This window comes from Phytophthora ramorum (genome assembly GCF_020800215.1).
Source record: "Phytophthora ramorum isolate Pr-102 chromosome Unknown Phyram_PR-102_s0001, whole genome shotgun sequence".
Classification (NCBI taxonomy): Eukaryota; Oomycota; class Peronosporomycetes; order Peronosporales; family Peronosporaceae; genus Phytophthora; species Phytophthora ramorum.
The window spans coordinates 130,648-198,711 of NW_027150647.1; the positions used below are offsets into that span (position 1 = coordinate 130,648).

General features: G+C 54.1%; 18 protein-coding genes across 18 annotated transcripts; 9 read left to right on the forward strand and 9 right to left on the reverse strand.

Moving 5' to 3' along the window:
- Positions 1-2,738: 2,738 nt before the first annotated feature.
- KRP23_1 (Hypoxanthine-guanine phosphoribosyltransferase) lies at positions 2,739-3,469 on the forward strand (the record flags this gene model as incomplete). The annotated part of the gene is made up of 2 exons (XM_067880549.1): positions 2,739-2,744; positions 2,807-3,469. 2 exons carry the CDS (start codon positions 2,739-2,741, stop codon positions 3,467-3,469), a joined length of 669 nt encoding a protein of 222 aa, XP_067750555.1.
- Positions 3,470-3,582: 113 nt separating this feature from the next.
- Positions 3,583-3,989, reverse strand: KRP23_2 (putative bolA-like protein C4B3.11c; the record flags this gene model as incomplete). The annotated part of the gene is made up of 2 exons (XM_067886742.1): positions 3,583-3,660; positions 3,729-3,989. 2 exons carry the CDS (start codon positions 3,987-3,989, stop codon positions 3,583-3,585), a joined length of 339 nt encoding a protein of 112 aa, XP_067750556.1.
- A 146-nt stretch (positions 3,990-4,135) lies between these two features.
- KRP23_3 (Guanine nucleotide exchange factor subunit R06F6.8) lies at positions 4,136-8,860 on the forward strand (the record flags this gene model as incomplete). The annotated part of the gene is made up of 2 exons (XM_067887874.1): positions 4,136-8,709; positions 8,785-8,860. The coding sequence occupies 2 exons, from the start codon at positions 4,136-4,138 to the stop codon at positions 8,858-8,860; spliced, it is 4,650 nt and encodes a 1,549-aa protein (XP_067750557.1).
- Positions 8,861-9,751: 891 nt separating this feature from the next.
- Positions 9,752-10,555, reverse strand: KRP23_4 (Protein NLP9; the record flags this gene model as incomplete). Its single annotated transcript, XM_067889007.1, has 2 exons — positions 9,752-10,216; positions 10,325-10,555. The coding sequence occupies 2 exons, from the start codon at positions 10,553-10,555 to the stop codon at positions 9,752-9,754; spliced, it is 696 nt and encodes a 231-aa protein (XP_067750558.1).
- Positions 10,556-13,072: 2,517 nt separating this feature from the next.
- Positions 13,073-13,558, reverse strand: KRP23_5 (uncharacterized protein; the record flags this gene model as incomplete). Its single annotated transcript, XM_067890131.1, has 1 exon — positions 13,073-13,558. One exon carries the CDS (start codon positions 13,556-13,558, stop codon positions 13,073-13,075), a length of 486 nt encoding a protein of 161 aa, XP_067750559.1.
- A 5,244-nt stretch (positions 13,559-18,802) lies between these two features.
- KRP23_6 (uncharacterized protein) lies at positions 18,803-19,489 on the forward strand (the record flags this gene model as incomplete). The annotated part of the gene is made up of 1 exon (XM_067891261.1): positions 18,803-19,489. The coding sequence occupies one exon, from the start codon at positions 18,803-18,805 to the stop codon at positions 19,487-19,489; it is 687 nt and encodes a 228-aa protein (XP_067750560.1).
- An 8,519-nt stretch (positions 19,490-28,008) lies between these two features.
- Positions 28,009-30,999, forward strand: KRP23_7 (E3 SUMO-protein ligase ZBED1; the record flags this gene model as incomplete). Its single annotated transcript, XM_067892387.1, has 1 exon — positions 28,009-30,999. The coding sequence occupies one exon, from the start codon at positions 28,009-28,011 to the stop codon at positions 30,997-30,999; it is 2,991 nt and encodes a 996-aa protein (XP_067750561.1).
- Positions 31,000-33,442: 2,443 nt separating this feature from the next.
- KRP23_8 (Secreted RxLR effector protein) lies at positions 33,443-34,132 on the reverse strand (the record flags this gene model as incomplete). The annotated part of the gene is made up of 1 exon (XM_067893518.1): positions 33,443-34,132. The coding sequence occupies one exon, from the start codon at positions 34,130-34,132 to the stop codon at positions 33,443-33,445; it is 690 nt and encodes a 229-aa protein (XP_067750562.1).
- A 6,406-nt stretch (positions 34,133-40,538) lies between these two features.
- KRP23_9 (uncharacterized protein) lies at positions 40,539-40,955 on the reverse strand (the record flags this gene model as incomplete). Its single annotated transcript, XM_067894648.1, has 1 exon — positions 40,539-40,955. The coding sequence occupies one exon, from the start codon at positions 40,953-40,955 to the stop codon at positions 40,539-40,541; it is 417 nt and encodes a 138-aa protein (XP_067750563.1).
- A 1,608-nt stretch (positions 40,956-42,563) lies between these two features.
- KRP23_10 (uncharacterized protein) lies at positions 42,564-43,070 on the reverse strand (the record flags this gene model as incomplete). Its single annotated transcript, XM_067880550.1, has 1 exon — positions 42,564-43,070. The coding sequence occupies one exon, from the start codon at positions 43,068-43,070 to the stop codon at positions 42,564-42,566; it is 507 nt and encodes a 168-aa protein (XP_067750564.1).
- An 871-nt stretch (positions 43,071-43,941) lies between these two features.
- KRP23_11 (uncharacterized protein) lies at positions 43,942-44,751 on the reverse strand (the record flags this gene model as incomplete). The annotated part of the gene is made up of 2 exons (XM_067881674.1): positions 43,942-44,218; positions 44,297-44,751. The coding sequence occupies 2 exons, from the start codon at positions 44,749-44,751 to the stop codon at positions 43,942-43,944; spliced, it is 732 nt and encodes a 243-aa protein (XP_067750565.1).
- A 934-nt stretch (positions 44,752-45,685) lies between these two features.
- KRP23_12 (uncharacterized protein) lies at positions 45,686-46,390 on the forward strand (the record flags this gene model as incomplete). Its single annotated transcript, XM_067882786.1, has 1 exon — positions 45,686-46,390. The coding sequence occupies one exon, from the start codon at positions 45,686-45,688 to the stop codon at positions 46,388-46,390; it is 705 nt and encodes a 234-aa protein (XP_067750566.1).
- A 3,379-nt stretch (positions 46,391-49,769) lies between these two features.
- KRP23_13 (RxLR effector protein PSR2) lies at positions 49,770-50,939 on the forward strand (the record flags this gene model as incomplete). Its single annotated transcript, XM_067895873.1, has 1 exon — positions 49,770-50,939. One exon carries the CDS (start codon positions 49,770-49,772, stop codon positions 50,937-50,939), a length of 1,170 nt encoding a protein of 389 aa, XP_067750567.1.
- Positions 50,940-54,351: 3,412 nt separating this feature from the next.
- Positions 54,352-55,173, forward strand: KRP23_14 (uncharacterized protein; the record flags this gene model as incomplete). The annotated part of the gene is made up of 1 exon (XM_067883909.1): positions 54,352-55,173. The coding sequence occupies one exon, from the start codon at positions 54,352-54,354 to the stop codon at positions 55,171-55,173; it is 822 nt and encodes a 273-aa protein (XP_067750568.1).
- A 664-nt stretch (positions 55,174-55,837) lies between these two features.
- On the reverse strand, positions 55,838-56,729 carry KRP23_15 (DNA-(apurinic or apyrimidinic site) endonuclease, chloroplastic; the record flags this gene model as incomplete). The annotated part of the gene is made up of 3 exons (XM_067885037.1): positions 55,838-55,912; positions 55,986-56,619; positions 56,677-56,729. The coding sequence occupies 3 exons, from the start codon at positions 56,727-56,729 to the stop codon at positions 55,838-55,840; spliced, it is 762 nt and encodes a 253-aa protein (XP_067750569.1).
- A 1,019-nt stretch (positions 56,730-57,748) lies between these two features.
- On the forward strand, positions 57,749-58,441 carry KRP23_16 (Secreted RxLR effector protein; the record flags this gene model as incomplete). Its single annotated transcript, XM_067895944.1, has 1 exon — positions 57,749-58,441. One exon carries the CDS (start codon positions 57,749-57,751, stop codon positions 58,439-58,441), a length of 693 nt encoding a protein of 230 aa, XP_067750570.1.
- A 4,628-nt stretch (positions 58,442-63,069) lies between these two features.
- On the forward strand, positions 63,070-63,507 carry KRP23_17 (uncharacterized protein; the record flags this gene model as incomplete). Its single annotated transcript, XM_067886299.1, has 1 exon — positions 63,070-63,507. One exon carries the CDS (start codon positions 63,070-63,072, stop codon positions 63,505-63,507), a length of 438 nt encoding a protein of 145 aa, XP_067750571.1.
- Positions 63,508-63,702: 195 nt separating this feature from the next.
- KRP23_18 (E3 ubiquitin-protein ligase HERC2) lies at positions 63,703-66,159 on the reverse strand (the record flags this gene model as incomplete). Its single annotated transcript, XM_067886408.1, has 1 exon — positions 63,703-66,159. One exon carries the CDS (start codon positions 66,157-66,159, stop codon positions 63,703-63,705), a length of 2,457 nt encoding a protein of 818 aa, XP_067750572.1.
- Between the last annotated feature and the right edge of the window lie 1,905 nt (positions 66,160-68,064).

Below are 68,064 nucleotides of genomic sequence, written 5' to 3' on the forward strand. Positions count from 1 at the left end.
CGGGATGGCGGGAGCTTCCCGCCGGAAGTGAAAGACCTCACAACCGAGCAAGATCAGAAATGTATGAAACAAAGCATTGGATAGTTTAGTGTCAGTCTGTGTCAGTTTTCGCGTGTAAAAACTAAACTGACAACGTTGTCAGTTTAGTTTCAGTTTGTGTCAGTTTAGCGCTAAACGTTGACAGCCCTAGCTGATGTTGCAACACAACCGAGTCATTTTCGTGCCAGTTTTCACCAACGTGGGAAATTTTCATCGGTGGATACATCACCATTTTAAGCGAATCAGCTCGACATGAGGTACATCGTGATTCTTGTGAGCAGTCGCATTATCTGCGAATGCTGTGTGATCCGACCATCTTGTAGACGATTTTGCTGGGGGGCCAGGCCTTCGGGATCGACTGAGGTCGCTTCATCTGGGGGTTTTGCATCTTGTCAGACAATCTCTGGGCAAAGGATTACATAATTATTCTGCTCCAATAAAGTCGGTGGGGTTAGTTGACCGAGCTGGCCGGAGTTAAAATAACCCAATAGGGCAACTTCCTTTCGAAATATTATTTACAATAGTAGTAAAAAGAAAGTTTTGGGACTTATTATATTATAGTTAACGCGAAGGAAAACTCAAACGACCAACAGTCTTCGACATGAAAACCCCGAAATTATTACGAATGACCGAGACGGGCTCGGAAAGGGGAAAGGTCGAACCTGTCAAGCTCGTGACATGATTATGTAGTATAGCTGAACAATGAAGGATCGACAATAGGGAATTCAAGTTCCTCGTGAACTTTTCTGTAAGTGAATGTTTGCAAACGAGTTTGTTTGTTTGCAATTTCCTTTAATTGTTTTGAAACCAAAAAACGGAAATATTGAGGCATTAACACCAAGCATAACGAGCGATTAATGTTTCCATCGCGACTACATCACCAGGCATCATGGTGGTGCGACTTGGTGCCACGCACAAGTATTTCACCGCTACCAAGATGCTGCCGAGCTGCCAAAAAAACACCCACGCTACCGTTGAGAGTTTCCATCACTATTCAACAACCAATTCGCAAGCATGCAGCAAAGCTCTATGGGATGGATCAATACCTTGACAGAATAGTGCCTCGCTGGGGCGTTCGTAAACCAACTTACAAAAGTTCGGGGCTCTACTACTCTGCAACGACTGGTATCCTACTCGGTGCAGCTGGTGTATTTACAGGTAGTAGGTTCACAGTGTACGCTTTGATCGACAACGTGCCCATCTTGCGTTGACGATTCCCAGTTGTTATAGAGGCTCATGTTTATTCCTGAGAATCTAATGGATGATAATTGCCGCACAAACTATTTGAAATAGTACAAACTCACATCCCAGGCTTTGTGGACTTGAAAACACTACTGCGCCAACCTGCTCAACCCAGTAGTATGTACAACAGGACGGAGAGCGCATCGTTTTCAGTGATGTACATTGATATCACATAGCTATGCTAGCGACTTCCTATACGGAGGGCGCATCACTGTTTATCTGTAGCAGTTTGATGTAAATTGCCCCTCCCCCCAATCCTCATTGGGAGGGGTGGAGGGTGGAAGTGTAGTTAATATTTTGGATTCGCTTAGGACGATGTAGCTGATAGTTGGTTTGTAGTGGGAAGGAACGCTCAAATGAATGCGTTCAACCCAGCACTCGATTTCACACTATTCGTTGTCGTTTTTTTACATTGTTGTCACCTAACTTCTTTGACTTTTAAAAACATTATCGTGTCGTTGGGGATAGCATGGGTAATGGAGGCATGCATTCGGATGCGAGTACGATTGGGTTTCCGGCGCCATTCATGATGCAACCTGACCCTTTTTCTGTTGGAATATCCGTGGGCATGGAAGGTGTTAAAGTACTACTGGTACTCAAGATAGGATCGCTTGTTGTTTCCGACAAGTTTCTTCGGCGCAAATTCTCTTTGTCACCGTTTTAACTAAGGGTTAACGCAAATGTTTTTGGTACAAGCGATTCTTCTCGTCGAGATCCTACTTTTGTTGCAGTTTGAGCTCCTGCACCTCGGCAAGTCTCTTCTTTTGTGAAGTTCGCCGGCTGTATGAATGGCTCTGTAGGGGGTGACTGCTGTGCAAACCCAGAGAAAATGAGCAGGTTAGTGGTCTGCTGGAATCGCTGCTCGTTCTCAATGATGGGGTCAAGTGTGAAATCTGCGATATAGCAATATATGTCGTGCGGCTGTATTTTGCTCTTCGGCAATAGCCTGTTACCGGACCACTGGAGATCGTTCTTAATACATTTTCACTCTCCAGAGCTTCATCAACGGGAGAAATCAGGACGCAGTGACCCGACGGCTAGAGCACTATGTAGTGACTTCTTCGTCGACTTGTCCACTCAGCGCTAGTGAATGCAACGTGACACGAGACGCCTTGATGCAGCACTACGTCGCTTTGGTCACCGTTTATCCTGGCCAGCAAACTTGGCGTAAAACGAAAAATTGTCATTTCAAACCGACAGATGCAGACAACGTCGGGGAGAAGCCCCCTCAGTACCTGAAATTTGATTTTCGAGACAGTCTCCAGCATTTACTCTAACTTCAGCGGACAAGACAACCCAAAGCCAATGGATTCGGCCGCTTGTCTACAAACCAGCAATGGCCCGGCGTTTTTCAGTGGAAAACTCGCATTCAGCGTTTTTAGCCAATCGGGACCTTTGGTTCACAAATTGTGAATCACAATAGAATAGACCACGTCAGCGTCAAGCACGTGGGCATTATGGCGGTAGGCGCCTTGTTCCTCCTCCTTTACTCCCCAGCTATTAACCTCCACGTCTCTTTGACCAGGCCGCACACGACCCGAAGCGCGTGATCTACCTGGAGGACGACGCCACGTACGACAAGGCGCAGTTCCTCGTGCCGCACCACTACCTCGAGAGCATCGAGTCGGTGCTCATCCCCAAGGGGCTCATCGAGGACCGCGTGGAGAAGCTGGCGCAGGACATCCGCTACGCCTACGAGGGCAAGACGGTGCACCTGCTGTGTGTGCTCAAGGGCGGCAGCGCCTTCTTCCACGCGCTCGTGGACAAACTGCGGCTCTTTCACAAGTACAACAAGTGCGACTACGTGCCCTTCACGTTCGACTTCATCAAGGTCAAGAGCTACGCAGGCACCAAGAGCACGGGCAACGTGGAGGTGTCGGGCGCCGACCTGGCCAAGTTCAAGGGCAAGAGCCTGCTGCTGGTCGAGGACATCATCGACACGGGCAAGACCATGTCCAAGCTCGTGCCCATGCTGAGCGAGTACGAGCCCGAGTCGGTGCGCGTGGCCAGTCTGCTGGAGAAGCGCAACCCGGAGAGCTGCGGCTTCCAGGCCGACTTTGTGGGCTTCAACATCCCCGACAAGTTCGTCATCGGCTTCTGCCTCGACTACAACGAGGTCTTCCGCGACCTAGACCACATCTGCGTCATCAACGAGGCGGGCATCGCCAAGTACGCTTCGTCGTCTTAAGCCCCGCTCTGTCGGCCAAGCTTTCTGCACATGCACGTATCACCCCACCAGTGTCTCAGCCTTGCTTCTATATATTGTGCGTCACTGTCAGTTAGCAGTAGCTGCGGCCGCGCCTACTTGCTCTGGAACTGCTCGGGTGTCATGGTGCGGATCGTGAGGCCGTGCATGCTTTTGATCTCCGTCTTGAGGATCTGATACATATATACAGCAAACGACGTCAGAGTGGCAATTATGGACTAACGATAGGCAGTGGCCGCACCTCGTTCACCATGCGGTGCTGCTTGACGCGCGACTGACCCGCGAACTGCGCGGACGCCACCTCGATGTCGAACATGGAGCCGCAGCCGCCCGACACGTCCGAGACCTTGACGTGCACCGCCTCCAGTCGTTGCTGCAGCGCCGCGTGCATGGCTTGCTCTGCCTCGGAGCCGGCGCCGTCCGCGCTCGACGCGAACCTCGCGCTCCCCACAAGCGGGCGCTTGGCCGCCGCCATCATCCGTCCCCGCACTGCGCTCAGCATCGTCCCTTGGTTAGTGACGAACCACCAGCACTATGGTATGCGATTGGCTGAAATGGAACACTCCGTTTTAGTGACTTGCCATCGCTTTAGTGTCTTGACAAAATGGCGACGTCATTCCGGATCGACCACGTAGCAGCAGCTCCGCCATGTTCTTCTGCAGCGGCCCTCCGCGCGCCTACGCGGCGTCCACGGCGCGCGAGCGCTTGGAAGACGTGGCGCTTGCTATGCACCCGTCGCAGCGCGTGTTTGCGCGCGTGACGTCCGGTCGGGTGGCGCTGTGGGGCGCATCGCTGGGGCTGCCTGGCGCCGGCCGTCGGCTCTTGGCGCGCTGTCGCCGCGGCGGGCAGTTCGTGGAGCATATTGACAGCGAATCAGAGGGCGAGGAGGACACGGATGGACGCATGCGAGAGAGCACGCAGCGACAACTGTGGGCTGCGTGGGTCTCGGGGGACCGCCTCGCTGTCGTGGGAAAGGAGTCGCAGTCCGTAGAGTTCTACGCGTTCGAGGGGCTGCACTCACTGCTACTGCGCGCGGAGACACCTGACCATCACTCTCCAGAGGACGTCAACGCCATTCTGGACCAGCCCGCATTTGCAAAGGAAACCGAGGGGGAAGAAGGGGTACCGGCAGCTTCCAAGTCACTTCAACTTGGCGCCCAGTTCGTTGAAGACTACCCGTTGAACCAGGGCGCGTCGCAGAGTGATTACGAAGACGTGGCGACCTCCATGAGCGCCGTACCTGGCAGCAAGTACCTGTTTGTGGGCATGGCGAGCGGCATGATTTGTGTCGTGGAAGTGGCCGACGCCACGGACGCCAGGGACGGCCAGAGCTCGTGGTTCAGCACGGCGGACAGCTCGGCCAAGATCTGGAAGATCGACGTCCGCGCGCACTTGGCGGTGTCCGACGACGCGGAGCCGCCGACTTGTTACGAACTCACGTGTGCAACGGCCGACCTGGAGTCGCAGATTGCGTCACTTTACCTCGTTGCGAGCTTTGCAGGGGGTAAATGCTTCATCATGTTGTTGTCGCCCGCTAAAAAGAGCATTGACCAGTTGCTGTCGCTGATTAACACGGAGAGGGACAGCAACACGGAGACGGCGGGCAATGGCAGTTGTACCACGACGAGTTTGGATGCCAGCGCGTCGAGGTTGGCGCTGGGCTGGTCGGACGGAGGGGTCTCGCTCTTCCGGTTGTCGCTCAAAAGGGTGGAGCAGAGCGGTAAAACGAAACCTGCAGCTGCTGACGACCAGGTGCAGTCGGCATTGACGCTTGAGCCGATTCGGGAGCTGAGTCTTGTGGCGTGGGGATACTCACCGGAAGATGTCGGCTCAGTCACGGCTTTGACGTGGTCGCATGATGGACGAAGCGTTGCGGTGGGCTACGAGCTGCGAGGGTTCTCGCTTTTCTCCACCGACGGATGCCGCCTGATGTCGAGCTTGCCGCAACATAACCAGGAGCGACCAGAGAAGATTGATGAGCACAACCTCAAGGAAGTGTGCGCCTTCGGTGTGCTTGCTTTGGTGTGGACGCAGGAGAGCAATTCTCTGATTGTTGTGCCTCGTGGAGAGCAGTCGACTCAGCTGGTCCAGCTGCCAGAAGATGACATTCTGAGAGAGGTCGAAGAGGAGGCAGACGTGGAGCTGACCGAGGCGTCAAACTTGTTCGAGACGGTGGAGGCAAAGGTGCTGAAAGGCGAAGACGGACTGTGTTTGTCGCTGTCGGGTGCGCCGGGTCGCTGTGGTGCTTGGGTCCGAAGCGACAAAAGTTTCACGAAACGAGCGCGTGATGGCGGTGTCGGCCCTGCGGAGGTTTGCGGTCAGATTCAGGGTGGCGACTTGCTTGTGGGGATTAACAACAACTTAAAGGTCGTCAACTTTCCGTTTGAGCAGATTGTGAGTGAGATCAAAGAGTTGCCGGACAACGAAGAAGTGGTGCTTTCATTTATGCGACTAAAGTGGGAGCAAGTGTTCCTGCTCGCTGTTGAGGCGCTATCCTCGTCCGAGTTTATGGATGCGCACGGTATTCACATGCTGGATGACGAGAATCTGTGTATCCGGGAATATGCGCTGCGAATGCAGGCGTTGCATGGAGACTGTGATCTAGAAGCGCGCCCCCCTCTGATGGAGTTCGAGCGACGTGCAAAGTTTGACGGCTGGGAAGCGATCCAGGGCACCTCGTCTCGTGTTGCCAAGCACAAATATGTGAAGTTGTTGTTTGCTCTGTTTCCGGTGTGGAATCCAAACCACTTTTTGAATGTGATTACCGAGTACGGGAACGCAGTACTAGCTCAGAAGCTCTACCTCGCCAAACAGAAGAAGCTCAAGGAGCTGCATGCTCATCGTGAACTTGTGAAAATGCGACAGAGACCGGCAACGGCCTTCGCCGAGTTTGACTTTGCTAAGACTGTGCCACTCTCTGGAGGAAGATCGTCTCGGCTGGCTTTGCTTGAGAGCAAGACCGTTCGGTTGGTGGCGGCGCCATCGCTTGACGATCCTTGCGCAGTAACTTCGTGCGTTAACTGGAGTGTGCCTACTGAGTTCGAAAAGTGCTGTCCTCTCCGTCTCGTGGCTTTGAGCGCCAGTGGGAATCATATGGCGGTGGCTGGACAAAGAGGCTTTTGCTTGTTGAATGTCACGACAGGAAAGTGGCGAATGTTTGGAAACGTGAACGATGAACAAGATATGTTCGTGTACTCGTTGCTATGGGTGGGCGAGGATGTAGTCGTGGTGAACTTCACGCGATTTAGTGAAAAGCACCAGTCACTACATTTGCAAGCGTACCCAAGGAATCATTTGGATGAGGAATCCATTTTGGAGAAGCTCGTTTTCGCGCGTGAAGGGGAAAATGCTGCACGTAGTCGCGGAGCAGCGGCGCTGGGCGGACGCTCGATTGGTGATGATGCTGACGACTGTTTTTTCATCATGGATAGCGACAATGCTCAGAAGAATCTGTTCTGTGTCTCCAGGAGTGAGCTGTGGTGCTTTGATCTGAAACATGGAGGCGCCGTCAAACAAAACGATCTCAGAATGGAGATTCAGCTCAAGCGGCAAGTTAATTTGCCGTCTCGGGTGGTTGAGTCACAGCCTGTTGGTACTTGCAGGCGAAACTCTATCTTAGACTTCGCTGTGCTACCGCGGTTTTTGCACATCCAAGACGAAAGATTAAGAGAGCAGCAGCAACGGAAGTATCAGGCGGAGCGCGAACACGAGCAGGATGGCGAGGGCTGGCTCTCGAGTTTTGTCAATATGCTCGTGGGTGGCGAAGTACCCGACCAGTATACTCCTGAAGAAGTACTGCCGCGATTCGCATTCCTTGACAGTGCAGGTGACGTAATTGTCTGGGACCCAGAGAACCGGTCACAGCGGCTACTGTGCTCAAACGTGAGTACGATGGCCAGACTGTTCGTGACTCCGCAGGCGTGTGCGTCGTGGCCTGCACCGTGCAGGCTCATTTACGGGTTGTACGGCCCCGAAGGCATGAAGGTGTGGCTGCCGTTGCTCGATGGAGTCTACATGACCCACACTAAAGCATTCGAGCAGGACAGCCGTCGCCTGGAGACCTTTTTGGCTTGTCATGACCCGCTTCGTGCCAAGACATACGAGATTGAATTTGGGACAGCACCACCCACTGCTGAGATGTATGAGCAAGTCATCAGCGAGTACGGAATCGCTCTGGATGGCTTCCTGTCTAATGGTACTGGAGTTGGTGTTGGGACAGGAAGAATGCCTCTCAAGGACGGACATTCCAACTTGCGTGGTTGTGTGACGTCGGTGGACGATCCTTCCGCGAAGGACGGCATGCTGCGCTTTGACTTTGACGTTAAGGTGCTGGGTGCCGAGCAGGCTTTTGGCCTGCTCGTGGGTGTGTCACAGGATGTGTATGTTCCGTCGGGCGTGCTCCTGCCATGCTACGATGTGTTTGCGCGCGTGCAGCCCATTTTCCACACGCTATTGTGTTTCCTTGTACAGAATGAGCAGCTGTCGTGGGCGCGTCTCGTGCTGGATGGCGTTCGGAAGCAGTTTGCCCTGTCGACCCCGACGCAAGAGCTTTTCCTGCACTCCATGCTTGAGGCCTGCTTCGCTAAGCGGTGCCCAGAAGAGAAACTACACATCTCTATTCAGCTCCTGCGTCCTGGAGATAGAGAGCAGCAGCCAGAAAGTGATATCGCGGAATACTGTGAAATCGTTGCGCATGTTGCGCGTAAAAGCGAGCCTTCACGCTTGAAGATGTTGTTTCCCGCGGCGGGAGACCCGATGGATCTACTCGCGATCTGCCAGCAGCGATCAGAGCTGCGAACGGCTGCCAACTTTTTGCTTATCCTGGAGGAGTGCTCGACAGTGTCGGGCTCGTCGTTGCCTTTGCGAGTGGAGAGCGCAGCAGAACTGCTGAAGCAGTGCGTCGACCAAGAGGAGTGGGTGCTCGCGCAGCACGTGGTGCGTGTTGCCCGCGATTGGGAACACCCGTCGTTTGACGATTCTTCCTATTCTCACCCAACCCCGTCCAAGGACACCAAGCACAGCATTGACGAGCAGCTAGCCTCTTTGGTGTGGGATAATCTAGTGCGCGGCGAGTATGAACGCGTGGTCTGGTGTGTCGAGGATCTGCAAGCGAAGCTCCCGCACAAGTCTCCAGAGGAACGCCAGCCAGAGGAGGACAGCGCCACGATTTTAGACCGACTGTACCAGATCTTCATCCAGGGCAACAAGCGGAGACAGCTCAGGTAAGCTTCACTTCATAGTCTCTGCCGATTGGTATGCAACAACTAACTTAACGGATGCCATCGTTTGCGACCTAGGATCCTGCTGCAAGCTGTGACAGAAGCGCACTACGACGAGTGGGTCGCGCGCATCAAGCACGTGATGGAACAGTGAGGAGGTTGATTCAAGTCCGAGCTGGCAACTCCAGTCAGAGGTGACAGGCCGCCATTGCCCATGCTACTCGGCCGTCTGGACGCTTGGAGGATCTGTTAACTGGTAGCTGGAGCAGCTCAGCCGCTCTTTCTTGTAAGTGAAGCGTGTCGTCTTGGCGTGCCTAGAATAATGAAACTGGAAGACGTTTAGATAGTTTGCTGGCGACAGGGTATTATAATTTTTCCTCGAAAAAAACTCGCGTTCGGATAACGTAGTCGAGAAGATACCCGTTGAAATGGGCCCAAAAGGTAATCCTTGAATTCATCGACGAGGACGTTGAAACACAGTTGCTCCAAGCTAAAATGTGTCGGATGCAACAGCGCCAGCTTTTGGTAGAGCTTGACACTTCTCCGAACTGGAAACGAGAGCGCCTCGCGAGAAAGGTAAAACTACAACCTATCCCCCGCAAGCTCGAGGATGTCCTTGGGAGTAGAATCTGTGAACCGCATGAGGAATTTGCAAACCACTTTGCCAAGTCGTTGGGTCTCGATTCAGCGTAGATACGTTCGTCCATATCTGCCGTGCTCAATCCGACTTTGCCACATACGAAGTGCCCCATATCTCCCATAAAATTCGAAAGAGGTGCGAGCTGTAAGAAGTACGAGCCCTCTGTCCTCGCTCCCCGAATGGTGTCGCGTATTTCAATCGGTCTGTTCTCGTCCGGATTGGGCACTCCTCGTTCACAGGGCGATCCATTACACAACCCACGTGATAATTGGACATATTCCCCCGAAACGAAGCGATGCACGATGTCGTAGTTCCATTAGAAGCGCAGACGAGCAATTCGTTGTCAAACCACATCGAGAGCTCTTTTTTTATTTATGATTTACGCCATCATAGTACTACTGCTGCCTAGTGATAGGCTCGGACGGACTCGCACACGTTAGCGAGGAACAGCAACGGGAAGTCGCGGTCGACTCGACGCAGATCCAGCGGCGGCAGATCTGCAATCTTGCTTCGGAAACCGTGAACGTGACCCGCCAACGTCTCCGGTCGCTGTCGCTGGTTCGTGGCTTGACACTGAATCGTCTTCCTCGGACGACGCGGTTGATGAGCGGACTGGATGATCCGGGCTTGCTCCTCCTTCAATTGTTGTAGACTGACACCAAACGCTTTCGCCATGAGAGAACTCAGTGAGTCGCTTACTTCCGGACCCTCAACGCCTTGTTCTTCCAGCAGCGACGCCGCACGTCGCTCCTTGAGGTCGGCGATGCGTCGGCGCACGGACGATAGCTGCCTGTACGGCCACTTTTGAATGCGGTTGCGTCGGCAGATGCGCTTGAGCGCCGCCTCGCACACTCCGAGTCGTTCGGCCGCCTGAGTAGAAACACACCTCAACGTCGCGTCCGTCACTCTCACAGCAACAAAGTGGGGGCTCTAGCCTAACTACTTCTAGTCGGGTGGCTCGCAGACGCGAGTGCTCACCGTCTTGAGTGGCAGGTGGTAGACGGTTTGCAGCTGCTGCACGTCGAAGTGTATCCGCTGTCGGCGTCTCGAGTGCGAGGATCCCTCATCTTCCGAGTCACTTGGTGCCGTGTCCTCGTCTTCTAGTTCGACGTCGCTGTGAGCTGTTGCGTCTTGATCACCGTCGCTGATGCTGCCACGAGCAGCAGCGGCAGGTGAAGCCTCTAGACGCGGAGGCCTCATGGAGCTCATGCTGCTCTTCTTGAAGGCGAGAGAGTGAATGTCCTTGAAGGCTCGAGCCGGAGCACTGTGCCGACTGGGGCAGGTGAGCCCTCGTCTGTGATATTCGTCGACCAAATAAGAATGAATAGGTGCTCTTGTTTGATCACTCCACTGGGGACTGGGAGCCGGACACTATAATAAACTCATCGATGTCGTTGTGTTCGAGAGTTCTCCTTTACGATAACAAAGTCTGTGCAGAGCTGCGAAGCTCGCTTCATGAGCCTGCCAAGTACCAACTTACACTGCAATCCCGTGGCGCCAAAGCCCCAGAACAAGAGCTCAAGTACGTTACTCTAAACGTACATAGAGCAAATCTACAATTGCGAGTATAATCCCCGAATCAACATGGTGCCACCCATACGGATAGACGGCCGGGCTTACTGGTATACGGACGTTCAATTTTGTCCAAGGCACTCTGAGCCGTTTTCAGAATCGGAGTAACTAGGATATGTGTACGTTTTTTTTTATACTAGACTTGCGACCCAAGTGGCTGATGCGAGCAGGCTTAGAGCGATGGTCAAAAACAAACTTAATTGTGGTCGAAGGATAAATCGTAAATGAACTGGATCGGTGCGGGCTTAGCTCAAGTGGACGTGTTTTGAAACTCTTGATTGCGACCATTCTGAGGTATGCCAATAATTGAGTACGAAAAATCGCTTATGATCACCACCACTTTCAGGTCCTGGTGGGATGGTGTATTGTGTCGTCCCGAATAGCCTGCTTGCTTTCGGGGTCCCATCGTCTCAGATGAAAACGCTAGACTGTATAATGAAAACGCTAGACTGTGCAGTATAGATACTACCTCAGCGTTATCTAGCGACGTAATGTCGCTGCTAGTTCGTCTTGGATGCGGATTCGAAGTGTTGCATGTACGCTGTCGTGGCGGACACCTCTTGTGTGTGTGTTTACAAACAGTTCATGCAGTATCCATCACAATCGCTCCGATGTTCTGGTTCGCTCTTGCAGGCTTTATGTGTACTTGCGACCCTTGCACAATAAGCCTTACCGTCGACAGGAGATTGGTGCCCTTAATATCATCCGTGCTATCAGATTTGTATCACTAAAAAAAACGTTTTTTTGTGTGTGCCGACGCTACAGTCGCGGTGTACCAGGGCAGTCAGCGGAGTGGAGACAACTCGAGTAAGTATTGCTTACGAAGATATTGCTGACGGAGATTGGTATTGCTGCAACAAGTAACTGATTGTATCTTTTGCGACTTAGAATCCTGCTGTGGTACATGATGAACCAGCAAGGAGATCGATTCAAGCCGAATCTGACAGCCTCTCAATCGGAGGCGACCACTACCGGGGTACCGACACAATTATAGGACACCTAGTAGGAGCTGGAGCAGCTCAGCCCACTTCGGGAAGTGTTTCGTCTTGGCGTGCTTAGAAATTGGAAACTGGTTTACATAGGTTTGATGATAAGTGGCCTTCTATTTGCTGTTATGTGATTGATTCACGTTGGTGGTTTTATGAGTGGTACAGTGTATTTTGTAGTTGATGCTGTCAGGTGCTTGCTGCTCCTTGGATGCGACTCAGCCTCCTGCCCCATCGCCTTTTACAACGCGATGACAAGCGAAAACAGTGGCACGGCGCGATCCTGGCTCGTCCACCGTCGGTGCCGCGTCTGAAGTGGTTCCCCTTGCGAGGAGCCCGTGCGTCGCTCATATAAATCATCGTCGCCCCTCTTGCGAAATATTGACGGACTCGCGTCGCAGGGCTGTGGCGGCGAGTTTCGTTTGCGCCCGCGCAGCGTCAATCCTCACACTTGTCAGGAGCAAGCAGAGTGGGAGTTCTTCGCCTGGGCAGGTCTCAGCGCCGTTGGAGCTAGAAACAGTCTGCAGCATGACCTGGGACGGAAGAGGGCAAGAGAGTGAGATCACGGCTTGAGCTCTCTGGTTCCACTACGAGACACGAGCGGATCAATCCAGCACGACCAGTGCTCATGGCCATTGACCACCTCGCCTGTCCTCGTAGATGAGCCTTACGACCCACAAAAGAGACCCCAAACTTCGAATCGAAGCCGTTAGTCGCTTTTCGCCAGTTTGCAGCGAGTTGTACGCCACGTCTCGAAGACGCCTTTGTCATGGCGCGAACAGGCAACGGCACCTCATTCGCATCTTCAAGCCTTCTTGCATCCTACTGGTGTCTCTACAGGCTGTAGACTACAGTAGAGCGAGCAGAGCCCGTTGAATGTGTGCGCGTGACTTGGTCCGGACGTTCCTTCTCGGGTGTATCAGCGCGGTTACTATTCGGGCCTTCTATTTGGTGTTTAACAGCGCGGCTACTATGGACACGTTGTCTGCTACGGTAGCAGCTCTTGGAAGGGGAAAGACAATGCACAATCTTGTAGAAATTGCAGCCCATTCATATGCGTAGGGCGGGTTGTATTTGGTTCTAACACGCAGCGGTATGGTATAGTACACTAGGTCACTCAAAGGACCGGACGAGGACACCACGAGTGGACATCGAAGAAACGCAGGCTCTAGCAGGAAGTGACCATGCAGTCCAGCGGCAGTCGAGCGAAGGCGCGACCAGCCTCGGTGAGCTCGACACTGGTACTGCTGCTGCTATGGCTGAGCATGGTCATGACCTTGGCAGCGACCTCATCGGCATCGGCCGCAGATGACGACCGAGAAGCTGACGGCGAGCGGCTGCGGCTGGAGGGCGATCGACCGGCCTTGGCGCGCTCAAGCGCGCGCTCCTGGCGGATGCGCTGGGCGTCCTCACGCGAGACGGCCGACCAGTTGATGGCGTTCTTCTTGGACTTCATGAGGCGGTAGGGCCAGACGATGCCGAGGCGCCGGCAGTTGCGCTTGATGGTGACGGTGGCCACGCCGAGCTGCTGCGCGGCTTCACGCTGGGACATATGGAAGTACTTGGCCATCTCCTCCGTGGTGAAGTCGAAGACGACGCGGCTCTTGCGGATCTTCTTTTGCGGGCTGGCCACGGGGTGCGCGCGCGCCTCCATGGTGGTCGTGGTGGGGAGGCCAGTTGCGACGACGACGGAGACATCGTGGGCGGCGTCGACGTGAAGGTGTTGATGGTCATGGGTCGGGGCAGGTCGTTGCTGCTGCTACGGAAGGCGGACGGACCGCAGTGCAGCGGGTGCAGCACGTTGAAGGTGGGGAGCGCCGCAGCGCACGTGGGGAATGGCATGGTGCTCATCATGGCGGAAGGCGGAGGGCTAGACTGCTGTTGCTTGCGGGGCTCCGAGTGAATTCGCGAATGACTTGTTCCGACCGCCGCACGCACGCAGCACGCATTTCGGCGGCGGAGGCAAAGGCCGACTACGGCGAAATTCCAGGCGCGCGCGGCGGGTCAGTGCGCCACTTACCCCTTCATCCGGACACACGGACTCCTCGCTGATTAGCGCTGACACGAGCGGCACTGGACACGAGCGGCACTGGCGCCAACCGGCCCGACGCTCTTCTCTCGGCGCCATCGCCTGTCGCGCCCCGAAATCTTAGTCCGCAGACGCGGCGCTCGCGAGTCTTGCCCTGCTTGGGGTGTGGCTGTGGGCGGCCCACTGGCGATAAATGAGCCTGCTACAGTGGGACGTGACCCCTTTGAAGTTGGAATAAGACAATATAGATCGCTTGAACACTCACTTTTGCAGAGGCGAGCTCGACAAACTGAACCCAAAATGGCTGCACTCTGCGACGCGCTCCCATTGGCGGTCACGACCTGGACGCCGTCTCTAGGTCGGCGCCCATTGGCCTGCCGCGTCTTAGGTCCACATTGAAACCTAGCATGAAGTGCACATGAAACACGCGCCGCGACGGACTTGTCGGTGAGTAATATTTGACAGTGCCAATGCAGCAAGAAGCTGCCACTGCCGCGCCGGGCTCACCCAGAAGCGCCCCACGACACCTGGTTTGGCGGCTCGCGCGCTGCGCACCAGGCCCAAGCGGTCGGCGTCGGCTCGATCTGGCCACTCGGCCCAAACGGACCGCCTCAAGTGGCCGCTCCCGCGCTCGTGTCTCTGCTGGGTCACAGTTTTGCTTGAAGGAAGGCCTAGCGCGCTTCCGAAGGACAGGCCGTTTCGGCCGTCACGGGCGTCGCACCATTGCGTGTGGATAAGATGCGATGGATCTCCAGGATGACACCCATGCGACCTGCACTCGCTCGCTCGCGAAAACTATCCATCTAGCCCACTTCAACGTGATCAAGCCAAACCTGTATTTGCGTCCGACCAGCAGCGGCCACCCGATGCTCGGCGCATATTCTGCACTGACCGGCAGCGCCGTATCAGCGGTTTCAGCGTCACCCCCCGTGTTTCGGAGCCGCACAAAGCGCTCGACAGGCGTGTGCTCCCGAAAAGACCTTCATCTCAGACAAGTGTGTAGGAGTTCAGCGCTCGAGTGAGCTCCGCTACTATTTCCAGCCTAGACTTGAGTGAAGTTTCTGTTCTGCGCTTCTGCCATCCGTGCGTAACTCCGGACAGCCACGCGCGCACCGCCGAAACAGATAGCTTCAACGGCGTTGGAGCAAGTCTGGCGCTGGCGTCTTCGCCATGAAGGTTAAGAAGCATCAAGCAGGCTGAAGTGGCCAGTATCGGGTTGTTCCCCGCGCGTGGATTTCGGTCCACATATATGGCTATCCGCGCGCACGTGGAAATTCATTCGTGCTGGCAAAGAATCCTTCAGGTAAAAGGAGTGATCCCGTGTGCAATTGTGTTGGTATCCTCTTGGTGGTTTGTACTAGTGTGTTACTAGTAGCTGACTAGTGGCTTCGCTTTTGCCGGGGTCACATGGCAGGCAGAGATCGCATAGCTCTCATGGCTAATATGGATTGGAACTGCAGCCATGACAGGAGGCGCTTCCTATACTCCACGTTGGCCTCTAAGTGAGTGGTGTGCCATCGTACAGCGGAGGAAGCTGAACCACGACGGGCTTCATTACGGTTTTCCACCCATGCGCTCGAACCCATGCAATGCAGTTGCAAGTAGCAGCGTATGTACCTGAAGCCCGCCGTCGGCGATCGTCTGGCTGGAGATCACCACCACTGTCTTCCTGCCCTCGTGGTCCCCACCGAGAGGCTGGTGTCGTCGCGTGGCCCCCCATGCACCGAGTTGGTGCGGCCACCTTAGACAAATGGAAGAAGCACGTCGATACTTGGCATATGGATACGAGTGGCGGGGTCTCTTTTTCTAATACAAAAAGTGTATTATTGAAAAAAAGGTATTTACGTAATAGAAGAACCCCGAATGGTTTTTGCGCCTGGTCCGAGGACTCCGCTGAGAAGGCAGTGATGTGTGACTGGCCCAATCGGGTCTTTTCACTAGCTACAACTACGGCTTTAGGCAATTCAAGCGAATGACCTTCATCGACGCGAGCAGGGCTGCCGTCGCTGGCAAACCAAAGTCAGCAATACCACACGCTTCCCGGACATTCCTTAACACAACTAACTCCCAGGCCACCACTGCTTCACTTACGCAACACCATCGACAGCAGGAGGAGGAAACACTGGACGCACCGGAATCTCTCTCGGATCGGCGTCAAGCTTGAACGTCGTCGGACCGAGAGGTAGTGATGGTGCCCAGCGACTGGAAATACACGCTGGTAACTGGCTGGTTTGTCATGATGTTGCCTTGCTCGTTTGCCAATGAAGAGAGCCCCGTACAGTCCGGCAGGCGCACTGTTATTCAATTGGCTGGAGGGCGACACCAGGCACGCCGCTCGCGTTGCAGAGCACCGCCTGCGTGGGCAGTATGGGTCTGGACACCGTACTCACCAGATCAACTCGATAACCAAGCGCATCTTAGTCAAAAGCTTAGTCAGCCTGATCGGGTGAGCCACGGGACCAAATTGCCATATTGCGCGTGTCAGCGAGGCGAGAGCACCGCTCATTGTATCAGCATCCGATTTGTATCTCGCTGTCTCCACTCATTCAATCCAGAACGGTTGTCCGCGGGACCCACCAAGTTCAGCGTTCGCAGGGTGGACCTCGCACGGGCATCACACCACCACCTGCAGAGAAGGAGCTCAAAGCACTTTACCTCCTGGTGTCGTTCGTTCGGGATTCTGAGCGACGCTCGGACAATTCAGTAGTCGCTCCAATAATAAATATTCCTCATAAAGTAGAACCAATAATTATTGTCAGATATTAATTGCAACTTTGCTTTTTGTTTTACTGTAGACACAATAACATTTTTTTTGGTATTAGAAAAAGAGACTATTTATTGTATCGCACTACCAGTACCTTTTCCCGCCCTCTGCTGAGCGCGCTGTGTCCGAAGCCGCAAGTATTGTGGAGATCCCGCCACTCGTATCCATATGCCAAGTATCGACGTGCTTCTTCCATTTGTCTAAGGTGGCCGCACCAACTCGGTGCATGGGGGGCCACGCGACGACACCAGCCTCTCGGTGGGGACCACGAGGGCAGGAAGACAGTGGTGGTGATCTCCAGCCAGACGATCGCCGACGGCGGGCTTCAGGTACATACGCTGCTACTTGCAACTGCATTGCATGGGTTCGAGCGCATGGGTGGAAAACCGTAATGAAGCCCGTCGTGGTTCAGCTTCCTCCGCTGTACGATGGCACACCACTCACTTAGAGGCCAACGTGGAGTATAGGAAGCGCCTCCTGTCATGGCTGCAGTTCCAATCCATATTAGCCATGAGAGCTATGCGATCTCTGCCTGCCATGTGACCCCGGCAAAAGCGAAGCCACTAGTCAGCTACTAGTAACACACTAGTACAAACCACCAAGAGGATACCAACACAATTGCACACGGGATCACTCCTTTTACCTGAAGGATTCTTTGCCAGCACGAATGAATTTCCACGTGCGCGCGGATAGCCATATATGTGGACCGAAATCCACGCGCGGGGAACAACCCGATACTGGCCACTTCAGCCTGCTTGATGCTTCTTAACCTTCATGGCGAAGACGCCAGCGCCAGACTTGCTCCAACGCCGTTGAAGCTATCTGTTTCGGCGGTGCGCGCGTGGCTGTCCGGAGTTACGCACGGATGGCAGAAGCGCAGAACAGAAACTTCACTCAAGTCTAGGCTGGAAATAGTAGCGGAGCTCACTCGAGCGCTGAACTCCTACACACTTGTCTGAGATGAAGGTCTTTTCGGGAGCACACGCCTGTCGAGCGCTTTGTGCGGCTCCGAAACACGGGGGGTGACGCTGAAACCGCTGATACGGCGCTGCCGGTCAGTGCAGAATATGCGCCGAGCATCGGGTGGCCGCTGCTGGTCGGACGCAAATACAGGTTTGGCTTGATCACGTTGAAGTGGGCTAGATGGATAGTTTTCGCGAGCGAGCGAGTGCAGGTCGCATGGGTGTCATCCTGGAGATCCATCGCATCTTATCCACACGCAATGGTGCGACGCCCGTGACGGCCGAAACGGCCTGTCCTTCGGAAGCGCGCTAGGCCTTCCTTCAAGCAAAACTGTGACCCAGCAGAGACACGAGCGCGGGAGCGGCCACTTGAGGCGGTCCGTTTGGGCCGAGTGGCCAGATCGAGCCGACGCCGACCGCTTGGGCCTGGTGCGCAGCGCGCGAGCCGCCAAACCAGGTGTCGTGGGGCGCTTCTGGGTGAGCCCGGCGCGGCAGTGGCAGCTTCTTGCTGCATTGGCACTGTCAAATATTACTCACCGACAAGTCCGTCGCGGCGCGTGTTTCATGTGCACTTCATGCTAGGTTTCAATGTGGACCTAAGACGCGGCAGGCCAATGGGCGCCGACCTAGAGACGGCGTCCAGGTCGTGACCGCCAATGGGAGCGCGTCGCAGAGTGCAGCCATTTTGGGTTCAGTTTGTCGAGCTCGCCTCTGCAAAAGTGAGTGTTCAAGCGATCTATATTGTCTTATTCCAACTTCAAAGGGGTCACGTCCCACTGTAGCAGGCTCATTTATCGCCAGTGGGCCGCCCACAGCCACACCCCAAGCAGGGCAAGACTCGCGAGCGCCGCGTCTGCGGACTAAGATTTCGGGGCGCGACAGGCGATGGCGCCGAGAGAAGAGCGTCGGGCCGGTTGGCGCCAGTGCCGCTCGTGTCAGCGCTAATCAGCGAGGAGTCCGTGTGTCCGGATGAAGGGGTAAGTGGCGCACTGACCCGCCGCGCGCGCCTGGAATTTCGCCGTAGTCGGCCTTTGTCTCCGCCGCCGAAATGCGTGCTGCGTGCGTGCGGCGGTCGGAACAAGTCATTCGCGAATTCACTCGGAGCCCCGCAAGCAACAGCAGTCTAGCCCTCCGCCTTCCGCCATGATGAGCACCATGCCATTCCCCACGTGCGCTGCGGCGCTCCCCACCTTCAACGTGCTGCACCCGCTGCACTGCGGTCCGTCCGCCTTCCGTAGCAGCAGCAACGACCTGCCCCGACCCATGACCATCAACACCTTCACGTCGACGCCGCCCACGATGTCTCCGTCGTCGTCGCAACTGGCCTCCCCCACCACGACCACCATGGAGGCGCGCGCGCACCCCGTGGCCAGCCCGCAAAAGAAGATCCGCAAGAGCCGCGTCGTCTTCGACTTCACCACGGAGGAGATGGCCAAGTACTTCCATATGTCCCAGCGTGAAGCCGCGCAGCAGCTCGGCGTGGCCACCGTCACCATCAAGCGCAACTGCCGGCGCCTCGGCATCGTCTGGCCCTACCGCCTCATGAAGTCCAAGAAGAACGCCATCAACTGGTCGGCCGTCTCGCGTGAGGACGCCCAGCGCATCCGCCAGGAGCGCGCGCTTGAGCGCGCCAAGGCCGGTCGATCGCCCTCCAGCCGCAGCCGCTCGCCGTCAGCTTCTCGGTCGTCATCTGCGGCCGATGCCGATGAGGTCGCTGCCAAGGTCATGACCATGCTCAGCCATAGCAGCAGCAGTACCAGTGTCGAGCTCACCGAGGCTGGTCGCGCCTTCGCTCGACTGCCGCTGGACTGCATGGGCACTTCCTGCTAGAGCCTGCGTTTCTTCGATGTCCACTCGTGGTGTCCTCGTCCGGTCCTTTGAGTGACCTAGTGTACTATACCATACCGCTGCGTGTTAGAACCAAATACAACCCGCCCTACGCATATGAATGGGCTGCAATTTCTACAAGATTGTGCATTGTCTTTCCCCTTCCAAGAGCTGCTACCGTAGCAGACAACGTGTCCATAGTAGCCGCGCTGTTAAACACCAAATAGAAGGCCCGAATAGTAACCGCGCTGATACACCCGAGAAGGAACGTCCGGACCAAGTCACGCGCACACATTCAACGGGCTCTGCTCGCTCTACTGTAGTCTACAGCCTGTAGAGACACCAGTAGGATGCAAGAAGGCTTGAAGATGCGAATGAGGTGCCGTTGCCTGTTCGCGCCATGACAAAGGCGTCTTCGAGACGTGGCGTACAACTCGCTGCAAACTGGCGAAAAGCGACTAACGGCTTCGATTCGAAGTTTGGGGTCTCTTTTGTGGGTCGTAAGGCTCATCTACGAGGACAGGCGAGGTGGTCAATGGCCATGAGCACTGGTCGTGCTGGATTGATCCGCTCGTGTCTCGTGGTGGAACCAGAGAGCTCAAGCCGTGATCTCACTCTCTTGCCCTCTTCCGTCCCAGATCATGCTGCAGACTGTTTCTAGCTCCAACGGCGCTGAGATCTGCCCAGGCGAAGAACTCCCACTCTGCTTGCTCCTGACAAGTGTGAGGATTGACGCTGCGCGGGCGCAAACGAAACTCGCCGCCACAGCCCTGCGACGCGAGTCCGTCAATATTTCGCAAGAGGGGCGACGATGATTTATATGAGCGACGCACGGGCTCCTCGCAAGGGGAACCACTTCAGACGCGGCACCGACGGTGGACGAGCCAGGATCGCGCCGTGCCACTGTTTTCGCTTGTCATCGCGTTGTAAAAGGCGATGGGGCAGGAGGCTGAGTCGCATCCAAGGAGCAGCAAGCACCTGGCAGCATCAACTACAAAATACACTGTACCACTCACAAAACCACCAACGTGAATCAATCACATAACTGTGACAGGCCTCTGTCATACGGGTGCCACCGCGTGTGCGCGGTGGCCAATCAGAGTCGAGCGTACAACCGTTGGTTGGGACGGTCTCGAGTCTCGACTACTGCATGTCCACATCAATCAATCAGAGTTCATTTTACCTACTTCCTCGCAACTACAGTGTACGTCGGTAACGGGTTCTGTTAGCCCGTTACACCTGGTAGCACTTCGTCGTCCGTTCAACGCCCAAGATCAAGATGAACGACATCTCGAGTATGTCGTTGGAGCACGAGAACTTCCCGCACCTGACGCTGATGGAGTGGGAAGCACTCCACCGCCTGGCAGCGGTGTCAGGCGACACGGTCGTCAAGACGCTCCTGACGACTGGAACGGAACACGAACAACGCTTGTGTGCTCAAGAGTTCTTAACGCGTGAGCTCGCTGATCTACGTCGGCGTGCGACGACTCCCACGCCGTCCAAGAACAAGACCGACATCGTCAAGCTCGATGTCTCCACATACAGCGGCGAAGGCAAGACCCGCCTTCACCTGAACCGCTGGTTCTGCGAGGTGGACATAGCGATCGAAGCTCGGCAATTGTCTACTGAGCTCGCGCGCACGCGCTTCCTGCTTTCCAAGTTGTCCGGGAAGGCGAAGGAGTGGGCGCTCGGCCGACTCGTGGCCGACGCCTCCTGCTTCCCGACGATGGCAGCTATGCAGGCTGACCTGCGACTCGCGTTCGAGCCGCCCCAAGATGAAAGCGTTCAACGGTCGGCATTCCTTTCGCTAAAGCAGGGACGTCTGACCATGCTCGAGTACATTCAACGCGCGCGCCATCTCGCCTCGTGTATCACGACGCAGCTAGTCGACATGGCCACACAAGTCCACGTCTTTGTCTCCGGTATGAATGCTGGCTACCAGCGCTTCTACTTGACCCGCAAGACGCCATCGACGCTGGAGGAAGCCTTCACTGTCGCTTTGCGTGAAGACTATAGTGTGTCGGCATCGCAAGCTTTCGATGTCTCACGGCCTCTTGTCCCTGACCCAGAGCCCGAACCCATGGAGGTGGATGCTATCCAGTCCTATCGCGGACGTCGGGAGCCGACGTCGCCTTCACGCCAATCCTCCACTCGGGGGTCGCGTCCTATGAAGTGTTTTCGATGTGGCAAACCTGGCCATCGCGCGGCGGTGTGTCGTGCTCCGTCGCCCATGGCGGCGAACGCTACGACTGCGAACGACGTCGCCGCTCCAAAAAACGGCGACGACCAGTAGGTGCGGGGCGCCCTACTGGGTGTGTACGGAGCGATGGTTCTCTGGTGGCAGAACCTCCTCCTAGCCCTCCCGTGCTTCACGCACGCCTATCAGCCACCACATCTGGCAGCGACTCGAGACTGATCGTACTCAGTCTCCACGTTGAAGGTGCACAGCGCCCAATACGCGCCCTGCTGGATTCCGGCGCGACGAACAACTTCGTTCGCGCCGCGAGTTTGTCGGCATTGCCGGCGGACATGAGCATCCGCGAGAGCGGCGGTGAGATGATCGTAAAGTATGCTGACGGGAAGCCGCGGCGTACGCCACGGCGATCTGCCACCTTCGCGTACGAGTTTGACGGGTTCCGCGGCTCGGAGGAGTTCTTGGTGATCGAGCTGAGTGGCTCCTTCGACTGCGTCTTCGGAATCCCGTGGCTCGCTCGCCACCAGCCTGCCATCGATTGGCTCGCTGGTACAGTCCGCCCCCGCGATATCGACGTGAATGCCGTCGAAGCGTTCCTGTGCGGAACGCCAAACCAATGGCCGCATGTTACAGTCATGGACCCCGAATCCATGGCCCATGCTACACCCGAAGCGAGCGATGGCCCTTCATGTGCAGTATGCAAAAACGCAACCTGCGCCGGTCCTGAGCAGGAGTCTCAGGACGCGCCCGACGTGGTCGAGCATGGGTTCCCACGTCCCGATGAGCAGTGGTTCTCGGATGAAGACGATGATGACGTGGTCGAGCATGGTTTCCCACGTCCGGATGAGCAGTGGCTCTCCCCCGAAGAAGAAGATGACGTGGTCGAGCATGGGTTCCCACGTCCGAGCGATGATGTGGTTGAGCGTGGCCTCCCACTTGCGGTCGAGCATGGATTCCCGCGGGTGGTCGAGCGAGAGCTCCCCGAAGAAGTTGACGCGGCCGAACAACTGGCTCCGCGTCTTGGTGCCGATGTCGAGTTCCGGCACCCCGAGTCTGCTGACGTGATCGAGCATGGGTTCTCACTGTCAGCTGTGGAAGACTCTCCACGCCCGGTTCGTCGTCGCGGTCGTCGTAAACCGCGACGACCTCGTGCGCCGTCGCGGGATCCAGTCGAAGCTGAGACCGAGATGATCTCAGTCCTGGTGGGGAATGACGCGGACGAACCTCCGCGTGCGTGCAACGTCGAGGTCGCACGTCCTCCATGCGACGCTGCCGAGATCACTCGACTGCCTGGCCTCTCGTGGAAACATTTCCTTCGCGACTTGAAGAAGGGCGAGATCGAACAAGTGTGCATGATCGTCGCCGAAGACGCCGCATCCATCGCAGCCGTCGAGACCCACGCATCGGACTCAACGTCCGACGCTCGCACACGTCCGAAAGGTGCTGAGCCGAAGAACGCCCGCGCAGCACGATACGCTGCCCAGTCGTTGCCGGCTCTAGAGGCTGCCGGCAACCCAGTCGCTCCTCTTGTACGCGAGTTCAGCGACATCTTTCCGGACAAGGTTCCAGCCGCCCTTCCACCCGATCGTGGCGTTCGGCACGAGATTGACCTCGTGCCAGGCGCGAAGTACTGTGTGACGCGGCAGTGGCCGCTTCCCCGAGATCAAGTCGAAGCGATCGACGCTTTCTTCGAAGGTCGCCGGCAAGCCGGCCACGTCCGCGAGAGTCTGTCCCCGCATTCCAGCCCGACGTTCTGCGTGAAGAAAGCCACCGGCGGATGGCGGATCGTCCACGCCTTCAACAAGCTCAACGACGCCACCATCCCGGCGCAGACGCCGATTCCGAGGAAAGACATGGTGCTCGACACCATGTCCGGCAGCACCAAGTTCAGCGCCATCGACCTGATGGATGGCTTCTACCAGATCTTGATGCGCGAAGCCGACGTGCCGTTGACTGCCGTCAGCACGCCCAGTGGAATGCTCTGGGAATGGCTCGTGATGCCGCAGGGGCTCAAGAACGCCCCTGCCACCTTCAATCGCATGGTGTCAAATCTGCTCCGGCCGTTCCGCGACTTTGCGCCCAGCTACTTCGACGACATCTTCATTCACAGTCGTGCCGCGGGCGGCATGACGGACGTCGAGATGCACCTTCAACACCTGAGGCAGGTGTTCGAAGTGATGAGGGAGAACAAGCTGTATGCCAACTTGAAGAAGTGCATCTTCTGCGCTCCCGAGATCCCAGTGCTCGGGAGCTACGTCAGCACGGAAGGTGTCCGTGCTGACCCGGAGAAGATCGAAGCCATCTGCGCTTGGCCCGCTCCTCAGGATCAGAAGCAGCTCCGGCAGTGGCTTGGTCTCGCGACGTACCTCCACCACTACTCGAAGAACTTCGCGGCAATGATCCGCGTGGTCGTGGCGTCCTGAGCACCAGTCGGCTTTTGACGCGGTGAAGACGAGCTTGTCCACCGCGCCCGTACTCATGCTTCCAGACCACTCGAAGCCCTTCCATGTCGTGTGCGACGCGAGCGACTTCGCGATCGGCTGCGCCTTGATGCAGTTCGATGACGAAGGGCGCGAGCGGGTCATCAGTTACCAGTCGCGCCAGCTGAAGCCGGCAGAGCGGAATTATCCGGTCCATGATAAGGAGCTGCTGGCCATGCGGTACGCCCTCATCAAGTTCCGCGTATATCTCCTCGGCGAGCAGACCTTCGCGATCTACACCGACCACGCGTCGTTGAGAACAGCGACGAAGAGCCCTCACTTGTCCCAGCGCATGGCGCGCTGGCTCTCGCTATTCTCCGAGTACAACTTCGTCGTCCACTACAAGCCGGGCAAGGCCAACATCCTCGCCGACGCGCTCTCGCGTCGGCCAGACTACGTGCAGTCGAGTCGACACGCAGTTGGCGACGAGGATGACGACGAGTGCGCTGTGTGTGTTGCTGAAGAGGTCGCTGCAGTGGAAGTCGCAGCGACTACTCCACTCCGAGACCTGATATCGGCCGCGTACGAGGCGGACGCGGCGTGCTCCGAGATGATCAAGTACTTGGGAGACCCGTCCGACACGGCGCGGCGCCGATTGTCCGCACGGAGCCGTGCCCGCATTGATCGATACCAACTGGAAGGAGGCCTGCTGACATACAGCGTCGATCGCGCCGATCCGCCGCGCATCGTCGTCCCGCTGGACGATGACCTTCGGGCTCGGCTGATTCACGAGTTCCATGACGCTCCCAGCGGCGGCCACCTCGGACGCGAGAAGACTTTCGCGTCGCTCTCGCGAGACTTCTATTGGCCGCACATGTACAAGTGGGTGCGGAAGTGGGTACGCTCCTGCGAAGCGTGCCAACGAGTCAAGCCGTCGCAGTCGAAGCAGGCCCCGCTTCGACCCCTCCCAGTTGCGGCGGATCCGTGGTCTTCCGTGAGTATGGACTTTGTCTTCGGGCTGCCTCGAGATGCTCAAGGCCGCACTGGGATTCTCGTCTTCGTAGATCGTTTCAGCAAGATGCTTCATCTTGCTCCGGTCGCTGTCACCATCACCGCGGCGCAGTCCGCGGCGATCTTTCTCGACATCGTCTACAGGCACCATGGACTGCCGACCTCGATCATCTCCGATCGCGATCCCCGCTTCACCGCCGCATTCTGGACCGAGCTCTTCAAGCTAGTGGGGACGCGGTTGAAGATGTCCACCGCGTCACACCCAGAGACGGACGGCCAGACCGAACGCGCAAACAGGGTCGTCGAGGACGTGCTGAGAAGCTTCGCCACGTCGTTCGAGTCGTGGAGCTCGTTCCTGCCTATGGTTGAGTTCGCTCTCAACAACGCCGTTCACGCGTCGACCGGTCTCACGCCATTTTACGTCAACTACGGTCGCCATCCCCGCGTTCCAGCGCTCCTCGGCATGGAGCGCTCGATTCCCCAAGGCGGCGCTGACGACGAGAACGACTCGGCGCACCTTTCCAATGCCGACCAAGTGCCCAGCGGCACTGAGGCCGCTGACGGCGCTACCTCCGCCTTGATGAACGGTGTCACGACTCGGCACGGTGCCCGAGCCTCAACTCGAGGCATGCGTACGCGTGCCGCCACGAGGGCGGCACCATCCGACATCGCATCTTGGACACGTCGGACGCTGATCAACCCACGTCAGCGTCCTCGTGCAATTGCATATGAAGACACGTCCGGCGCGGCGACCCCGCCCGCGCCGCCTCCAGCAAACTTTGACCCCATTCCGTCCCCACAACCGCGCGACACAGCGGCTGTCAGCAAGTTCTTGCAGCGACGCCAGAGTGTGGCGCGCTATGTTCGTGACGCGATTGCAGTGGCAGTCGATCGTCAGAAGGAAAACGCTGATCGACGCGGCCGCAAGAACATGGAGAAGTTCGCCGTCGGCGACCGCGTCTTGCTATCGACGTCCGGCATTCAACCCATTTTGGTTACCAATTTGGGCGCGAACAAGCTCGCGCCAAGGTATATTGGACCATTTCAAGTGTTGAAAGTGTTAGGAGATGCCTACACGCTACAGCTACCTACAGCGCTCCGGCTTCATCCTACTTTCTACGTCGGTCGGCTGCGGCGATACCATCCCGCGCTTATCCCCAGCGACGACGCTGCCACTCCCCAGCGTTCCGGTCTTGGCCCCGCTGCGGCGATTGGCGCCGCGGCACTCGGCGACGCAGCTCCTGGTTCTCATTCTCCAGCACGTCCAGACGACGCGCCATCCGATCCAGACGCTGCGCGATCGCAGCGTCCTGTCCGCGATTCTCCGTTTGAGCGGGACGGCCCCGCTCCTCTCGTCGATGGTGCTGGTAATATTCGCCACGTGGTCGAGGCCATTCTCCAGCACGATGATGCCCGTGCTGCCCCTCGTTCCGGCCGTCGGAGTCGCGGTGGTCGTCACCGCGACGACCCCGTCCCCAGTCACCGCCAGTATCTTGTTCGCTGGCTTGGCCCATGCCGGATAGCTGGGAGCCCCGTGCGATCCTTCTTGCCGACATTCCGGACTGCGTGGCGGCGTACGAGGCAAGCCTTGGAGAGGGGGCAAGTCCTCCGGACGGCGCGGCGCCACGCCGCGCCTAGACGCATGAAGCGAAGCTTCGAATCTTCCTATCAGTCGACGCTCGGACTCGGTGAGCGGATACTCCTCAACCTGGCGCTGCCACTCTTCTGCACTCGGTCGCGGGAGATCGAACCCGCGACATCGTGGACATCCTGTCTTGAAGTGCACGAAGCAGGATTTGCGGTCGGCGTCGTACGACGTCTCACAGATTTCGAGGGCCAGAGCACTGACGGACAAGCGCGAGTGCGTGGCCTCGCGCTGCTCGAGTCTCTGCGTGAAGATCTCCTCACCCTCAATGTTCCAGCGCTCCACGAAGGACGTCCACGCTCGGTCCATGGACCGATAGGTCACGGTGCCTCTCGCCGCGACGGGCTTACTGCGAGTCGATCTCCATCGGTTGAACAACGCGATCATCTCGTCCGCACTCCGATCACCTTGCACGGCGCTGCAATCGTGCAGCGCCCACCGCTCCAGTGTCTCTTCGTACGTGAGGTCTCCAGTGTCCATCGCAGCTCCAATTCTCGACTGACGAAGATCCAAGCTTCGCCTTCTCTGCGTGTTTCTTAGCCTGAATGGGGAATGGTGTGACAGGCCTCTGTCATACGGGTGCCACCGCGTGTGCGCGGTGGCCAATCAGAGTCGAGCGTACAACCGTTGGTTGGGACGGTCTCGAGTCTCGACTACTGCATGTCCACATCAATCAATCAGAGTTCATTTTACCTACTTCCTCGCAACTACAGTGTACGTCGGTAACGGGTTCTGTTAGCCCGTTACAATAACAGCAAATAGAAGGCCACTTGTCATCAAACCTACGTGAACCAGTTTCCAATTTTCTAAGCACACCAAGACGAAACACTTCCCGTACAAGACAGCGGGCTGAGCTACTTCACCTAATCAGTCCTCCCATTCAATGTAGTGTCCATTCTTGATATGGGCAACGACTCCTTGCCAATGAGTCACCCCGCCAAAACAATTGGACAACTTGGTTGACAGTCGCGCAATCACCAAGGTTGTATTCGCAGTCAGATTCTATTGGAATTCGCATCGTGTACGACGATAACCGAAGGTGTTACAGCCAGCTTTAACGGTCGTTGGAACTCAGGCTGCAAGACCATCAATCTTACTTTCATTTCCCTCTGATGTAATTGGCTACATTAGGTGTACGCTACGTCATCTGTCTTGTGTAGGTTACACTATACTTTTATTGCTCCGCCGTGTGACTGGTCGATTTCGGGTGAACCGCAGAGCCATACATTCGCAAGACAACCGCGGTCTCACGATGGAGCTAATCGGCCCGGTCCTGGACGAACCGCACGAGGCCCCGCACGAAGTTGAAGAGAAGGCGGCGGAGGACGTGGGCGTGGACGCTTCCGTGGACCCGCAAGAGGGCGCCAGCGTGCAACAGCATGAGCACGTGGACGAGGTGTCCATGTCGTCGTCCATCTCCTCTCGCCGTCGCGGGGGGCGTCTGGGCAGCGACAAAGCCGAGGCCGCAATGGTCCTCCCGAGCTTCATCTGGGACTACTTTGTCAAGGACGCGAGCGGCAAGTTCGTCATCTGCACCTTGTGTCCATCTCAGACGACGCGTTTCGCTTACTCTGGCGGGACGTCCACCATGAACCGCCATCTGCGGAAAAAGCACCACAAGTATGCGCCAGGCAAGTGCGCGGCCGACTACGAATACCCGCGAGGGCTACACCAGCAGCAGCGTCGGCAGATGGTCACGTCACCGGCGGCCACGAACTCGGGTCTTTTATTACCGTCGGATACGGCCGGGATGCTGGGCAGTTTGTCGCCTGGGGAGCCCTTGGGCGGCAAACAGAGACACCAGCTGATGGAGCTGAGGACTGCGAGACGACGAGCCGCCAGCGGAGGCTCCGCAGCTTCCAAGAGACGCAAGTTGGTCGTGGATCAGGGTGATGCAGCTGCGGCCATTGGCTCGGCGAGTGCTGCACTTGGAGTTGCAGCGGCAGAGTTCGATCCGTCAGGGTTCGTGACGATGCCAGGCTCGGCGGCTGCGACGGCCACGTCGGGTGCTCTGCAGTTCCCTGCAGGCTTCGAGTTGAACGACGAAATGGGCGTCGGACTGGACCAGAGGTTCTTCGACTACTCGACAGTGACGGGGTCGACTGCGGGGCTGCGAGGACGACGACACAGCTCCAGTATCGGCGGCAACATGCCAGGTGTTAACGCCGGCAATGGCGGCGCTGCGGCGAACCACGCGGCGAACCAGAAGATTCTCACGCACAGGTTACTGAAGTACCTGATTGCTCAGTACGAACCGCTGGACGTCTCTCATATGGGCACAGAGTTGAGTATGCTGCTGTTTGGAGGATCTACAGAGTGGCCGACGCCTGGTCTGAATTTTGGATATGGAGGCGCGTTGGGTTTTGGAGGTGGAGGGATGGGCGGGTCCGTGCCTAAACTCCCGTCCGAAGACACGATCAAGCTGGCGCTGGCAAATCTGTACTATTCGCAGCGCGAGATTTTGAAGGAGGTCATGGCGGATGTCGAAGTTCTGAGTTTATCTCTGAACAACTGGACATCTGCGTTTGGCCAAAATGTGCTCACGGTAAGTGGCCACTGGATCTCGCGTGGTTTCAGGCGTCGCGATTGCGTTTTGGAGGTGTACGTGTTGCCGCTGGACGAGCGCGTGAATACGATCGCACTACTCCGGGACGTCATGGACAAGTGGGATATCCCGTCGTCCAAAGTCGCAGCTCTAACGATGCGGCCTCACACCCCAACTACCAATAATGCACAAGATAACGAGAGCGACAGCGCACAAACTGTCGCAGAAGCCCAGGCGGAAGCAGAGGCTGAAGCGACAGCGATCCACAGCGAGTACCCGGGTTTAGCTGTCGTCCGGTGCTTTGTGGAAGAGCTTGAGGGTGCTGTCTCCAGCGGTTTGCGCGAATGTGCTGACCTCACCCGTAGGTGCCGGAACTATGTGTCCTATTTCATCCAGAATCCTTCGGAGTACCAGATTTTCCTTGCTTTACAACGCAGCATGGGTGAGGAAGCCTCTGCAGCCTCAGTAGCGTCAGCTCAAGCCGCATCCATCGCTGCTACTGCCGATGGGGTCAGCGTAAGCATCGCAGACAGCGGCAGCATGACTATGGGCGACGAATTGGACGGTGCCAAGGAAGACCACAACGTAGATGCAGTAGCAGACGACGCAGCATCTTCCGCTCAGACTTCTACACCTGTAACACCGACACCGTCGAGCGGAAACAGCGGCGAAGCCCGACCTGTAATTTGTGACTTTGATGATCGGTGGAACTCAACGACGGAGATGATGTGCCGCATCGTGGAGTTGGAGCCTATGTTACTGCGCTACAAAACTGGACTGGAGAGCGACACGAATCCTGCTCGAAGACCGATGCAGCTACGCTTTGTGTGTTGTGAGCTTTCCCCGGAAGAGTGGGCAGCGCTGAAGCAGTTGGCACGACTTCTGGATCCTATTGAGGGATTAGTGCACGTCTCGCCGCTCGCTTATCCTGGCCTGTCGATCGTGTATCCGCTCTTGCACTCTTTGAAAAAGCATTTAGCGGATGCGGGGGCGTGGGTGACTGATCCGCTTGTCGCGACAGTTCGTCATACTATCGTCGGCAACCTTAACATGGACCTCTGCTCATCAGGACAAGCTCCATCGTCGCCGTATTTATCGTGTCTACTAGACCCACGCTTCAAGTCACTGCCGTTTTTGCCAGCACCAGAGAAGGAACGACTCATCGAGGCACTTTACTTGCTTCTCGGCGTGAATGACAAGGACGATGAAGGCGTCGATGATGGTCAGCACCAGCACGACTCATCTACTGAAGACGATCAAAGCGACGAGCAGAAAAAACAAGATCGGAACGCCAAAGGTTCGACTGCATCGGCAACAAGCGCCTCTCTTGCCAACAAGAAGGCAGCAGCTCTGTTGCACGAGTTCTTCCCGCTCGACGAGCCTGCCACCGAGCTCGACAAGTTAAAGGCTCAGGTGCAGCAATTTCTGGACTCGCCGTCTCTGCCGGCTACAGATGAGACCGAGCACGACCCGCTGGAGTGGTGGAGTCGCTATCAGCGACTTTTCCCGTCGCTAGCGCGACTCGCCAAGAAGTATCTGTGCATTAGTGCCGTGTCAACGCCGTTCCAAGAAGCGTTTACAAACTATGGCCAACTGATGCGAGAGAAGAAGGCTCGACTGGACATTGAAGTGGCAGCTCAGGTGCTTTTCTGTCGAAGTGTTTCTCGGATCCCAGAGATGGAGCGCATCGGAGTTTGAGAACGGAGGACGATGAAGAAGATGTTGTCGAAGGTGATTATCGTGTTTATTCGTGTGGCCTTTCAAATTATTCGCTTTACTCCCATGGATCAGCTTGTTCGAGGTTTGGCATGAGGTTAGCGTCGTTCATTGGCGCCTCGTTGGCGTTGAAGTCCACAGTTTCCAGCCCCGAGCGTACGCCGTCCGTCAGATCGTCCCACATGACTAATTGATGTTCTTCAGGTAGTGGCTAGAGCCAAACTTCACAGTGTATTCAAGCTTGAAGCGAGTCCCGTTCAGCACTTGAGGAGCAGGAGGTACGCACGTCCGGTACCGATTGGATGCCTCCGTTATCGCCACGCCCATTACTGTCGAGCTCGTGGAGGGGTTGCCCAGCCATACAATAGCATGCTCCCAGCCACGGCGATGGCCAAAGTAAGACGGGATCTTCGTCCGGTCTCTCGGAAAGTATTACGCGTACATGACGGCCCATTTGTCGCTCAGCTCCGTCGAGCGGCCGTAAACCTGGGGCCCGAGAGGAGAGCTCGAACACTCGTAGGATGTACCCACCGTAACCGCGCTCAGCCCTTCATTGGTGTTGGCATCTTTATCGACGGCAGGGAACGGCATACAGCCGTCCGTAATGGACAGGTCTCCTGGTCTGGGGCTCACTTGTTAATCCTCTCCGCCAGTCACAAGCTCACCTCTACCTTTCAAGCGCCAGCAATGAACATCGGGCGATTCTTTATCGTTGTGACTGTCGCGCTCTTCTCCATCAAGGCCGACTCCATTGACCACGATAAAGTACAACCGTTTCCTCAGCCGCAACCTGTTACCATCTCCGAAAAAGCTGGTGTCAAATTCAAGCCGAAACTCTTTATCCAAGAAGGGTGCGTCTCGTACCCCGCCGTGAACGCTGCCGGCGAGCCCAGCGGAGGGCTGAAAGGAACCGGGGATGATTCCGGCTGTAAGCTTCCTTCATTGGGCTCACAGGTCTACGGCCGTGCCGAATGGTACAACGACGTCTGGGCCATCATGTACGCCTGGTACTTCCCCAAGGGATTCTGGGATAAATGTCCCTATTGGCGTCATGACTGGTCAAATGTTGTTGTGTGGATCGACAACCCGGACGTTGAGACCTCCAAAGTGTTGGGGCTATCCCTATCGACGTCCGAGAACAAGTATGGCCACAAATATGCACCTGCAGAGTCCATTAGAAATGGCACAACGCCGATGCTGTATCGCTATCTTCCATCCTTCGGCAGCGCTGGGCTAAACACCTATGTCGATTTGGGCCAGTTCCAGGATTTGATCATGTGGGATCAGCTCACGGACGCAGCTCGTGCCGCCCTCAACGACCAGGACAATTTTGGCCGCACCGAAGTACCGATAAGCGACGATCACTTCCCCGAGCATCTCGAAAAAGCGTGGCCGTTTTAGTTGCCATGGCGAGACGAAGCTTCTGATGGGAGCGTGATGGCATGGCTCGCGCGGGGTTGTCCCGTACGCGCTATTCCGATGCTGACATTCGCCATAACTTTCCCCTATGCAAGAAGTTCTTCCGTTTTTCAGTGAGGTACATTGATGTCACTTAGTTGTGCTAACGACTTCCTATGTCCGTTCTAACCATCGCCCCTATGTCGGTAGTTAGCCTTCTCCAGGTCCTAGCTTACGCTTCCCCGTTACGTGTCGGTGTCCTTACTGACTGTCGGCCACGACGTCCGCTTGCGCCGCGTTGTCCTCGTGTGTTTTCCATTGTATCATGTCTCCATCTAGGTGGCGGAGTACTTTCCTCCATTTCCCTGAATCGGTGCCCGTGTCAGCCGTGTACTGTTGTACGCTCGTTCTGCTTTCGAGCGCTGTGTTTGTTAGCTCCATTGCCATACGGTTGGCTTCTTTGTCGTGGTGTAGCCATTCTACTTCCCGGAGCCGATCCACGATGCGCCGACTCCTCCAGTAGATTTGTGTTAAATGCCGTGCCTTTGGGGGCTTGCGTTGCCGATGCTGTGCAATCAGCATCTTGTTCGTGCTCACCACCCATAGCGGCCAGTACCGCTTCTTCTCGCACGCCTTGAGTCCCATGAGGAGCCCTAAGTGTTCCGCTTCCGTGGTCGTCGGTGACGAGCTGGCGTATGACATGTGCCCGCTCCAGTTGGCCCCGCTCGATATGTCATTACAGCTGACAATGATCGCCCCGCAAGCTCCTGATCGTTTTGTTCCTGCCACCCGTCCGGCCACGTATAGTATGTACCTGGTTCCTCCCTCGGCGTGATCCACTGCTGGCAGTGTGTCCCCTCCCGAGTGAAGGGCTCTACCGACGATCTTCGCCGCCGTCGCTCCAACTACTAGTGATGGCGCTGCCCGTAAGTGCAAGAAGTTCTTCAATTATTACCAATACTTTGCCCCAATGTCTGTATGACTGATATAGAAACTGTTAAGGCGCCTAATAAGCTGAGCAACGAGTTCAAAGACTCTGGTACAAGTTTTGGCCTTTGTAGCTCTTGAACTTGTCGAGTTTCTCGTAGTCGGACCTTGCCACGATGACGTTGCTGTATATCCCCAGGCGTTTTCGAACGTAGTCGGTAGACCTATCAGCCTGAGCCCACACTCTCAGGAGGACATCCATCTCTGCGTCGGTGCTGGGAGTGTAAGCCTTGTACCCACTATGGTAAACAACGCTGTCGTATTTCCTCGCGTAGCGCGCGTAGATCTTCAGCGCGTCGCTCCCCTCGCGCTGAGCCACAGACATGGTACCCAACCCCAGTTTGTTCCAGATTGTCGTCGGATTCACCTCATTAAACGCCCAATTGTCCATCTCGACTCCTTGCGCCTTGTACACATATTTCTGGTAGTATTTGTACTTGGGGCTGGCCTTCATCGCACCTTTTGTCAGTCCGTCCAACTTGAGCGCCTTCTTGACGAAGTCCTCGGATTTCTGCATCTGCGCCCAGTACGTCGTCTTCACCGCCATTTTGACACCCGTCAGGATTCCTCTTTCTTCTTCGTCAGTGACTCGCAGTTGTCTTGTGTTGATGTCTCCGACATCAGGTTCGGTGGTAGTCTTAGGGTGAGCGGATGCTTCCAGAGATGCGAGTGTATTGGTGGAGGTGACGAGGACGAACACTGTCGCCAGCAGGATAAGGTGGAAGCGCATAGTGTACGCTTGTGCCGTTGAGGGGGGAAAGCGAAGTGGTAGCCAGCTGATGTAGCGAGCCAAAGAGAGAGTAGGATAATTCCTTGGTGATGGTTTTGCTGGTATTGGATGGTACAATTAGTACACTCAAATTCAGAGGACTTCCTTCACGTTTAATTCGATCAGAGTGTGACAGCTCTGTTTTCTGGGATGACTTGAATAATTGCCATGTTTTGGCGCGGGACTATCGCATACTCTTCAGCGGAGGCAACCAGCTACGCCTCGAGCTGCAATATAGTAATTCGTCTGGCATTAATCATCACTGATGACTTCAATATAGTAATTCGTCAGGCATTAATCATCACTGATGGCTTATTCGTGTGGTGGATAGTGCAGCGGCAACGTTGAACCCTGCGCCAGTAAATGTATTATTATAATAATAATAATACATGTACAGCAATGGATGGTCAGCACAGGTGCTCATCATTGCCCAGCACTGCATGTTTTTAAGTTCTAAGTATCACGCCAACCTGCATCCGTTTAGACTCCTCCTCGACGACCATACAATCCATGTCGTTTCTCTAGGCTCCGCTACTGGTAGGTTCAACCAGTCCTACTCAGTTAGTGAAATGCTGCCATCTATAAGCATTTGCTTGTTTGTTATTTATAAAATCGGACTTTATCCCAGAAGCTCGACCGTAAACCTACGAGCCCAATAAAGGCAGCCTGGAGTCACCCCACTTCCATTTACGTTTCACACTCAGGTGGAGACTGTAGATCGCGTTCCCGCGATCAAATATAAATAATAAATAGAAGAGGGGGGGGGAGGGGGGGGGGGTAAATTTTTGACTCAACAAAGTCGTGGATGTTGCTAATGCACTCACGTGGTTAATAACCCAAGTCCTTCCCAGCAAGCAAGTCGTCACGTTCAGGAGCGGAAAGAGGCGCACACTGTACCGCAGTTGTGATCGACCAAACGGCTACATTCTTCGTACGTGGCGACGCAAATGAAAGGTACGCGTGGTTTCACTCACAATGCAGCAGCCCTCTCTGGCGCTCGTATGCGATTTCTACCGTAATATCAGCTATGAGGATGCTACATCAGATTCAATGGCTTAGCTCAACGGAGGCGAATATCAACGTCTATTCGCGGCGGAAGTCTACTCGTCAGTTCCACAGTCGTGCCAACTTCACGGCGTTTAGATGCAAAATAATGTACGGTGCTTCGCCAAGCATTGATCATCATTGATGACTGATTGGCGTGGTGCATTGCACAGATGAACAGCAGTAACAGACGCCACAGCCGTCGTTTTAAGAGCACCAGCTTCCCAGCGTTTGGCTGCAAAATAATACTAGTATTCGGCAGCATTAATCATCACTGATGACTGATTCGCGTGGTGGATAGTGGAGCACAGTTGAGCAGCGGCAACAGGATCAGCGTAGAGCCCTTGCGCTTACATGTAACTGATGGCCAGCACAGGTTCTCTCATTACCAAGTACTATTATGTACTGTACATGTTTCGAGCTGTAGACACTTGCCCAATCACAACACTATGATTGCAATACACCAGGGAGCACAGCAGTGAGAATCTGTTCGACAATGGACAGGTCTCCTGGTCTGGGGCTCACTTGTTAATCCTCTCCGCCAGTCACAAGCTCACCTCTACCTTTCAAGCGCCAGCAATGAACATCGGGCGATTCTTTATCGTTGTGACTGTCGCGCTCTTCTCCATCAAGGCCGACTCCATTGACCACGATAAAGTACAACCGTTTCCTCAGCCGCAACCTGTTACCATCTCCGAAAAAGCTGGTGTCAAATTCAAGCCGAAACTCTTTATCCAAGAAGGGTGCGTCTCGTACCCCGCCGTGAACGCTGCCGGCGAGCCCAGCGGAGGGCTGAAAGGAACCGGGGATGATTCCGGCTGTAAGCTTCCGACATTGGGTTCACAGGTCTACGGCCGTGCCGAATGGTACAACGACGTCTGGGCCATCATGTACGCCTGGTACTTCCCCAAGGGATTCTGGGATAAATGTCCCTATTGGCGTCATGACTGGTCAAATGTTGTTGTGTGGATCGACAACCCGGACGTTGAGACCTCCAAAGTGTTGGGGCTATCCCTATCGACGTCCGAGAACAAGTATGGCCACAAATATGCACCTGCAGAGTCCATTAGAAATGGCACAACGCCGATGCTGTATCGCTATCTTCCATCCTTCGGCAGCGCTGGGCTAAACACCTATGTCGATTTGGGCCAGTTCCAGGATTTGATCATGTGGGATCAGCTCACAGACGCAGCTCGTGCCGCACTCAACGACCAGGACAATTTTGGCCGCACCGAAGTACCGATAAGCGACGATCACTTCCCCGAGCATCTCGAAAAAGCGTGGCCGTTTTAGTTGCCATGGCGAGACGAAGCTTCTGATGGGAGCGTGATGGCACGGCTGTGCAGTGACAAGAACAACCCAGACGTGCGTATTGTTCAGGAACACGTCAACATAGGTAGCCAGTTACTTCTCGGACTGCAATATGCTATCCGACGAGGAGCTCAGCATTTTGGCGTAGCTGTGCTGAAAAGATTTTACTATATGTACTACCTGTAAGTACAATTCATTTTTTCCGGAGTGTTGTGGGCAACTACACCTTTGCCCGTCCTTCTTGGGAATAGTTGCAAGCAAAGTGAACACCGCACATGTCCTTAACGCAAATATCACATCATTGGCTTTCAAATCAAGGTCCAATGTGAGATTTATTGCATCCAATGTGGAACGGCCAGAAACGACTGGCTTCAGCGTGCTCCCGCCAATAATTCAATGACTGGTGAGGATACTCGCGCGCCAAAACGAACGCAAAACCACTTCACCAAGCTTCACGCTCAGTCCCCAACCCACCTCATAAGACGCAGATGCCCTCCCCCAAACGCTCCCCCGCTGAGAAGCGCCGGGTCCTTGAAGCCTACCGTGCCGGACGAGCTGACTGGCTCAAGGTCGCTGCCAACAACGGGATCAGCCGTTCGATGGCGTATCGTATTGCAGATACTGGTCGTGTTGAAGACCTTCCTCGTGGTGGCGCTCGTCGCAGCGTGGTGAAGGTCACACCGGAGGTAAAGGACCATCTCGAGGCATACCTCAACGACAATTGTACCTACACAATGGAGACCATGCAGAGGATGCTCATCGTAGACTTAGGACTGACGATCTCAACCTCAACCATTAGCCGCCACTTATTGGGCATGCTGTATACAGTTAAACAGACTCGAGTTGAGCCTACAACCTGCAACAACGAGACGAACAAGACCAAACGGCAGGAGTTTGCTATTCGCCTCAAGGAACATCAAAGAGTAGGCAACTGCATCGTGTATTTCGACGAAACAAACTACAACGTGTATTGCAAGCGCGGTCGAGGTCGCGCCAAGAAGGGCGAACGCGCAACGGTAGTTTTGCCGCCTTCCAAAGGCGCTAATTTGCAGGTCCAATGTGCCGTGAACTCGGCCATGGGTGTTGTGCTGTATCGAATGCGGCGGGGGAGTATCCGTATGGAACAAAATGCTGCTTTTATTGACGACATCTATCGCGCTGTGAAGGAATCCCAAGTTTTTCGTGAGAATTTCAGTGGCAAGAAGATAGTCGTTGTCTTGGACAATGCCCCTGCCCACCGACAGACCGAGGAGCGCGTGACGCCGCATGAGGATCTGGAACTCCTACGCTTAGCACCCTACTCACCGATGTGCAACCCCATCGAGGGGTGCTTTCAGTATTGAAGGCTCGTATCAAGAATCATCTTGCGTTGGATCGGGGCGAAATTTGCGACCGCAGCAACATGCAGGACAGCGAAGGAAACATCTTGACCGTCAAGGAGCGTACGATGCGTTTTCTGGAGCGCGCTGCGCTAGCCAGCATCAAGTACATCACACCTACAATCGTAACCAACATGGAGCTGCATTGTCGCGATGCAGTGAACGCCGCAGCGGACATGGAGGACATGGTCTATGGAAAGTAGGAGTAGTGACGATAAGTTTCTGTGACTGTTCCACATTGGATGCAATAAATCTCACATTGGACCTTGATTTGAAAGCCAATGATGTGATATTTGCGTTAAGGACATGTGCGGTGTTCACTTTGCTTGCAACTATTCCCAAGAAGGACGGGCAAAGGTGTAGAGATACTCCTTTGGAATGGGAGGACAGTCTGCTGTTGATATTTTGTTACCGGTACATACCACGTACTATGAAGAAAATTTGTGGAAACGAGTATTTAGTAATTTCGACGTTGTAGTAGCCATCCATCAACTCTCATAAATTTGAGCGCTTCCCTGTTGTCTGCTGTGCAAGTCGCATCAAGAAGAGTGTATCCAGATAGATTGTGGATCAATGTTTTGCTGCAGACGGGCTCTACTAGTACTCAATAAATTACCAATAAACTATCAAAAACGATGCCTCAATTTCTTAGTATTATAGTAGAAGCTACAGTGAGCATACTCGGCAAGCAGAACAACTCTTTCTATTCGATGAAGTTAGTCATTCGCTACCACGTTAACTAAAGGCCAGCGTAGACTTCTTTGTTTGAAAAGGTATCCGTGAAAAAAGAGAGAATTTACTCGTCCTTCAGTTTTACAAAATTATCGCAAGCTGGGAAGGATTTAGTGACTTTCATGGTTATTTATCGAAACTCAAGTCGAACTGATCTCTGCAATCAGGTTTTTGAAGAAGCCTGCCTGCTCGTTGGATGAAATCTGGTCTCGGGGATCTATCTACACGAGCGAGCTATTCTACAATATCTACAGTGACACTGGAGAATGCATCTGGAGAAAAACTACCCCCAAGACAATCCTGTCAATCTTCTGCGGATACAATTTACAAGGCAAAAAATAGTCATTGATGTTTTGAATTCTTGTACCGTAAAATACAGGAATTCTCTTGGGAGCGCCACTCGCGCCTGGCCTTAATGGCGCAAGGATGACTTAGGTTCAAATCAGTAGTCTAGTTGAAGCTCAAAGGGTACATGGGCACACAGGCCCCAAGGGCGGCCTCCTTCAGAGCACTACGTGTTAGTTTGCTAAGCCAGGATCAATCTCAGTTCGCATGTACCTCTTACTGCACAAGCGGGCTTGGCAAAGTGGTTTACTTGGAAGCATGTCCGATCGACTGGGAGCGCTTTAAGCGTCGAAACCCCGGGGTGTTTTTGCTCGGCAGCAGCCTAACGTGCAACCCGAGCGAGAAAGATCGTTCCCTCATTCAGTTCATCCGTTCTTTCTACGACATGTAGATCAGCGAGATTACCAACCGATGGGATGGTCCTTATCGGGAAAGGGTCCAATATCAACACGCAAGAATCAAGTTCGGAGACGTATTCGACTTCTATACGACAGCTGATATTGTGCTTCATATCCCAAAGTGGGTGGAATTCCGGTACGCGGTTGAAGAGTACGTTGAGAACGACCCGCGAGAAAATATCGTCCGACTCATGCTCGTCGATTTATTGAGGAGAGAGGGATTGAGCACTTGGAGACAATGGAGTAGGGATGTTTGATTCAAAACGAAGAAGTGATCGCTTCGGAGAAACCTGATAATTGTTAGTTAGCCACTGGTAAACAAAAATGTTTTTTACGTCAGATGCTAAACGAGACTTGCAGCAGTTAAGCCTGAACGCACACGCCCTCCACATCAGTTTACATCGCACCACGATGTGACTAGCGTCGACGTTCTCTATCCGACAGGCCAACGACGAAAAGCAGAGGTGGTTCACCTGGGGGCACGATTTCTGTGTGGGCTAGACCATCACTGGGACTTCACTCTCGGGTTGCGTCTACGAAGCAAAGAAAATGAACGGGAAAGGCCCCGGCTCCAGTTTGTGCGGCAGCTTTACAAGCTGAACAGTGGCGAAGTTGCGTCCAAGTGGCCGGATGGAACTCTCATCGACAAACTCGGTGACGTATTGGACTACTACACATCAGACGCGCGTATTCTCCAAGCACCTTTTCGGGCAAATTTCAAGTACGAGGTGGTCGAGTTATCTGGAAAATGACCCTCGCATCAAATATCACCCGTGAGTTCATCAAAGAGACAGGAATCGAGAACGTGGAAGAGAAGGAGTAAACCACTTGTGGTATGGCCATGTTGTCTTAATGGGGAACTTTCTGTCTGATGCCGGAGTGCATAAGAACGCATGTCACCTCTACTTTTCAGACATTATATTTCAATGTTGTCCTGCTTGAACTGAGCACAAAATTCGTGTTCAAGAGCAACATCATCACCATGTATTCTACTGTCCACGCAGACCCGTACTCAAGGCGATCAGTCAGTTCTGGTGAAGATTGATGACAGCAGCGTAGGAAATAATGACTTGGAACGCATAATTTAAATATCCGCAGCCTTCCTCTGGGCTACCAGTACGTGACTGACTCCACAAGTAACGAAATATGCCGGACAATTTACTTGTAAAACTTGCTCACGACTCGGAACACACATTTGTCCACGTTCTCAGTGAACCGCTGCCAGACGCTGCGTCGATTGGACTTGGCTGAGTACGACACGTCCCACGAATCGGTAAAGTAGAAGTCACCATGTCGACCACAAGCCACTGCAGGGGTCGTCTGGCGAGTCCAGTCGTTCTCTTTGGGGAACTTGGTTTTCTCAGGACCCATCGACTGGGTGAACCGATTGATTGGCGACGAAGGATAACTGTTGAGGGACGATACGGTGATGGACCCGCTGCGGGCTCGACGAGGTTTGTCACGGGTGGATTTGGCACGAGGTAGAGAGACATCATACACGCGCACTTGGCACTTTGAAGGCAGAGGATCAGTGCTGAAGCTGAAGCGTGCGTCAGCCACCAAGTAATAAGGCATTGTTGGTTGGAGAAGTGCTGACTTGGAGCTGGCAGATTTGGGAATGACAATGATGTAAGTGCAGCAGCACCCTAGAGCCACCTTGGGTCGATACTGATGAAGTTAGCATGGCCAGAGATCATGATAGGTGAGATCTAGCCAGCCAGCCGGCTCCGCGTTCGTTGCCCTGGGGGTCTAGAACCACGTCAGGGAAAAGCACCGACTCACTTAGGGTGGCCCTGCAAAATATGGTCGTTGGCGCCAGCACTTTCGGATTATGTAGAACGATCGGACCTGTGGATGTACAGCATCGCAGCTTCACATTTACACTGGTTCTTACCACGAGTACTTGGATATCAAGGTGCTTTGGCTGCTTTGTCTATATGATTCATTTTACAGCACAAGACGACACGATTTTCTACTGATTCTAGATTTTATTTTCTGTAATGCTAAGCATGTGGGAATCAATAGTAATGTACTACGAAGTACGGTAGCACTGCTGGTAAAGAACGATCACACTCTTTCAATAGTTATTCAAATATTAGCATGTGCCTACCATTGGGCAACATGGTGGAAATTGTACACATACGGCAATACTTCACTTGTAAAACTTGCCTACGACTCGAAGCACACACCGATCCACACTCTTGGTGAACCGTTTCCAGACGCTTCGCCGGTTGGACTGAGCTGTGTAGGCTAGAGCACTCGGGTCTGCAACACAGCAGTCACCACGACGACTGGCCATTTCGGGGGCGGTGTGTCGTCTCCTGACGCTCTCAGTTGCTGGCCGCTGCGGACCCATCGATTGGGCGAACCGATTGATCGGAGACGTGGGAAGTGGGGTCATTGATGAGATGGAGATGGAGCCACTGCGGCCTCGATGAGGATTGCCACGACGAGAAGATAGAAAAGGCTCGCAGTGGGGCGGTTGGGGGCCACAGATTGGGAAATTGCGGTCGGTGCTCAAACTGAAGCGAGCGTCCACGACGATGAAGTGCGGCATTTTGACTTGCTGCTAAGCAGGTAAGTTGGAAACTGAAGGCCAAAGCCGCGTAACGTGGAGTCACGTTGGACCCGTCCCTAGAAGATCTCATGTTCGAAGCACCAGCGCTGATAATTGAGATCTATCCAGCGAGATGGCTCCTTTTTTGTGGTTTAACACGAGCGTATTTCATTGGAACCGCATGATATTGGCCACCATGAGCCTACCGACTCTTTTGGGCTGGTCTAGTATTTTTTTTAACTTGACTTCTACTGTTGCCACGGATCTATCGAATCGGGGGCTTGTGGATAAGCTCCTCTGAGGCTTCGTGCTTTAATCTCGAGAACGCGCTGATTTTTTTGGCGAAGCCCCCGCCTCAAATTTCTTGTTCATCCTGCACCAGCTCTTACCCGTTTTGGCGATTGGTGAATTCAAGGGGACGCCACAAAACGCGAATCATATTTTCGTGGTTTCTGACGAACCCAAACGCACTGCAGTCTACTATTGCGTTGCTTTTTGCAGCAAACAATGCAATTATGATGTCTTCGTGACAGTTCAAAAAGAACCAAAACGTGATGAACTATTGTTGAAATATATAATCGCTTCAAGTTCTGCATAGCCTTCATAGCTGCTACAACGCCACCACTCTACAGCTGCGTCTTGCCCCACAACAGTTGGGGGTTGGTCGGCGCCTCGCGCATGGAGAAGAGGATGCGGCAGAAGTCTTTCTTCAGCTGCTCGTCGTCCTCGACGCTCTCTGTGTCGGTGTCGCACGCGTTGTCACTCGCCTCCTCGTGCATCTGCTTCATGCAGTCCAGCGGTAGCTGCGAGAAGGCGCGGCCCTTGTCCGACATAACAAGCTTGTTGCCCGACTTGTACTTGTTGGCGCGGTAGGGCCACTTGATGTCGTAGCGCTTGCAGTTGCGCTTGACGGTGATGACGGCGACGCCGATGAGCTCGGCCGCCTGCCTCTGCGGCATGTGGAAGTACTGGGCCAGGAACGCGGGCTTGAAGTCGTAGATCAGGCGACTTTTGCGCGGCTTCTTGTTCTTGGAGGTGGGGGCCGCGCGTTTGCGACTCACAGGCTTGGCCATTGGCACTGCAGCAGGCGAAGCGGTTGGTGGCAGCTTGACGGTCAGTGGTACAGTGGTCATCGTTGCGAGGTGGAGAACTTGCGCTGGAGTGGGGAAGTTGGGGAATGAGCCGTCGGAAGCGTGGCACCGAGTCACTCGAAGCTTCATGATGGAGCTGAGCTGCTCAAGCGCTGCGTCTCTCTTGGGTGCCCCCTGACAGAAGGCGACGACGGGGTCTCACTACTACTGTTGTAATTGCATGGCTGGACCGCAGATTGATGACACCAGATTGTGATTGAGGAGGTGCATCTTATATGAGGCGGTTTGACGCCCAGCCACTTCAACTTGAAACCCTCAAAGAGGTGGGTCAGTGCAGCTATGCACGCATTAAGTGCGACAAGACGTGTTAACGCCGCGTCATCCATCCTCTTTGAGGTAAATGGCGGCTCTGACCGCCGCTGATGATGTCTGATATCGCGGCACTACTGTCGTTGCCGCTTGGATGGGCGCGAAGGCTCCGGCATCAAGCTCCGGAGCTGCAAAACTTTGGTTGCCTGTGTTAATGAGTGCAAGACGGAGCGACCGCTGATGCGCCAGACCCGCCAGTGGAGACCGACGTCGGTAAAATTTGATCCATCAGGCTTGCGAACGGACCGAGTCGCTGCTGGCCACGTGATTGAGGTGGCGGCAGTCGTTGAGGTGGCGGTTAACTGCAACGCTACGACGCGACTACCGAGTGAGGGTGGGTTTTCAACGGCGATTTGGCGACGAGAGCTCGGTTGAAGTTGCCCATCCCCCGTCGCCCCAGATGTGAGATGGCCCCAAGCGCGTGGCTGTCAGGCGTCTTTGACTGGCAATTCGAGACTAGTAGATGCTATTGTAGATGCTATTGTTCACCAGGATAGATATATTGGTATTATAGGTAGTAGTTCCAACCCGTGCCAGCCATTGCTCACTGCAGCGCGCCTTTGAGCAGGTCGCGGTAGATCTGCAGCGAGCGCGCGCAGGCGGACGGGACGACGTTGGAGCAGCCGCGCACGCAGGCGTTGCGCAGGTCCGGGAAGGGCGCTTCCTCGTCGTAGGCGCGGCAGGCCTCGATGCAGCTCACGCCGTCCGGGCAACCCGAGGCCGAGGGGGCCTCGGCCGCCTCCAGCTTGTCACAGACGAGCTTGGTCACCGTGAGGGACCCGTACGAGCAGCCGTTCATGCACGCCGAGTTGTGCGGGTCTCTGTATATCCAGGAATCACAGACAAATCAACCAACACGTTAGTGGCGGCTGCAAGACACTCGGCGATCGCCCACGTACCGCACGCAGAGCTTCCTGCACGTTTCTTCGTGCCAACGGGACTGCACGCCGCGCACGCAGCAGCGGCCGCGTAGTTGCTCCTGGTCTGGTTCTATTGGGTCGGGTCGGGTCATGGTCGCGGCCTCGGTGTTGACGGCAGGTTCCAGCGCTGCCACTTCAACCAGTGTCGCATTGGTGACGTTTTCTGTAGTGACTTCCACGAGGAGCAGGCTGAACTTGGCTCTCAAAGCTGCAATGGTCTCGCCGTCGAGTGCAGTGCGAGCTCCGACGAAGATTCCTCCGCCCAGCAGCAGAGCCACCACAAGGCCGCCGAGATAGTTGGTGATTCGGCGACAGCGCCTGGCCGGCTCCATCTTCTTCCAGTATTCGTCGGCCTCGTCCTCCCAGATCGTCGAGCCCCGGCGCTCCCGGGCGGGCTCGGACGCTTGGCCCACATTGCGTCGCGTGAGGGACATGGCCGCCTGAGTCTTGTTTCTTCTCTGGCTTGCGCTGATTCGAAGGACCGCGAATGCCCTGAGCTCAAGGCTCGGACTGCGGCTGTCGTGACTATAAATTCTTGTGTATTTTTACAGGCCGAGAACCGGAGGCGCCTATTTTCGAGTTGCTTCTTATGCTGCTGCAGTGATGCTCCCGTCGCCCTCGCCATGCAGAGCCGAGCCTCCACATCAGGCGTTTAACGCGTGGTCATCTTTCGTCGACACCAACGAAATTCGAACGCAACAGCGACTCGGTCCCACGTCGTATCCCTAAGGCGCCGCTGGATGCGGTCGATGGGCTCTGCTCGCGTCCTTTACGGGATTCACGCTCGTGTTCGACGATTCGACACGCCCACCGCAGATTTGGCGCCAATCCATTGCAGGTCCGCCGTGGAAAAGATGATCGAGATGGAGACGCAGGTCCCACGCCACCTAACTCGCTCTGAGATTCCTGCTGGCCAATGGCTCGATCTCTATGCTGCCCAGGTGAAGGGGTGCCAAAGAGTTGACCCCGTTGTTGGACTGTACGGGCAGCAATGCACCGCGGGTCAACTCTCCTCCGCAGCGTTCGTGGGCGCTCTGCCCGACGGCCTTAAACGCCGCAGCGAGTTGCTTGCATCCGGACCCGAAGAACGCGGCCAAGTGGCTCACTGCACAGCGTCGAATGCCGCCAACATCCACAATTTCGCGGCGACCGGGTCTGGATGTCGGCGTGTCAGCGTTGACATGAGCCCTTGAGCCAGAGCGGGTTGGTACCAGTATCGCTACAAACGGCTTGCCCCCCCTGCCAAGACCGAGTCACACATAAGTCGGCATCGGCTTCTACCGAGTCTACAGCTCTCCATCTCTCTTTTGCCACTTCTCAATTCACCTCCGACGCAGCGGATCAACTGCATCGACTGACTGCACCACGATGACTCAAGTCTCTGCGATCAAAGCCAAGACGGCTCGGACTCCGGCGCAACGCAAAAGCCGCCGCAAATTCGACTTCCCGCTTCAAACCCTCATCGCCTACTCGTGCTACCGCCAAGATGACGCTGCCAAGCGCCTCGGAGTCGCGTCAATCACGCTCAAGCGCATCTGCCGGCGACACAACTACCGGTGGGGGTACCGCAGCATCAAGGCCAAACTGCGTCGAAAAGACGTCGCCATGCACAGGTTGCAAGCTTCCAAGACTTTCCACGCCACGACGCCCAAGCTCTTCCCGTCGTCGCCCGTTGTGGCAACGTCCGAGATCCTACTGCAGCTTCACCAAGGCAAGTCCGTCACCTCCTCCCCGACTTCGGTGAGCGGGCTGTCGTCCCCCATTTCGCCCCGCTCCCCCAAACTGCCTCGGAAGTCGGGACTGGAGCCTCAGCTCCCACCACTGGCACTTGTACTGCAGTGGCACAAATTGCAGTCGATTCGTGACAAGACACCCCTGCGACCGATGCTTCACCGCCCCGTTGACTACAAGAGTTCGGTCTACGCTGCAGCATTCGACAATTCGGCACCCACGTTCCCTTCTGCTCGGATGGCGCCACTCATCAAAACGTGCGAGGCTGCACGACGTCTTCTTCCATCGGCAGACTCGCTGCTGGATCGGTACACATACCGTCACTACACCGGCAGTAGCTGAAACTTTCGTTTTCTGTGTATTTTTCTGTTCAAAGTTAATTTTAAGTTTGTTGCTCGAGTAGGAAGTCAAAATTGAAAAACATGTCGCTCGTCTTTTTCCCACTTTAGCTCGGCATTGATTTCTATATCGAGACGTGTGCTCTTCTCGCCATTTTATTCTCTACTCGAACTTTATCTCAAGACGGGAAGCCATGTCTCGAGCGTGTTGGAGCAGACCCTTGCCCATCGTACCAAGTGCAGACGCTACGCTCGGTCGTCCGGCAGGAAGGAGCGCGTCCCGATCGGTTTCCCAACAGATCCTCACGAACTCCCGACAATTTCTTTCAGGTCTTCTCAACCAGCAGAATACTGTTCCAGCAGTGGTGCTTCCTCCGCGACTGTTTCGAGTGATTTGGATCGCTGTCGTGGGTGCCCATGTGCTCTGCGCTGCCTTCCTGGCAGGGTCTGCAGTCACGTACAGCTACCTCACAAACCCGATCATGGCGTACTACGTTCAGCTCTGGTCACCAACGCGTGGTAACGAGAACTACACTCTGTACGCTGCCGTATTCGCGTTGGTGGGAGCTATTCACGCTCTTCGAGTGTTGCAGCTACTCTATCGATCCATTCAAGAACGACGACTAGTTTTCCGGCGCATCAAAACCAAATCCCCACAGAGTAGGAGGTCTAGCGGGCCGCTCTTCTCGAACAGCGCCAGGGTCCTACTGGAAAGATCAAATGTCGCTGCTCGACTGACGCAAACCAATCGACAGCGCTACGAATTGATGCTTCAATCTGTGAGATTCGGATGGAAGGCCATATTTTCTCGAAGCGGGTTGTTTGGCGTTGAAAGCCAGCATTTCCTTACAATTTTCCTTTTTCGAGAAGTGATTGAGCTGTCTACTCAGACGTACCAAGCGTACAGGTCCAGCCACTTGCTGCCTCGTGTGTGGCTCAATGACATTTTGGTTGCGATGCTGGTGACAAACTGCTGGTCAACTCTGGTCGTGCAGCATTTTTTACGACACCAACCGGCGCACGAGAGGGTGGCAGCGCTGTTTGCCGATGCCTTTATCTGCATCGCGATGGTCATCGTCGTTCCCAGCGTCCTATTTGCATCTTACGCAAAAGTGTTTGACATACCGAACCACAGATTTGGGCCGTCAGTGTCGTTTTATGACCCCGTCTTCATGGCGATATTTGTACTGGAAGCGCGGCTTGCTCTTGTGTCGAGCTTTGCAGATTTCGTGGCGAAGTTGATTCCACATTTCGCAATTTATTTGACGCTTGTGAGCATAAGCGGCATAGTGAATCGAGCGCAGGATGCAGTCACTACAAAGCAGACAATTTCAATAAAAGTTAGCAGCACCAAGGCTCATCCCACTGGACCAACTGCGCAAAATGAAGGACCAGAGCAGGAAACATTTGTGTGGATGCACCGAGTGTTGAAGGGGATTTTTTTTCTGTGGGGGGTCGGAATTCTCGCTCTTCACCTCCACGCAAAGGTTATTTCTCAGTCAAATACCGTTTATGGGTGTCGTGCATCCACGCGACCATGGCTTATGAGTCAAGTATCCTGCTCAAGTCTGGTTGTGAACTGCAACAAGTACGGCACGAATGCGGCAGATGACGGCATTTTCCAGCGGATCGACACGTCGGTATTGGCAGGGCTAACACTTGCGCACTGCCCGGAACTGGTCATGCCACTACTATTCCCACAATTCAGCAACCTCATGATTTTGCACGTCTACAACTCTTCTGTCGTGTCGTGGGGCAGCACAGAGAGTATGACCTCCAACCCCAGACTTTCAACACTCATTGTGGCCCGGTCACAGCTATCCTCGATTGCCGCGCAGGGTCTACTGCTGCCAATATCCCTTTCCACTGTTCAATTCAGCGATACAAACCTCGAACTGATCCCTGAAACTCTGCCTTGGAGCTTACATCCGATGGCAGTCGTGGCATTTGATTACAGTGAGTTAAAGTCCATACCTACGTCGTTGATGTCGCTGCAAGCGTTTGCAATTTCACTGAAAGGGAACCAGCTCGAGACCGTACCACAATTAGCTGCCATACCTCCTGGTCAAATGTTTTATGGGCTCGAGTTGAATGACAATCCCTTGCGAGAACTGCCGGACACGTTGGCGTCACCTTTTAACTATTTTATTCGGTTGGATCTACAAGGTACCAACATAACAGCGCTACCCCCGTGGACGCTTACACAGGTACTCGGAATCATTTACATGTTCAACACGCCGTACTGCGCCAACACTTTACCGGAATCACTGCAACAAAACGTCATCTGCTTTCCCCGACCAGCTACGGACCCTGGGATACTACTACCATTTGACCAATTCAAGGCCATGTATGCCTACGACCGCTACTAGCGTTGGAAAGTTGTCGCTTGACTTGTGCCACAGCAAATGTTGACATTTGGAGAATTGGTCTCCGACGCCTTGTCGGGTTACTAGTTAACAAATTCAGCCGTGAAGAATATCAAATGCCAGGGTTCGCTACTGGCATGCATCAACATCTACCACGGTGGAAGTCTTTTCTCATCCAAGTGAAGCGTTCGTTCACGCTCCAACCGCGCGTATCATCGATGATACGTTACGCGATAACGACCGGCCGAAGTACAACATATTTGACCGGGAAAGTCGTTTGGTGCTGAGTTATTACTACACGCTTTTGTCACCTCCGACAACTACACCCTGCTACACGTGCGCTGATACAGCTGCGGAAAAAGCTTCCCGTCCACGGCAAGTGGTTTTAGACTCTAAACGTGTAGCCAATACTGGAGCTGTTCGCACAAGCAGCCACTACATTCGGATTATGCCCCTCCCCCCCCACAGACCACCACACGAACTACGATTACGCTGGCTTTTCACGCTGCAACGGTAGGGGTTCGGAATCAATGGATACAAAAGAGACCGGTGACACCATCAAATCGTCTGAGCATTGCAGTGTGATGTGTACAGTGTATCTCGTGGGTGGACAAGGGCCAGATCGTCCACGAGTGTAAGAAAACACACTGAGTTTACGTTCCTGCTTGTCTGGACTTCGTAAGAGAAGTACAAGTACATAATTCAAGAAAAACACAAGATTGTGGTCGCCAACACCACGACGCCGTTTCCAATATGTGATTATGGTGCACGTGCTGTCCCTCAAAATCTGCCATTTGCAGAATAACATAAAACCAAATGTCTGGGGTACAAACGCAAACGTAATGTGGTGTTGAACTGTGACTTATCGTTTGGGCTCATCGAACGCTACCATGCGACACCGCGGGATTCGCTTCTTATCCTAGACTGTACATTTGAGATCATGTCTGAGATGGGACTTCCCCAATTACTGCATCAGTACTCAATTCACCGCTCGACAGCCAAGTCTTACGGCCAGCCATGCGTTTCTTGAGTAGTTGTTTGCTGCTGCTGGTCGTGGGCATTCTACTTGACGATTGTACAGCTGTGTCAGCAGCTACAAATTCTAAGAAGAACACCCCTGACGTATCAACCTTGGTTCACTTGCGCAATGGCATTCCGATTCAAACAGTGCCCAAGAGGCTTTTGAGAGCGTATAATTTCGCAGATGTGGCTGATGACGGTAACAACAATGAAGAAGAACGCGGAGTTGGCCTTTCAACGGTCACAGATCTGCTGCAGTCAGGGACGTCCAAGAAACTCCACACTTACCTGAAAAACGGAAGGTCACCGAACGAAGCCTTCAAACTTTTGAAGCTTGATACTGGACTGGATACCATTCTGACGAATCCGAAGCTGAAGACCTGGACAAAGTACACTACCGAGTTCAACCTGAAGAATCCCGATAACGAGGTGTCGTTACTGTCAATGCTAACGTCTCATTACGGAGATGACGCGGTAGCGAAACTGCTTGGAGAGGCTAAGAAAACGTTAGGCACCGCTTCTATCGCCGCATCACTGCAGAAAGAACTATTCGAACGTTGGCTACGGAGTGGGTATTCTGTGGATGATGTATTCAAGCTGCTGAAGTTTGACAAAGAAGTGGGATCGCTTCTAAAGGACCCAAAGTTTGAGACGTTGCAGATGTATTCGTACCAGTTCAAGAGTCCTGAAAAGCAGAAGAGTTTGATTGCGACTTTAGTTGCTCATTACGGCGACGAGTCTGTTGCGAAGATGCTTGTCGTGGCTAAGACAGATGCAAGTACCGAGATGGTCGCAACGAATTTACAGAGCAGCCAGTTTTATCTGTGGTTTTCTAGGAGCGAATCCGTACCAGATGTATACCACTTGCTTCATCTGAAGGTAACGGATGACCTTCTTGTCGATCCAAGATTCAACGCCTGGGTTGGATACGCCAATTTGCTCAAGGAGCGCTATCCAAAATCTGAAGACGAAATGATATCGACCTTGCTGGGGACGGGTACGAGCAGCAGCACCTTGCTGAGAATTCTCGAAGCGGCTACGAAGGTGGAGACAACCAGGGGTGTGGCAGAAAAATTGCTGAAGGAAGCGAAGACTTGGAGTCGCGGTAGGCTCAATTCAATCTACGACTTGGATGATCAGTTCAAAACGTGGAAACATCTCAACTGACACGAGACAACATGAATCGCTTACGTAAGATGGGGAGTAGCAGTATGTCAGAAGCTGTGGATTCACTACAGCCCTGGTATACTCATGGTCATCCCACAAGAGCGATTGAAAGAAGAATTGCAAGAAGAAAGAACTAAATGGTATTGCTGAAATCTCGAATAGCTGGCTGAGTCGCTTCCTCTTGGTTCAAGTGCAACGCTGTTTCCCACTATTGCATATCTTCCAAACTGTCAAGGCCTCTCTTCTCGGTGAAGTTAATCACACGGCTTGGATGGAATTTCAGTCGAGGATCGTCAGGTAGTCTTCAACGACGTACTCGAAAGTTTGCCACTTTGGCGATTGGAGAATTCCATCCTTCGTCGTGTAGAAGTCAAATAGTTCTCCGAGCTTTACCATCGCGTGCCTGCACTTGATCACCGTCCCGTCAGGTCACTTGCAAGCGATTTCACCGATTCTTTTCTCATAGAGATCCTGGATGAAGAGTATCAATGAGTTGTCGACATCCTCAGTGCAACGCCAGCTTTTGTTGCTGAGAATGAATTTCAACTCGCATTTACTGACTGCCATGTCATCAATCCACGTTAGTATCCGAATCTCCACGTTTATGAATCTTGGTTCTGTGTTGCAGCCAACTTCGCCTTTTAAGAAGTGAATTGTTGATTAGAAGAGCTCGGTTGATTGAGTGATGAGGACTGCTCATATTTTCACATATGAGTGAAAGGTACTACACTGCCATCTTTCTGGCCAATCAAGCACGCGTAAACGATTTCTAGTGCATGTCTTCTAAGCGCTCGACTCCGTTCTCGTCAATAAAGTGACGTACGCGACTCGGATGGAACTTGCTCTTGGGGTCATTCTCCAGATAGACTTCGACTGCATATTTGAAGCACGCCCATCTGGGAACCTGAAGCAGTCCCTCCCTTGTGGTGTAGTGGTCGAAAACATCATTCAGCTTGCTCTTCGCGTGCCGGAAATCAATAATCGTCTGGCCGCTTGCGTGCGATTTCACCTCTTTTTGTGTTGTACAGTGCTCGGACGAAGAGCAACTAGGTGTTTTGGTCTCTCTGTGGGCGGCTTGGACCGAGTATGAACCTCCATTCAATACTCCAGGAATTCTTTACATCGACGAAAGGAAACCACTTCTGTTCACGATCGTTGACACTTGTAATTGGAAACACGTCGGTGGTGTCTGCGTCAGTCATAGCAGCTTGTGTAGATGTTTGAAGCGTGGGTAGCAATATTCACAAGTGAAGTTGGTCGTCAAATGTTTAGTCAACCCTGTGGACCAATATACCTCCTCAAACATCACACCCTCAACTTCATTTATTGTCGGCCCAACGCATGGTCCGCTTCAATCCGCATACTAAGTATTTCCAACCGAATCATGGATGCAGCAGTGCCTCATCCACTAGAGGAAACATGTACTTCGTACCGAGTATCAGGCGTACCGGGACAGGTTCATCGTTGGCTGGCCGTGGTTCGATAGATAATACGGTTCCGTTTCTTGTCGAAAAGCGTTCAAAATCAACGACGAGATGGCCTAATGGCTGCTACTGCACCTTTTCAAAATGTTCGTGGCCCCTCCCTTTACTCGATAAATGTACGGACTCACTTGTGGATCGTTTCGCAGGTACATGTTATACTCGACTACATACTGGAAGCGTACACATTCAGGGAGTAGGTCACGGGCAGTGAAGTAGTCGAACAGAGCTCCTAGCTTGCTGTGAGCGGGTTCGAACGCGATTCTCTCACGAAATTCCCATTCGCACGAAGTCACTGCATTATTCCGCCTGGGCCAGTATTCTTGTCGCTGTCATTCCTCTATTATACCGGCTTCTATCCACTGTGCACAATTAGCAAATTGCTACAAGTCGACATCAAATTGGACTCAAAAACTCGCTAGTGGTGAGTTCCTAGGATCGAAAGACGGCGCTGATAAGAACAAACGGCATGGATGCCATGTATATCCGGCACATTGTAACGGGACGTTCGTATGAGACGTTGGGTGCTTCTTGCCCAGTTTAGACTTGCACGAGTTCGTGACCACAAGATGCACCTATTGATTTTCCCCCAACCAAGAATTGCAGACGCCATGAGAACTGAGCCTCAGCTTGCATGGGCCCAATCTGCCGAGAGGTCCGACCCGCGAGGTCTACAACGACATTTTTTGCAGTTCGCGTCGAGTATTCTCAATCAAGACTACGACTTTGTAGCGCTGGAGCTAAATCGTCCGGCGTTTACCCTTGTGTGGGTCGTAGTCATGGCAGCACATCTACTTTGTGCCATCTTTCTAGCCATCTCTGGGCTGGCGTATTCGTTTTTGACAAGCCCCGTCATGGCGTATTTTGCCCACCTGTGGTCGCCGACAGGGAATGAGCACTACGGACTTTTCGGGTCGGTTTTTGGCCTTTTGGGGGCTCTTCATGGTCTTCGAGTGATGCAATGTGTCTATCGGTCGATTCGAGAACGGAGGCTCGTTTTCAGACGGCCCATTAGGAGGCGGCTGTCCAAACCTCTCGGATCTAGTCTCCCCTCTGGCAACATGACAAAAGTGTTCCCAGGAGTAAGCCCAGCCCAGAACAATGGTCACAGTTGTCACCGGCGTCTCGTTAGTTCTGTAAAACTAGGATGGCATCTCCTCTTTTCTCCGAGCGGCCTCTTTGGAGCTGAAGGTCGGCACTTCCTTACCATTTTCTTGGTGCGAGAGATCGTGGAAGTGGCCACACAGACGTATCAAGCATATCGATTCAGTCTCTTTTTACCGCGAGTGTGGCTCAACGACGCCGCAGTGGCCTTGCTGGTCATCAATTGCTGGTCGACGCTGGTTGTGCATCATTTTCTGCGTAAATCCCCGGCGCTGGAGCGGGTCCTGGCACTCTTTGTGGACGTGTTCATCTGCATTGCCATGGTTATTGGGGTCCCAGTCGTGCTGTTTGCGCGATACGTAGCAGCTTTCGACTTGGCGCACCAGAGATTCAACTCCTCCGTCTCGCTGTATGACCCGACCTTCGTGGCAGTATTGATACTAGATGCCAAGCTAATACTAGCGACGAGCTTGATGGATTTCATTGCGAAACTTATCCCACACGGCGCAATCTACCTGCCCCTCGTCAGTATCAGCGGACTTGTGGTTCGAAAGTGCCACAAAAGGCCGACTTCACAGAAATTAACATCGGTATCGGTCCAGAGCACCGTTAGACTGCCCAAAGAAACCGGAAAAGCACCTCACCGGACAAAGGTGCCCAAAGGTTCCTCGAGCAAGGGTCTTACACACGTTGGATCGGCCAGCAACGCCATGAAGATGTTTTTCTGTCTGTGGGGAGTGGTCGTTCTTACACTCCATCTCCATGCCAAGTTTCTATCGCAATATTCTGGTGTAAATGGGTGTCGAGCATCAACACGTCCATGGCTCATGAGTCGGATGGCTTGCTCCACTTTGGTTGTCGACTGCCATGAGCAGGGCTCGGCATCCGTGAATGAAACAATCTTCGAGCAGATTGATGGCTCCGTTCTGAGTACGCTTTCGCTCATCCAGTGCTCGGCGTTGTCCATGCCTCCAGCACTGGTACGGTTCAACAACCTTGTGTTACTGCATGTGTACAACTCGACGGTGGTCTCTTGGGGTAACGAAGAGAGCAGCAGCTCGAACCCATACCTGCTGGTACTGGGGGTCGTTCGGTCTCTTGTGTCTTCAGAAGCTGCGGAGGGTCTTCTTAAGCCAGCATCACTATACGCTGCTCAGTTCTGCGACACAAATCTCACCGCAGTCCCTGACACGATCAAGCTGCACCAGAACATGGCGATTGTCGGGTTTGACTACAATGAGCTGACAACCGTCCCAGCGTCGCTCTTGTCCTTGCAATCGTACATGATTTCTCTACGAGCCAACCGCCTCGAGACTTTACCGGATTTGTCCAACATGTTGCGGGGGCAGACACTTCATAGTCTCGAGTTGAACGATAATCCGCTCCACGAGTTGCCAGACACCTTAGATCCGTCGTATTTTATCGAGAGATTATACCTCCAAGGAACAAACATCACGGCTCTACCTGCGTGGACACAGACTCACGTCCTGAAAGAGATTTACATGCACGGTACGCCGTACTGCTCGAGTACTTCGCCTGAACTCGTGCAGGACAAAGTTATTTGCAATGACCTGCCAACTGAAAACCCGAACCTGGAGCTGCCATTCAACTGGTTCGACTCCATGTATGCCTACAGTGAAGACGGGTAGGCCGCCTTGCATCGGAAACGTGCTTGACCAACTGTACAGGTTCAGTTTTTTTGCTTTGAAGCCAATTCGTAGATAATTCGAGAAATTGGTCAGGCGGAGTACATGGTGCTAAAGTAATACGTTATTTGGGGCCTAGCGACTCAATTTTTGCTCAACAACAAAACGAGGACAAGAGCCTTGATCCAGTCCACACCCATTCATGCCAAACAACCCCCACAACACCCCGTCAACTGTGGTGAGAAGTATCCCCTAATTTGACTTTGGAGTTTCTCGGCATCCAGTTTTATTTTTCGGAGAATCGTGAATCCTTCCACTTGCAACATTGTCAGCTCCCTCCACCCACGAACATGTTTGTTGCATCATGCCTGCCATGTCTACAACTCCAGCCAAATGCTCTCACCATCAATGAGAAGAAGCTCGTCTCGTCAGAATCGCCCAATGCGAGGTTGAAACTTGAATCAGATCCACGCTCGACTTCACAACAATCTGTCGTATATACATTGTACAGTGACGCAAGGACAAATATGAGTTGCCCTTGCCAATTAGAAGCTGGCGAGAGATAAACAGTAGCATAACATTGTCAAGATTCCAAGACAAGTCTAGTCAAGAGAGCAAAATCTCGAGGCTTTCATCTTCCACACGTTTCAAATCTGCTTTGCCCAGGTCAAAGACCTCCAAGCTCAAGACCGACGGGTAAGTGGTCACTCCCAATGACACTGCTGCGGATGTACGAGGACCGCTGCAACACCATCCCAATGTCAGCAAAACTGTAAGTAGCCACTTCCATCCAAAAAAGCGTCCAACCAACGTACCACTTTGGGCATGAGCACCTCCGACACCACAAAGTAGTCGAGCCGCCAGCCCTTGTTCTTCGCGCGCATGTTGTTGCGGTAGCCAAAGTACGAGTACTCGACATTGTCCGGGTGCAATCGACGGAAGGTGTCGACATACCCGCTGTCCAGAATCTTACCGAAGCTCTCTCGCTCTTGGTCCGTGAAGCCCGCGCTCTTGCGGTTGCCCTTGGGGTTGTGGATGTCGATCTCTTGATGGGCGACGTTCAGATCCCCGCACCAGATCACGGGCTTGGTCTTCTCCATCTCCTTCATCTCGCGCAGCATGGCCTTGTCCCACTGGTTGATGCGGAAGTCCAGACGCTCCAGCTTGCCCCCAGCATTGGGGACGTACGTGTGGACGAGCCAGAACTGGGGGAACTCGAGCGCCAGAAAGCGTCCTTCTTGGTCCTTGCCGCCATTGTCCTCCTTGGTCGCTCCTTTGGACTCGTGGACGCCCAGCACGATCTCGTCCTTGACACTCAGCGGCTTGGTCTTGCTGAAGATGGCCGTGCTGGCGTACCCTTTCTTGACGGCGCAGGACCAGAACTGGTGCGTGTACTGCGGCAGAAAGTCCTCGAGCTTCTGCAGCTCGTCGCGGCAGATTTTGGTCTCGCTGAGACACAAAATGTCCGCCACGTCTCAACCGGGCATTGCGCCACGCTGTTCGTACAAAAGAGATGAAGCCTTCTTGGTCCAGCTTAACGAACGCCTTCTGCGGCGCATTCTTGGCCAGCTTAATGTAGATGTCTAGGCTGTCGTTTCAGCAAAGTCTCTCCTTCGTTGCAAACGCCGATTTCACTTTCGCTTGCAGCACCCCATATCCTTCTACGACATTGATGGCGAACGAAAGAGCAACGCCGTTGTCACGACAACGCTCGAGAGGTCTTCCTGCCTTCACAGTCAGCTCACAGTGGAGCTGGGTCGGTTGCGACGCCTTCATCGATAAACGAACACTTGCTTTTGTTCCAAACTGCGCATGTTATTGTACTAAAGTCACCTATATTTACCAGCATAGATGCTTATACACCAGAACCGAATAAAGGGGTGTTGGGGAGTTAGAATTTACGCGAAAAATATACATGTAGTATAGTAGCGATAGTGATCAGCTGACCTTTTGTGACAAACCACTCACAATCAATTCAGTTCTCATCTTGCACCAACGATAGCTTTTTGGAGAAGCGTAAGTACATGTAGCACTATCGGTCATATGTAACACGAAGTAGTTTGAGCTACCAGGACAAGCATCTCAAAACATTCCTGCAACTACCGTACATGTATAGCGCAAGTGGTGCACTTGGAGCACTATTCAAGTGGTGCTTTAATCAGTGCCGGCCTGAACACTACGCGTTCTCAAGTGTAGCGGTGGCGATTACATACGATCACGATTACGGGACAAATTGCATTGTCCTCTAATCTTGGTGCCCACCTCTCAGTAAACACCAAAGGGAGTCACAGAATCGATTTCGGAGGGATTGAAGAATTACAATCGGATCTGTACTGGGTTTATGTTGCATCAATGATCAGAAATACCGGGATATCGAAACGACGAGGTGCGCTTATTGAGAGGGACATCTGTATTCAAGCCGGTTTTCAAGGTTGCACATCAGCTACACAGGTCGACTTTCACTTTACCGGGAGCTACCTCATCCACGAGTGACCACTTCGTATTTTTCTTTTCGCGAGAGGCCAACCGCCCGTACTCCACCTGAAAACGTTAGTTTTACCTTCTCCACACACTTGTCATGCGCTTCCTTCTTGTGTTGCTGGTGACGGGGCTCCTCTTGATCGCTAGCAGCGATGCCTTCGAGTCGTCGGTATATTCCAACGATCGTTCAATCACCGCCCGGCAAGTCCGCGAAGAGAACCACATAAGGCGACTTCGAGGCAGCACAACGCCTGATAAAGAAGAGAGAGGGGTTTTGGCGAGTATGACAGCGCCGGCGATAACGACGTACTTGGCTAAGACGGGGAAGTCCAAGGACGTCGTCAAGAAGGCGATGAAACTGGACCAGCTGTCAGAAGAAGCGATGAAGGCTAGCCCCAACTACAAATACTACCTGCAATATCTGTACAAGGCGAAAGGAGTCAAGATGGACAGGTGGGCGTATCTTCAGAAAAACCCAACGGCGATCTGGGACAAATTTCGACTGCAAGATATGCGTCCCGATGTGCGCAAGAAGAGCGAGAGCTTTAAGGCCTACTTGCGCTATGCGACCAAGTATGACAATAAGGTCTACCACAATGGGTACCCGCCCTATAAACCAGACACTGACGCAGAGAAGGATGCCCTGTTGATGGTGTGGGCCAAGGCTCGCAGACCTGACTCCTACGTTCTCAAACGCTTGGGGCTCAACAAGGTGAACAAGAACGACAGCAAGGATTTCAAGACTTTCAAGGAGTATATGAAGCTCCACAAGCAATTCGCATCATGGTGATGAAATGACGAGTCTAGCCATTTCCTTAGAAAAAGACGCGGTGCGTGTATGTATCTCTGTTCCATCAAAATTAACTGCCTGGCACACACAAATTTGCACTGAGCGGGAAGCTCTGGGTATTGTCATCATGGGCTACAGCCAAGTTCCCAAAACTAGGGGGCCTCTAAGAAACTGTAGAGTCCTGGTTTCGGTGGAAACTTTGTCATACTGGTACATTGATAAACCGTCCTGTTGAACTACTGCGTAGAAAAATGAATAAATACTACTGGTTGATGCGTGCCAACTACCTGTGGTACGGGTCTAAGAAGTGGTGTTAGGAACTATGGTTTCGGTGTATGGACCGCCACGGAAGGGAGAACGATTTTATTGTCATGAGCATCTGCAAAACACCTCAAAGTCCTGTAGTAAGCCCAATTATTTTTCGTTTGCAACGGCTGTTCCGACCCATGCGTCGTAAAAAGCGTTTGATGCTGGACACAAAATCATCGAAGAGACGAGCTTGCTGGGTCCAATTGAGACATCACGCTGCTACGATGCTCGAGACGCTTGAGACCCACTATTTGATAAATTCGCTGACTCACATCGGGTAACAACCCAGTTGCCCAGAGTGTAAAGTCTTGTATCATATAATGTCCTTCCACTCGAACGGCATTCCTGCGTTGGTGATCAAAGTTGCCATCACTGGTGCGCCTTCCTCCACGACCTCTGCTTCGATGCTCAAGGAAATCTCTTTCGTCTCGCCGACTGCGAACAATCAAGCACTGTGCAATGAAAAGCAGAGCAAATTCCTACCAACTGGAAAGGTTTGGTTAAGTGTCGCTTCTTATCTCATGATGAACGGAGAAATACGTTCTTGCATCTAAACAATCGTCCCCCAAAGCAAAATTGTATGGCTGCGCAGTAGACTACCTCTTCTTGTAATCATACAGGGTTTCTGGAATTAAGCCAATTTGTAGTGTAATGATCTCCATGATTCCAATGCTGTCTGCTCTAATTAACCCTTTCGCGGTAGAAGGGCACAAAATTCGCCCTTTAAGAGGTTTTGCGAAACACGGTGCGACAGCACCCCCCTCTAAGGGCGCATTTTGTGCCCTTTTAGCGCTGAAGCCTATCAGCGCTATCGTCTTTTGTTTCTGCCAATCCGTGTTCTTCTCGTCGCACGGTCTGTTTGAGTGTCAAGAACGTGCACTTCCCGACAATATGTTCTGCTACGGGAAGTAGTTGGGTTAGCTGCACAAACGTACCAGGTTTACCGCTCAAGTGCTCCTGCCTCGTGAACAACTAGATCATTTTTGGTGGTCTTGCTGGTGACCAATTGGAGGTCTACGATGGCTGTAAAGTACCTGGTCAGACAAAAAGCTTCGCTGGAACGAGATACTTAGCTATTTGCAGATGCCGCAATTTGCATCGTAATATGTGGTGGTGCCTGCCCTGATTGTCGTCCCCTACATTGCAGACTTCGACATCCCAAGCTACACGTACAAATACTTGGATCACTTCTACGATAATGTTTTCCTAGCAGTAAGTAATAAACCAGGAGTTAAATTGCTACCCGAAGCAACTGTAAAAGCCAAGAAGACCTTCGACTTCAGCCACCTACTTGTAAAAATGTTGTTTTTGTTGTGGGCGCTCGGATCCTCGGATTCCACCTTGACGCTACTTTACGAGCTCGCTCGACTGTTATCGTTGGATGTCGGGCATCGACACGGCCCTGGCTCACAGCACGTGCTTGTTCGAGTCTTGCCGTGGCTTGTCGTGAAAGAGAAGCCGACTCTGTTGACTCTGGTACTTTTGATCAGCTGGGTCTGCAGGCGCTATCCACACTCGCGTTTACGCAGTGTGCAACTCGAGATGCCTTTAAATTTACAACTCATGGCCAACTTGATGGCTTTCCACGTCTACAATTCCAGTATCGTTGAATGGAATTCTTCTTGTACTTTACTTTTGAATCAGCGCATCCTCGGCTTGGAATGGTAGTATTTGCGCGAACTAGCTTCCCCTCCAGATTCCCAGAAGGTCTGATGCAGCCATTATCCACCTCGGTTGTCACTATGGACTTCTTCGTGTCGGTCCCCAACGACGTGCTTTCAACGTGGCATCCAATGTCCTTTGTCTTCTTTGAACAAGGAAAGCTTACACAAACCCCTGCATCAGTGCTGTCTGAACCAGCTTTTACCATTTCTCGGATCGGAAATCAACGTGAGTTCGTGCCAGAGCTGGCAACTCTGCCACCGGGTTTGATGGCTGGTGAGCTCGCGTAAAGCCACAGCCCAATACGCGAACTGCCAACAGAGTTGGGATCGCCCACAAATGAATTTTTATACGTTGGATCTAGGGAAGACCAGCATTTCAGTTTTGCCTGAATGGACTCAGCCACACATTATCGAGTTGATCTACATGTATGACACACCTCACTGCACGGACGTCTTACCTGAACCCGACAACCCAACGTCGTATGCACGCCACGAGCAGGGGAAGATAATACTGAGGGTCCTGCAATCCAATTGGTGTGGCTGTGAAGTAAAACAATCTTGGCGCGACAGGTCTGGAACTACTCCAAGAGAGATAGAATCGCGACCCCTATGGACAGCAGCTCCTAATGTTTGGACCTTGGTTTCAGAACTCGATGGGGATTTCTTTCAATTGTCAACTGCACGACCTATTTCGGCTGCGTAAGGTCCCAGGACGTCCACTTATTTTCTTCCCCAGTGGCCGAGTTGTTGGAATCTTGCTTCCTATTTTGAGCTGGTGTTCAACACATTGTTTAATGCATCTGATCCAGTGCAAGTGATCCACAGTTCGCACTCTTCGACCACAGGTGCCTTTAACCGGAATCACCGACGATGCTTCGGCTCCCATGGTCCAAGCTAGGCGCAATTGCTCCTACTCCCGTTGCCAGCATTGTGCCTACGAAAACCGAAGACATTGCCCGAAAAATTTCCCCAATAGCCTCCCCGGAGGAAGCCCTAGAACTTGAACTTAGTCCAGGAATGTTCCGACTTGCGTGGGTGCTGGTCATATGTGCTCATATGCTCTGCGGCATGTATCTCCTCATCTTTGCAGCTACGTATTACTACCTCACGGATCCCATCATGGGCTACTACGTTCACCTTTGGGCGCCGAAGACCGGAAACCTCCACTACGATCTGTACGCCATGACTTGCGCGAATATTTATTTCCTTCATCTGGGGCGAATGCTCCAGCTTGTGTACTACTCGATTCGAGAGTGTCGACTCTCCTTCAGACGCAGCAGGAAACCCATGGTCGCAACCGTCGACGTTCACACAAACAAGGCACCGAAAGGAGTCGGTACAGACCTCAAAACCTCAGTCCGCGTGAGGAGTATCGTTACTGAGTATCGGAACCACTCGAGGATCTTCCTTCGTCCAGCCACGAGAGCATGGGGGGCCCTTTTCGCGCAGGATGGATTGTTCGGCGTTGAGAACCAGCATTTCCTCACCGTCTACATCTTCCGCGAGTTGCTCGAGTTATCAACGCAAACGTATCAAGCTTACCAATTCAGTCGCTTCTTGCCGCGGGTGTGGCTCAATACGCTCATGGTGTCGATGCTGTTGGCCAACTGCTGGTCGACGCTAGCGGTGCAGCACTTCTTGGGGAGCAAGCCAGCCCTCGAGCGAGTGGTAGCACTGTCAACAGACGCAGTCATTTGTATCGCCATGTGCGTGATTGTCCCCTGTCTGCTCATTGCTCCGTACGCCAATGCAATGGACACAGCCAACTCGAGTTTCAAGGACCCTGATCAACTGTATGACCCTGTGTACATCACGTGCTTGGTGCTGGAATTCCAGCTGACTTTTGCCTCCAGCTTGACGGACTTCGCAGCCAAAATCATTCCACACGTAGCCGTCTTCATGTCGCTCGTCACTATCGGCTCACTACTCACTCGCCCAACAAAGTTGCCCTCGTCAGTTGCTGGCCCAACTGGTCGCTGCGTGGGCAAAGCGTCTACCAGCAAGACTCTCAAGACTCCCCAGCTTTCGCAACACAACCGAGTCCATCAACCAACGAAAACGACGCCGTCTGCCCTCGCGAGAGTCGCATCCTGGAAGAGACAACACTCCAAGTGTTCTGCCAGAGCTCACAGAGCCGTGAAACTCGTTCTTGGTCTGTGGGGGGTTACCGTTATGGTGCTTCACTTGCACGCTGCCATTCATTCGCGCTTAACTACCGTCGAAGGGTGTCGTGCGTTCACTCGCCCGTGGTTCTCGAGTACTTCCTCCTGCGTTAGCCTCGTTATCAACTGTTACGAAAGACAAACCGTGTCAGTCGACGACAGTGCGTTCAGTACGATCGACGAGTCAGCTTTAGCCACGCTCACCTTCGCACACTGCCCGGAGCTTCGCATTCCAGCAGCGATCCAGCATTTCAGCAACCTCATTGTGTTCCACATTTACAACTCGACTGTCGTCGAGTGGGGCAGTGGCTCGAACTCCATTTCAGCCACGGCCCACCCCAGGCTGATTGTCACTGCTGTCGGCCGCACCAACTTCACGTCGGGTTTCCCGGAAGGACTTCTACAACCACTGCCAGCTTCACTGCTCAGCATCCAATTCTGCGTGACCGACTTCACTGCCCTACCGGACGACCTTCCATCTCGCTGGCACGCGATGGCCGTCGTGGCGTTTGAATATGGCGCACTCACTCAGATCCCCGCGTCGCTGCTCTCGCTCCAGGTCTTCACGCTTTCGTTCAAGGGAAACAAACTCGAGACGATTCCGCAGCTGGCCGAAATGCCTCCGGACTTGACCGTCCCCGAGCTCTCGCTGACCGAGAACCCGTTAAAGGAGCTGCCGGACAAACTCGGATCGTCCACAACGTTCATCGTTCGCTTGGACTTGCAGGACACCAACTTGACGTCTCTGCCTGCATGGGCGGAGACACAAGTGCTCAAGAAGAACTACATGCGCGGAGCTCCATACTGCTCCACCGTCGCACCAGAGCTGCAACCTGCCAACGTCCAGTGCGGACCACGCTCCGTACTGGACTTGAACGTGGACTTCCCCCTCGACTTCATCGACAAGATTTACGCGATTAACCGGGTGTAGTTTGGAGGATGGTCAGGCTTGTCGATAGCACTACATAATACGCAGCAACGACACGTTAGTCTACAAGACAGCACAGCGTTAGACCTGCGACAGGGACACTTGAGCGCAACGCCGCCCGTTAACTGATCGACTGCTTGGCTTTGATTCTTCGTTCTTGCTCGGCACCCTATCAAACACAAATTACCCATATCCTCTCTAGAACTGGTCGCTATGAATGCGATTGCGCTCCACGAATCCTGGTTGACTACTGGACCCTTCGATGCCGCCGCCGTACGGGTCGTCGTCGACGTCATCGTACGGATCCTCATCGGGCTCATCCGGCTCGTCATGCGAATGGCCGCCGTTCTCGTGGGAGTGCCCGCCGTCACTCTGAGCGTCATTGTCATTGTCGCTGCCCTCTTCTCCCTCACCCTCTTCACCCTCTTCACCTTCACGATATTTGAGTAGACTGCGCTCCACGAAGGGCGACGTGGTGCGGTACTGGTCTGCCACCCAGATACGCAGCGTCTCGAGGAAACGACCGTCGCCTTCCGCTGCCGTGTTACCGGCCACCGTGCGCACGGCTGCCTGGTTGTCGTCCTCGAGCTCCCACTCCGTCTTGACTTCAATGTCCTCGCGGTCGCTGCACACGCGCATGAGCAGCGGCACGAACACCTTGCGCACGTCTCGCCTGATGCTTGGAATCTCCAACGCACGAGCCTGCAAGTCTCTCGACGACTTTCCGTTGACGATGTCGGCCAGCCAGTTGAGGCAGAAACTGAACTTGCGCAGGTTGGAGCGGCAGATCTCGAAGCGCATGAGCTCCAGCAGGTCCACCTCTTCCACCAGACGAGGGCAGCGCGCGAGCACCAGCTCCTGCACGCGGTAGAAGAGCTCGTCCGAGTTCTCGAGGCCGTGGCCGCCCAGCGAGTAGCAATTCTCACACAGGTCGAAGCCGACGCACGTGCCGCACGAGTAGCGCTCGCCCACAATGGGCGTCATCTTACAGAACTGGCAGGACGTGCCCTCGTGCGTGAACTTGGTGTTCTTGAAGGTCGCCGCGACGCGCTGCTTGGCACCGGCGGCCATCGTGCCAATGAACTTGGCCGCCGTCAGACCGCGCCACTTGCGGTTGGACGCAGTGACGTCTGGCACGTCTGCAGACTCGGAGGCTGTGTCCATGTCCTCCGTGTGCTCACTGCCGCGCTCCAGCGGAGACGATGTCGGCGCATTGTCCACCGGTTCCACGTGCTTGGGCTTGGACATGTACGTGGCCTTGTTGCTTGTGCTGATGACACGAGGCTGGTGGGGTACGAGCTTGCCCACGTCTTCCACGGACGGGCCGAGGAACATGTGGTCCTTGCCGAAGCGGTTCTCGCCGGGCACGAAGCCGCCCAGCACCGAGTTGCGACGGCGCTCAATCGTGATGCGCACGTCCGTCACGAGCGTGCGGCGTTCCATGGTCGCGTACGAGACGCGCAGCGCCGGGTGCGCCTTGAGCAGCGGCAGCAGGAAGTCGCGTAGGTCCGCCTGGCGCTCGCTAGACAAGTGGCGCAGCACGATCTGCGACTCGTCCACGGCGTCGGCCGTCGAGTCCGGGTCCAGCGCGCCCATGAGCACGCGACTGGCACCGTCCTGGTGCTCGTACGGCAGCTTGCGGATGAGCTCCTCCAGCTTGTCCAGGTCCAGCGCCTCGTCGAAGCTCCTGGCCGCGCGCAGCTTGCGGTCCTCCGTCCAGTCGCGGATCGTCTGGTCGGCCGTGGGGTCCTCGGGCGGCAACAGGCCTCCGGACGAGATGGGCGGCGGCGTCCCTGGGGGCGTGTCGGGCTCCTCGTCGCTGTGCACGGTCTCGTCGCCCTCACTGATGTGGCTGGCCTTGAGTCTGTCCGTGGGACCAAAGCCCACCGTGTCACGTCCCTCCTCTTCGGCCTGGGCGAGCGCCGCCGCCACGCTGGACCTGCGCCGCATCTGCATCTGCTGCACCTGCCGCTCGAGCTCCAGCACCTTGTCCTGCTTGTCCTTGAGTCTCTGCATACCTGCCTCCTGTTCGCCCTTGAGCGCCTCCTCCAGACCCAAGATGCGGCCCTTGTGCGCGCCCACCTGCTCCTCCTGTCGCTGCAACTCCTCGTCCTTGCGGTCCACGTCCTTGAGCAACAGCGCATTCTCCGCCTTGAGCGCCGCGATCTCCTGCCCGAGTCGCTCCTTCTCATGATTGGCCGCCACCAGCGCCGCGTCTGCGTCTTCGTTGCTCTTGCGCTCGGCTGCCAGCGCAGCCACGGCCTCCAGCTCCGAGTCTCTGGCTCTGGCGGCCTCCAGCTGCTTGGCGCGCTGCTTCTTGCTCGCGGCCTCCAGCGCGCTCACCAACCCTCTCAAAGCCGATCCCTCCTCCTCCTTGAACTTGAGCTCCTGCTGCAGGAACGCGATCTGCTTGTGGGACGCATCCAGTTTCCCCGTCTCGAGCGCCAGCAGCTCGTTCTCGCGGAACACGTACTCGAACTTCTTCTTCCAGCGCGACAGGTCCCTCTTGAGCGTCGTGTAGTTGCCCTCGTACAGCTGCAGCTCCTTGATCTTGCTCGCCAGCTCCTCCTGCGTCGCGCGCAGCATGCCGGCCGTCTCCGCGCGCTCGGCGTAGCGCGTCGAGTTGCTCAGGTGGTCGCCGCCGTCCTCGCCCATTATTGGAGACTGAGATGCGGAAGGGAAAGGAAGGTTTTCGACCAATGGGAGCAAGGGGAGAGACATGAATTTATGGCCAGATGGCTACATGCCGGATGGCGAGAGATTGCTTGGGATTGGACGCGTGATTACTTTGTATACCGGTGGACAGCCAAATTATCCGGACGTGTCTAGTGTACTATAAAAAACTACTGATCGGGTATAGTAGCATGACTACTGAGCACATCCGTCGGGCAAAAAATACGGTACTAACAGACACGTACTCTTGATCACTGCTGACGGACGACGAGGCTTTTTCTTTCGTGCCATCTGCACTTGCAACCAGAGGCGTACAGGAGATCGGACTCTGATTCGGAGCGGTTTTGAGGGCGAGTCTGCAAGGCGCGACGCATGATCGTTTCTAATGGCAGAAAATTTTTGCATGTATTATCTTGCCGAATTGTACTATCTTGGCACAAATTCGCTCTAGATCCTATGCCCACGTAAATGAGTACTTCTATGCTGGCAGCAATAATATGAAGTAGATTGGATACCAGGGGGTTAAATGGTTCTCTATTTGTGTTTAGCGAAGAAATTATGAGTCCTTGTATTGCTGGAGGCTTTGCCTTATTGATAATCCTTTCTGTTGCTCATTGTCGCTGCTAGTTTCCAACAGCTCGTCTTGGATGCGGATCCGAAGTGTTGTAGGTACGCTGTCGTGGCAGAGCATCTCTTTCGTATACTTTGCCAATTGGTGCGACTTGAGTAATGTTGCAACCACTGTTTGTAGTGGTTTGTGTGTTGTTTTCCAAATAGTTGGTGCAGTACCAACCACGATCGCTCCGATACCCTGGGTTCGCTCTTGCAGGCTTTTTGTCTGCTTGTGACCCTTGTACGATAAGCCTTACCGTAGACTAGAGTCTCTTGCTTTAACTGCCAGGTTGCCCTTAATATCATCCGTGCCGTCACGGTGACTCCTGCTAATTATTGCTCAGTTGCTGGTGACACAGCGTAAGTGTTGCTGCTCTCGGTTGCTGGCGACGCGGATCGTCTGAAGGAAATTGGTGGGCCTCCTGTGCACCACTCGCCTGCAGTAGGAAATAGCATGCAGGACCCACGTTGGAGCCCACCTGCACTTCGCTGGTACCACCCACTCATCCCAAGTACATGGGAGCCGAGTCACACTCCGTGAGGGTGTGAAGCTGACGCTGAAGGTTTTGCGCAGAACGCTCTGCGGAGAAGAAGGACTCGGTCCTCACGACAGTCAGGCGAGGAGGTTGACGCGTGGGCAAGGCACCGGGTGTGGCTGTGTACGAGCCCAAGAACTGGGAGCGATAAGAACGTGAGCGATGTGCAGCAGCATCACAAATTATAATAATGGGGAATGGCTACATTCATACATCTTGCGAGCTGTCCACGAATGGTTTCGTTTTCGTTTTTCAGTGAGGTACATTGATGTCACTTATTGGTGCTAACGACTTCCTATGTCCGTTCTAACCATCGCCCCTATGTCGGTAGTTAGCCTTCTCCAGGTCCAAGCTTACGCTTCCCCGTTACATGCCGGCGTCCTTACTGGCTGTCGGCCATGACGTCCGCTTGCGCCGCGTTGTCCTCGTGTGTTTTCCATTGTATCATGTCTCCATCTAGGTGGCAGAGTACCTTCCTCCATTGCCCGGAATCGGTGCCCGTGTCATCCGTGTACTGTTGTACACTCGTTCTGCTTTCGAGCGCTGTGTTTGTCAGCTCCATCGCCATAAGGTTGGCGTCTTTGGCGTGGTGTAGCCATTCTACTTCCCGGAGCCGATCCACGATGCGGTGGTAAGGTGGCCTTCTATTTGATGTTTATGTGTTTTTTCCTATAGAAGCCTTATAATATGCAAGACGTGACTTGATGTCTGTCGTCTGTCGTGGAGGGGTTTGTCGTTT